The sequence below is a fragment of the Pholcus phalangioides genome, unplaced genomic scaffold (genome assembly GCF_987345545.1).
Source record: "Pholcus phalangioides strain wild (caught in Gottingen) unplaced genomic scaffold, Ppha-v1.0 ptg000015l_1, whole genome shotgun sequence".
Taxonomy (NCBI): domain Eukaryota; kingdom Metazoa; phylum Arthropoda; class Arachnida; order Araneae; family Pholcidae; genus Pholcus; species Pholcus phalangioides.
The window spans coordinates 101785052-101849795 of record NW_028301608.1 but is presented as its reverse complement, the minus strand read 5'-3'; the positions used below and the strand labels follow the sequence as shown (position 1 = coordinate 101849795).

Genomic DNA, 64744 nt, shown 5'->3' with positions numbered 1-64744 from the left:
TGACGAGTCTCGGTTCCAATTGCTTCGAGCTGATGGACGTGTACGGGTATGGAGACAACCTCATGAATCCATGGACCCTACATGTCAGGGACTGTTCGAGCTGGTGGAGGCTCTGCGATGGTATGGGGCGTGTGCAGTTGGCGTGATATGGGACCCCTGATACGTCTAGATACGACTCTGACAGGTACGTAAGCATCCTGTCTGATCACCTGCACCCATTCATGTCCATTGTGCATTCCGACGGACTTGGATAATTTCAGCAGGACAATACGACACCCCACACGTCCAGAATTGCTACAAAGTGGCTCCAGGAACACTCTTCTGACTTTAGACACTTCCGCTGGCCACCAAAATCCCCAGACATAAACATTATTGAACATATCTGGGATGCCTCCCAACGTGCTGTTCAGAAGAGATCTCCACCCCGTCTTATTCCTACGGATTTATGGACAGCCCTGCAGGATTCATGGTGTCAATTACCTCCAGCACTACTTCAGACATTAGTTGAGTCCATGCCACGTCGTGTTGTGGCACTTCTGCGGGCTCGCGGGGGCCCTACACGATATTAGGCAGGTGGACCAGTTTTTTTGGCTCTTCAGTGTATAGTAACATGTTATGACTGACTGATTCTTGATCACCGAGCGAAAATCACTGAAGCCACGAAATTCGAGCAGAAATTTTATATCGTGACGTAAACACAAACTTAAAAACCCATAAGGGGCGTTCAAATGTGAAAGAGAAACCACGCCGAGCCGTTCATGAAATTTATCAAACGTTTTATTTCACGACGTAGAAACTAAGAGGGGTTCTTCGATCCCTAAGGCTGTCATAAGGTGGTTCAATAAGGGAGGGGGATCATATTGAGAAATCACGTCGAGCCAAAACCGCTGAAGCTATAAATATGAAATTTGGTCGGAATTTTTGAATTCAAATGTAGACTCACTGAGAAGCGTTTTTCAAAATTCTCTGAGGGTTAAAAGGTTATATGGAGCAATCATCACTTAGCCGAAATCGCTGAGTAATTTTGAAATTGACAAATCCACACGAGCGAATATATAATGTAGTATATAAACATTTTAATTTCAGAGCTTTTTTCAAAGGGGTTTTTTTTTTCAATTTTCTGCATATGCTGAATATAATAATAATCTATATAGGCATCCTAAAAAATTGTGTCCATACCTCTATTTTAGCTATTCATATATATTGGGTTTTTTTTTTTTTGTTTTTGGTTATTTTTGTCATGACCTTGTAAGGATCACTTTTTTTTTCATCATTAGACCTTACTTTCAACGAGTATTTCAAGTTGTAAAGTGATAAAAAAATGAACTCACTTTTCGCAGGAGCAATGAACGTGGTTGGATCTTTCTTACTGTCGATCCTTGTATAAGCTGTATGGCACAAATATAACTTAGAGCCCCTTTCAAAACCTCTTGCTACAAAAGGACCGTGTAAACTGTGAAGGTAATGAATATAATTTAAACTACAAACGAGCATACTCATGGAAAGAAACTTAGAAAAATTTGTTTTAAAATTTGAACGAAAACAAAAGATTATTGTGAAGGTTGATAGTCATTAAGCTAGCTACATTAGACATGCAACGTGATGAATATAAGTATATGAAGCAAGCATTAATATAAGAATAAAAAAAACGCATTTATATAGGGCGATGTTAAGGGCATTTACTTTGATAATGACCAATGCATTATACTATATTCATGTACGTATGCACTATATGTGAATACGTGTATCGCATTCCCCCGTATTATCCGGCATGCCATAAAAATCGGAACACCAGGTTTTTTGAATGTTAGTGTCTACTCAATTTTCAGCATGCCTCGGCTGGAAGATATTCACAAGAGGAATTATAGAACCCATCGTGCATTATAAAAAGTACCGCAATTCATAATGCAGTATAAATTGGACGGTGTTCCATTTTAGGTTCTCACAATTTCCGACCAAAAAAAAAAGGATTTTTACTTAAATGAGACGGGACAGGAAACCTTGATTCAGAGCAACAACAACAACAAAAAATACATGATTTGACATTTTGAAGCATGTTATGTTGGAAAGGAAAACAGAGTATTGCCCCGTTCGGTCGAATGGCAGGATTCTGTTTTTTATCATCGAATTTTCACCCGGGATTTTTCCGAATATGAGTATCAATCGGTTATTGTTATCAGACAACTTGTGAGTCCCGACGTGATCACATTGAGCGACGTGCACTGCACATTAGTGCGAAATCTATATGGAAGTCTTTTTGACACTCGTTCCAGGTGGAACTTCGTTTTACGATTCAATCGAAGCGGAGTCATGCTCGGTTCGTTCAGCGAACTAAACAAACCGAGCACGACCAATCTCAACGACTCAACTAAGAAACATAGAAAAAATAAATTTCTAGTAATTCAAAATTGTTAAGGTTATAGAAAAGTCATTAAATTCCAATAAACTGAAACTACCCGTTTAGATATAATCGCATGCCAAATGGGTTTTATGGTCAAAATAACCGCTTTCTAATACTAGTAGTGAATACAATACATTATAAGATCATGAAAATGTTTACTTTTTTTCCCTGACGCTGGTTGAAATTAATAGTGTTTCAAAAGTATGACCTAACTCTTTCAACTCCTTCAAAGTGATGTCTCGCTCTGCTGATTTGGTCAGATTTGGGTCCGGAATTTTTATCTAAAAAACACACACACACAAGAGGCAAAGGATTCGTGTGAAGAGTGTCTAAATCAGAACATCAATTGAATTTGTAGATTTGCATAATCACTAGCAATCAAAAACGGTGACAATATCCCAAAGCAATGTTAATTAGATAATACAATTAGTAATATAAATAGTTAGATAATATAATATAATTAGTTATAACTATTATAACTATTGTTCTTAACTTATATTAATGATCTCCCAGACATCTGTATCTTTTTGCTGATGATTGCGTAATTTACCACGAGTCCGATCAGGAACTTCTGCAAAATAATCTGACTTCCATCATTGACTACCTAACAGCACGCCAACTCCGGTCATATCACCGCTCGGCAATTTCCAACAAGTGGAGTTGGCTGGGAAATGGAGGCACCATCTATCGGTGGTTGCTCCAGGCTCGTAGACAAATAATTTTCTTCCGATGTTCTTCTCCCTTTACGGTAACCCTCATGGTGGAATTCGAGCATCTTCCCACCTGCACCACTCGGGCGCTCCATCTCTGACCGCTGCTCATTATGGAAGATGCCCATGAATGTTTCAAAAACAGTTTTCACATGAAAGTTTTTGGTCAATTACTTCCTCTCGAATTTTCATACTAGATCAATAACTTACCTACCTACAAATCTGAAGGCCTACGTTACAATCTGCACGTGTCGATTACATTCATCAGAAATGTCTCCAAAAACTCTTCTTTGGGGTTAATACCTTAAGCATTCTACTCGCGATGTCAGACTCCTTTGTTACTATACTTACATTCTTCCCATACTCTGCTATGCATGCGAAATTTGGGGCCCCCACTACCCCCAGTACAAGCTAGAATCAATCCAAAATAAATCCGCCCGCTTTATCTAAGAATGTTGATTTCCCCCCCCCCTTGTGTCTGGTTCTGAACTTGAGCCCTGTTTACATGTGTAATATTGTGGCAGCTTCGGGAGTGCTGGCACCCGCTTGACAACTCCCCCCCCCCCTCCCCGTAGGGGAAAAAACGGGGAGCAGGAATTGTCTCTTCTTTATTGGGGATACTTAGGTAGTGCAACCTCCTTTCCTATAATCCTTTGCCCGGCGGATTGACCGGCTGACCTACGCGACCTCTGACGATATCTATAATTCTTTTTCCCATTTACAGGGAAATAGTAAATTTCCCATGTAAATGGGACTAAATGGATGTTTATGTTTTGTTTATTTCAAAAATGGATATATTCATACTGTGCAGTGATTTTATGTTTTCTGCAATGAAGTTAGACATGTATTACACTGACTACAAGTTAGTTGAATTTATCATAAAATGCGTCCAATATGTTTCTTCTTGGATTATTTAATCTGTAATAAATTTTTAAAACCTACAGTTCAGTACATAACAAACATTTATTGAGTACTCACTGTACTGGGAAGTCGGGGAATATGAATTAGATCGGGTTTTAGTATGAAAAGGGTGTTTTTGAATATAAAATGGGTAGGCGAAGGAGAAGCGAGCATTTATAGAACTCCTGCCTATCCAACCTGTCTGTTATCTGCTCTTTCTTCCGCCAAATTAGGTAGGATTGTCCAGAGTCTGCTGTATACATAAATTATTGAAAAATATAATGCAGTGATAGAAAAGCAAAATAATATCTTATATATTTTGATATTGTAAAAATTTAGAGGAGACCTTCACCCAGCAGTGGATTGAAAATGGTTGTTGATGATGATGATATTTTGATATTAATAAATCAAAATTATAAATAAATGGAATGACAGGAAGAAAAACCCAAAAACATACTTGAAATAGACATACCCTGTCTATTTAAAATGTGTGAAATAAAAATAATTCACTGATATTTTTGATTATGAACAATATAGGCCTAATTAAAAAATCAAGTTAATAATCATTATCAATGCATAAATATTTTATAATTATCTTTCATGAGTTATTTTGCTTGATATGTAGGCGGATTCACTCACCGTTTTAATGGAAATATCATCGAAATAAGTGCAGAACTCCTTATGGTTCTGACAGAAAGTGTCCATATCACTAGGCTCGTAACAATTATCAGGATATCTCTCGCAATATTTGCTTCTTTTGATCCTGTAATGCATGTGGCCATCAAAGGCGTCTATTAATCGAGATTGAAAAAATAAAAGAAGAATATTTCTTTATAATAACACAAACATATACAAAATCAGAAGCCACAGTAGGCAAAACTCCCAACAAGGTAACTGGAAAAAAATATAGAAAAATAAAAAAAAGAAGAAACAAAAATAGGTAAATTCAGAAAAGAAAATTCAACTGCCGTTGCGAGAAATCGAGACAATGACCTCTCACTTTTCAGGTGAGTGTGCTAGACCCACTACGCTACAAAGGCAACGAACCTCTCTCCTTAGAGCTCGTGTGTGTTAAATGGGACCAGTCAGATCTAACTTAACCAAAGCTCACAATTCATGACACTGCCACCAGATGGCGACTAATCAGAAGATGATCATCAGTGAGTGACATCATCTTTGGTCAAGTCGCCAGTAATTGGCTTGAGTTAGGGAACAAACATAGTGCCCGCTGGTTTCCAATTCTGCCAGCCGGCGCCGTTGTTTATTGGTTAAAAACTTGAATTTCAGGTTATTGAACCAATCCGTAACGCCACCCACTCGCAGAATCTGAAACTAGCGTTTACTATATTCGCACGATTGGGCTGATGTACGGTCCCGTTCGGCACACACGAGCTCTAAGGCGAGATTACATTGTCTTTGTAGCGTAGTGGTCTAGTGCGTCCGCCCTAGTTTCTCTCTCGCAAAGGCAGGTGGATTTTTTTTCCTGAATTCATACATCCGACAGCTGTTGAAAACTTCGCATTATGTTTCATGAAATATAATTGATTATCTTATTTATAAACTACTTAATAGTTTATGTGCTAATCACTAAATTAGTTTGCTTATTTTACTCTTTTCTTATTATAAATTTTTCTTTTGACAAATTTTTATTCTGGAAAGTATAACATTGAAAAGGACAAAAAAATCACTCTCGAAATCATAAGTAACTGCAGAAAGTGAAAAATCAATTGCGGTGAATGATCTAATGAGTGTTCTTGAATCTTTTCACACCTGCGAACCGGTGGAAATGAGAGAAATCATTTACGGACTTGTAAAAAATAAATTTTTTTAGGAAAAACACAATTTGTGGACCACAGCAGAAAGATAAATACTTGAAGAAGAATCATTTGCGGACCGGCAAAAATTATTTGACAGTGGGATATAGAAATAATAACTTTATATATATATATATATATATATATATATATACTAGGGGAGCTCTGCCCCCCTGCCACCTTTGGCGGCCAACCCCCCCCCCACTTCTCTTCCCAACATATCTTGTTTATTTCGTCCCACTTCATCAGCGTGCTATGGAAAGGAGGAAAGGGGCGTGTGAAAGCACCAGCTTACTGAAGAAGCGAATTTTAATAAAAATAATAATAAAGCAACAAAAAACAAATGAGATTCATCAAGTACCCCCAGAAAACTTCCCCATGGGGGTCCCCAGATTCAATTCGCTGAATTTCAGTGGGGCCCCGCGCTGGATATATCTTGGGCTACCGATGTGTTGCAAATTTTACAATGTTAAACCACAAAAATCAATGAGATACATCCAGGGGCACCGAATTACAACCTGCCAACATTTCCATGGAATGCCTGACCTGGAAGCTTGTCAGACACCCCCCCCCCCCTGCGAGAATTTTTCATTTTTATCAATTTTACAACGAATAAAATCCAGGGCCCCACATCCAGTAGCGGGGACACAATACGCAGATTTTTAGTGGGGCCCCAGACTGGCTATATCTCGGGCTTCGGCTGTTGCAAACTCTACAATAGAAAAGAATGAGATTCATCCAGGGCCCCCAAAATCAAACCTGTAAACATGGAGCCCCCGACTTGGTAGATTGTTGGTCATCCCCCGGTGCGGGTGCCATGAAAAATTTTCATTTGTATACGTTTTACCAACGAATAAAATCCAGGGATCCAAAATGAAACCTTTAAACATGGGGCCCCCGACTTGGAAGCTTGTCGTCATCCCCCGGTGCGAGTGTCATGAAAAATTTTCATTTGTATTCGTTTTACCAACGAATAAAATCCAGGGCCCCCAACCAATTACCCGGGACACCAATTAGCATACTTTTGGTGGGGCCCCAGACTGGCTTTATCTCGGGCTTCCGCTGTTGCAAATTCTATAACAGAAAAGATTGAGATTCATCCAGGGCCCCCAAAATGAAACTTGTAAACATAGGGCGTCCGACTTGGAAGCTTGTCGGTCATCCCCCGGAGCGAGTGCCATGAAAAATTTTCATTTGTATTCGTTTTACCAACGAATAAAATCCAGGGCCCCCTCCCAACTACCCGGGACACCAATTCCCATACTTTTGGTGGGGCCCCAGACTGGATATATCTTTTGCTTCCGCTATCGCAAATTTTTCAACGTTAAAGCAGCAAGAAAACAATGAGATCCATCAAGTGCCCCTGGAAATGAAAACTTTTTACTTATACGTGAAATCTCCTCCGGGTACCCCGACCCTGTGTTGGGAGCACTGCTGTTGTTTGTATATTATACATATACATAGCTTTCGGCATGGACCCCCCCCCCCCCCACAAGGGCAGGGCTGACAGAGACCACAACGATTCTTATCACTTTTTGATTTTAGACACTATAAATTAATCACAGAAGGGCCCCTGAAAAGCTGGTTTGGGGGCTGGAAATCTAAATTCCAGCCTAAGGGCTCTGCTGTAGGATGTAGGAGCCTCTCGGTACATGCACATAACATGGTCCCGATGGGTCAAATGGGTCCCAATATGTGCTACAGTTAAATGAATACTCGGCCCAAAATCGTAACCGACTTCCGTAACACAAAAACGTAACAGATTTCCGTCACTCAAAAACTTCACCCACTTCCGTCACTCGATTGCTTAGCAACAGGCCGTTTTCGAGTTTGTGATTTTATATTATAGAGTAGATATATATATATATTGGGCTAAATTGTTTGCGAACTGCCATAAACATACGTATCACCACCGGTCCGTGGACCAGTGGTTAAAAACAGATTTACATTATAGACTCCTCTGGAAGTAGGTCTAAAACACCCTTTTTTACCACAGGGATCATTAAAATGCGTAGAATTGATGCGGAACCCCCCAAAAAATGAGAAAATATGTCACCCACTCCTAAGTTATATATGTCTACGCGCGGTCTTGAACACTGATATGATATATCATTGCCGGGTTTGTCGGCCCTTGCATATTCTTACACTTCTCACTAAAGGAAAGATCAAGAATCTCACAACATACATCATCGAATGTATGTGAGAGAACTATGTACAACTAATTATATTTCCGAAACAAAACCGTATGTTTTAGGATTTAATTCAGTAATATCGTAAGTGTAATCGAAATGATTACTCACCCGTTAATGTTACAAAATGTGTAGGCTGGTCTCATGATTTTTTCTGGCGAATAAACTTCAATATCAACGACGTGTGGATGGGTAAAATAGAAAACTACGAACTCTGAAGCCTGGTAGAAGAATCCGCCAGTACAGAAAACGAGCACTAATATCTTGAACGTTTTGTTGAATCTATTTTTCGTACACACTATGTTAGAAACTCCGGTCACTAGAGACTTTTCGAATAAACTGGTTGCGTATTCCTTCGTTGAAATTTCATCCTTGTTGGAATGATCGGGAAATTTTTCTCCCATTATTATCATTTCCTGGGAAACACTTTGCAGTTTTTTTTCAAATATTAAATCTCTGAGAGATTAAACCGGAATCAATAGTCCTCGTGTGAACTATTATATTTAGATAGATACTCTTTTATGGTGGATTTGTTTGACCAATACACAGCTAAATGACGCAATCTATTTTATCACATGTCGTTTCTTCTTTTTTAAACATATATGCTGTTGCTTTCACTACGGTACTTTAGTTTTGGAACATTTTATGTTGAGGGACGGAACATCTCGTAAATGAAATGGTGATGTTGGTAAGCAATTATTCAGTTGTTCATGCCTGGAGATCATCACAGGAATTAAAAGAGTCGTATGTGAATAGAACAAAAAAAAATGTATATAATACCCATTTTCTCTGACTCCGAGGTCAGTTTAATAGTCATCTAGAGCCAATGTTATTTCTACAAGCATCGAAACGCGCTTACGCATAGGCAGGGACCATCAGGATGAAAAATATGTGCCATCTCTGTGAATAAATGAATACGCTGTGAATAATTGAATATTGGTTGATGACCAATGATGTATCAACTGCCATCAAAACACGTTCACACGTGGTCTTCTTTGCAATCAATTAGTGGTATATATATACATATAATGCTGCTTGCTATAAATTCAGATGTTACTAAAAGAAATATCGTGAACGAAGTAAATTATGTGATGAACTCTAATCGAATTAATGTGTACTTCTGCAAAGCAGGCATTTATGAGCCGAGCGTAGAAGACCTACTTACGTGTGGAAACATTTTCATCAGGAAATTTAGTATGAATACGGTAAAAAATATTTGCGTATTTTGTACACACCTAAAAAATCGTATTTTGGACGTTGTTCTTCACGGCATTCAAACTCACTACGCACATTTTGTCTGACAAAACATGTATTACTCAAGTACAGTGCAAGATGGGGCTGTGCCTGGACTAAGATTGGTTATGAAAAAAAGACTATGCAAGCATGATGCCACTCTTTGCCATCCACACGAAGGGTTTCAACAGCTGGATGATACGGAGATGTATTTAAGAAAGAGAGAAAATTCAACTGTCTTTTTGCGAAGATTTGAACCCACGTCCTCTCACTTTCCGAATGAGCGCTCTAGACTATTAGACTACAAAGGCGACGATTCTCAATCTCTCCTTAGAGCTCGTGCACTTTTGAATTTTCTCTTTCCTAAATTCATCTTCGCATCGGCCGGCTGTTGAAAAGCTTCGTATGGATAATGAAGTGTGACATCTTCTTCGATAAGTTGTCTTCTAAAGACAGTGTTAGAAAATATGAGCTTTGTCCTGAGTTAGGTTTGACCGTTCATGAACGGTCTCGTTCAGCGCAAACGAGCTCTAAGCAAAGATTGAGAATCGTTGCCTTTGTAGCCTAGTACGCTCACCCGGCAAGTGAGAGGACGTCGGGTTGATTTCCCTCAAGGGCAGTTGAATTTTCTCTCTTTCTTTAATTCATCTTCGCATCAGCCAGCTGTTTTAAAACCTTCATGGCAGGCGTCGGGTTACAAGGGTTGGCATTTTTTAATGAAATCAGGCGTAGCCAACCTTCAGGCACGCCTACTGTTTTCGAACTATGCATGGGGTTCCCCCTAATGACGACCGACTGCATAGATTCTATTTCACTCTTGCATAAACTCCATCTGGTATTCGTTTTTCCTTCAAATAAGTACCAATTGTGTATATATATATATATATATATATATATATATATATATATATATATATATATATGTTTGATTCACGATGAACGTTATAAAACAAAATGGTAGATTTTACTTTTTTTTCTGGGTACAAGAAATTAAATTAGATGGACTTTTAAATATTTAATGTTCATGTTTTGCAGACAAAATTTTGTTGAAAATATATGTTTTTGACAAGAAGTCTGGCATATGAAATATTGAACATTGCATTTTTAAGAATATGTGAAAAAATTTCATTATCACACCATTTATCTTGTATTTTTGATGTTCTTTATTTGAAAACAATTATTTCGTCGGCCTGAATCAAAGCAACACTACATAGCGTACAGAATTTCATCTTAATTACCTCACTGCACGTGCATACACACTTATCTATGAAAAGTTTTTTCGTAGTCTTCACGTCGATTCCAGGAACTTGTGCTGCATATTTCTTCTTAGTTTTCGTTTAAATGCGCGGAAAGCAATCAAAAAGACAGATTCTACGAAGTCGATAACGGCTACCATAGACACTCCGATCCAAGCTCCCAAAAATCCTCCAATGTAGCTGAAAACTTCTATACCCTGTGGATTTAATATTAAAAACAGATAATATATAGCGGTTGTTATAATATATACTGTATATATATATATAATATATATATATATCAATATATATATATTATATATCAGCATATATATATATATATATATACACACACACACACACACGAATCACCATAGAGATCGTAAAATAATATGCATCGGTGTGTGAAAAATTCTTCACTGGACTTTGTTCATAGCTCACAAGGAAAATGCATATACATAAAAAAAAAAGGATTATTATAGTAACATTTTTTTGATGTAGCCCACGTTTTTCCTGGAAGCAACCTACTTCTACTTAATTTCACATGCAATCCGTTAACATTCCTCTACAAAATTCCTAATGATATTCTATAATTTCTAACGGTATATGCCGAAACTATTGTTGGTGCGAGTGCAAGTTATTGTGCGACTTAAATATATTTAGGTGTGTCTGGGTTCTGCTTGTTCGTGTTTTATAGTGGCGCTACTATCTACTATCCTTAGTTTAGAGGGAAAATTAGAGACTTTTTTTTTAATTTCTCGGTGTAAATATCATGTTGAATGTCTGTCTGCTCTCTGTAAAAATAATTATTTTAATGGGAATGTCCCGGCTCGCATTACGCGCCGTTATAGGGTGTTAATAAATGTAATTTTAATTTTACTTAATCTTTAGTTTACTAGTAATCTTTAGTAGTCCCTAGAAGATCGGGATCACGAGGCCTCATGTTAAAGTATCTCCAATTACTTTGGACTTTTCTCTCTCTATAATCTTGCTTTTGAGAAATGAGACTTGCATTATATAATAATCAACGTGGAAAAAAACACGATCGGAATTCGTGTCGTTGTTGAAAGTTTGCGGTATAATTTACTACCATATGTCTCAATTTCATTGCCGAATTTTTATTGGATGGCAGCCCGTAAGACATTTCTTCCTATTTTTATCATGCGCAAGCTTAATATATAAATGTACACATTATTCCTCATCCATCCGAAACATTTTTTCTCCATTACACACCACGAGGTTCCGACCCTTGAAAGGGGCAATGGCTAAAATTGTCTATATCCGATACAGCTTGGGCGGTTTTTGGTTTGAAAGAAACAAAGTACTCATTACTGCTTCACTCATAGTTTTAGAAATAGATAGCAGCAATACTTCTTCTAAAACACACATGCACCTCGTCGAATATTTCTCTATGGCACCTCTGAGATAGCAGCACTGAAATTCACGTACAGAAAAACAGATACGGATTCAGAGTGTTTGGCCATGTCTACACTCGTTTTCAAAATCGCAGAACACGTGTTCCGCAGCATTCATGTATTCAAACCGAGCACAATTCCGGAATATCATCAGGGACAATGTACTACCGATTGAGTTGTACCGGAAGTGTGTGTAGGTACCTAACAGTCTGAGCGCATATCTAGTGTCGTGTTTTGAATTATCCGTGCTGCCATCTATGAGTGAAGTGTAATGATTGGATATTTGCGCCATTGTACGCCTGTTGCTTTTTGTGGCAATACTATTTTAACGAGAAGATCGGCTCGCATTCGCGCCTCGAACTTGAAAATCACCTTAACCTATCACCACTGTGGCGTCAGTGGGGCTTGAATCCGGGACCTCTTTCGAGTCCGTCACTAGAGTGACTCGTCCACCAGAGTGGCTCCAGTGACACAGTGTTCCGTGACAATGTTCAGCGACTTTTCATTTCTAAGATGCAGAACACGTCCACACTCATATACGATATCCCGCAAGACGTATTCTGCGACTTGTCTTCATATAGCCTTAGTCGCACATTTCAGGCATATCTAATTCGGTAGTGAACCGCCTATGCCACGATAGACCAGAGTTTTGCTCAATTTTAAATTAAATACACACTGCATCTATCTTCCCATCTTTACCTTCTAATGCCCAGCCACACTAAAAACGAACTAACGAGCTCGTTGTACAGCTACGTAGAAACTTTCTAATCAGCCTAAAGCGAAAGGTGGTGCCTTTTCTCATGTTCATATTCCCTATGGCGTATTTATGAAGTTTGATTATGAATGAAATAGAAACTTTGCTGAGGATTATACGGATAACAAGTTATATATGGAGCACATGCATTTGCATGTGTTATATAAATCCATGCTTATCTATACATAAACAACAGATACTTAACTTCCTGTGTACGCTAAGAATAAGTAAAGACCTAACAACCGAACTGAAATGTACAAGTCTAGTTACCTAATTACCTTGTATTGCGGGCGATATCGAAATTTCTTTACTTCTTTGTCTTTAATAGATATTATGACACGGCTCCTAGTGAAATATATGTATATATATTGTAAAATATTAATTGGTTATATATGAAAATTGGAAAATTTGAAATCTATATATATATATATATTCGAAATATATATATTCGAAGAGAGAAGGGGAGGGACAGAGCGAGTGAATGAAGAAATAGCTAGTATTGCTCACTTCTGTTCATTCAAAAAATATGTATACACAGAAAATAATTTTTGAAGAGTAATCGAAGTAATCGAAGAACAAACAAGATGAGATTTATGTAAGAGTGAAATAGAACCTACGCAGTGGGTCATCATCAGATTACTCCTTTTGATTACTGTTTGGACTTTTTTTTATTTATTTCCTGTAATTTTGCATATATTTTTCATGAATGTTTGATTTCCTTAATACATTTTCTAATGTTTCATTGTACTTATAACCTGAAGCTCTGTATATTTTCAAATTTTGCATTTGTTCAAAACATTTCTCTTTCATGTTTCATTCCACTTTATTTTTTCGTCCAACATGTTTTTTTGCGAAGGCAAGCGTCGGGGAGACACTGGTTGGAAATTTTTAATGCAATCAGGCATAGCCACCCTTCAAATACATCTGCTTTTTCAAACCATGCATGGGTATCCCCCTGATGACGACACGCTGTTATTTTTCACTCTTATATATATATTCCATCTCCTGTTTTTTCTCTTCAGAAACGAACTTTTGTATATATATATATTTTTTTTTTGAATGAAAAAGTGAGCAGAGCACTAGCGCATTTGTTATTTAAAAAGCTATTTCTTCATTCTCTATTTTCGTATCTCTAGAATTTTCACATTGCTTTTATTTGAAGCACAGGTGACTGGAAACCAAGCGAAGATAACTGGAAAGAAAAGTCACATTCCTATGTGGGGAATCGAATCACCAATCTCGCACTTTCCGGGCGCGTGCTCTACCTTTAAGCTACATAGGACAGACATTTTCTTTCCTAATAACACTGTTCTTTTTGGGCTCAACAGGGCTGCGCAATAGACAGCCTCCTAACTCAGCAACAGCTCGTAACGAAATTAGCCTCCAGGTGGCGACACAGAACCAAACGATTAATGCGAGGTTGGTAGTTCGATTCCCCAGAGAGGGGAATGTAACATTTATTTCCAATTCTGTTCGCTTGATTTCTAGTCAGCTGTATTTCATTCAATTAGCGGAATGTTTCATCGTTTTGTACTACTTAGAATCCGTTTTCCTATCCTTATTATGACACTCTATTAGGTGTTCTGATTTTCAATGTGTAACGATACTCCAATTTAATGACTAAAAGTTGTCAGAATTTATGAAAACGACGTGCAAACTTTAAAAAAGACGCATATATATACTCACCAGTTCTCTCTACTCTTTATTCCATGCTACAAGAAAAATGAGTAAATGAAACTGACTATCAGTAATACAGTCGAATCCCATTTTAACGAATACCGTTATAGCGAAAGACTATTTTCGATGAACAGTTTCTAATCTCCCAGATAAGTTTCCCCGGGAACAATGCAAAATCCTGGAGTTCATTTATAACGAAATTTCGACGAAATGGTTTCTTCGGTCTCTTGGAGTTCGTTATAACGGGATTCGACTGTAAAATTTTTTAATTTATTTAAGTTACTATTTTACAAATATGCAATATTCTATGCTACATAGCGATGAGCGATACACTCTCTTTGAACAGGGAGGGGAGGCGGCATTTCCGACTCCACCGTATTCCGTACATGCTAATACAGCAAAATCCCTCTTAACGGTAACCCCTCAGATGCGGTCACCCATATTTTATGACTAAATAAAGATATCCCGGAAAAAACCCAATTTAAATGATTATTTTCGAACCCCTAATTAACGGTCACACTTAGATACTGGCCACGAACACCATTTTCGTCGTTCGTTCCATTGGACGAAACCCCTGTATGACACCAATCGATGCAATTTTGGTACAAATAATGCTCACTAGATGGCAGCACCATTATTCCATCCACTTGAATATTTTTCTGTGAAATTTTAGCTTGAAGTTTTTGTTAGTGCTTGGCAACTCTGATGTCAGTGTGCTCTGGTTGTCCTCGTATATTTTAAATGCTTTTAAGCTGTTTAATATGGGCTTTTACGAGTAAATAATAGCTTTCTACCACTAAGAGAATAGATTCCAAAGAGAAAAGATAGAGGTCATCGAATACAGTGAAAAACATAAATAGGAGTACATGTTGCTGCAAATGAATATGATGTCGGGAGGACATAGATATGAGCCATTTTGAAGGAAAAGGAGTATTGACAAGGCGACTGGCTGAAAAACGGAAAGCCAGTTAGCAAAAATAAATTTCCGAAGACAACTTGAACATAGACTCAGTTGTGTAACGATTGGTTTGTTTCAACAAAAAGTATGCGATTTACCTGTTTCCGATCCGGATCTACAAGAAGAAGCTCAAGAAGCTGCAAAAGAACTCGGACTCATCGACATCAAAGCTTCAAATAGTTCGTTGGATCGTTTTTGTGTTTGTTACGACATTGTATTTAAAAAATTGTGGAGTGAACCTGCTGATATCAATGATGAAGTGTGAAGAGAATGGAATAAAAAATTGCGAAAATTTATCGAGGAATACTCAGTCAATGATATATACCATAACTATGACATATACAATTCCAACCCTCTTCTAAGGTTGGAATACTAGGAAAAACCAAGCAACATTGACCATTTTTTCCAAAACATGTAAATCCGTTATATAAACTTTGTGTAATATTTCTTTTGTAATTTCAATTTCGTATGTGTGCAAAAACTATGCACTTTCATGATTAAAATACCTCTTATATTGTCATTCATTTTTGCAAACAAAGAACCATTTCAAATGTCTGTATTTTAATGTTTCAACAGGAACCGCCCTCTGATGCAGTCACCCCTCTTTTACGGTCGAATTCTTCTGTCCCGCGAGTATCCGCAAAAGAGGGGATTTCCACTGTAATGCAAATTATTTTTTTTTTATCGTCAAACGGGTGGGGGGAAGTTCACCACTACACCCTTCCTCTAGCGCCCATTGGCATGGCATAGCGGTAATGAAAAACAGCATACGAATACGTACATAGACGTTTGTTCAAAACATTTAGCATGTCCCTGAAATTTTCGAACACTCTTCATGAGATGTTTAAATTATGAATATGTGCCCTTAATTTGCCAAAAAATTATGGGGGATTTTACGTATTATTTGACGCATTCTGTCACTGTGTATATAACCATAGAGTTCGATCATAATTCAGTGATATCAGCACTTCACGGCAGCGGTTCATACGAGGTTTCTGATTTAAATTTTCGGAAAACCTACAATCTCCTTCGCGGTATTGAGGATATTCTGAATATTTACTCTGGAGCATAGTTCCCGACCTTTTTTGTCCCATCCCCACCTTCTTCGGTAATGTTTTCTTCCATCGCCGCCCGGGGGACATTAACTCCCACGTTGGGAAAAACTGCTCTAGAGAGTCTATAATATAACAATTACACGCATTCGCCAGAATCAACTCCCAATATGGAAGCCAGATGGTTGTGAACACATACACACGCTAAAATCGAAAAATGCATTTATACAGTTTCGCCAAAGAATAGCAAGAAAAATATTGTTCCGTCATTTTCCTGAGAGAAATGTTTAAGAAGAGCAGGTGTGGTAGAAATAGCAGTTGTGTTTCTGCAGTCTATGTGGGTATGCCCAATCCCACAAAACAAAAATAATCAGCCAACCAATTTTAGCTATCCATGTAGTTTTATTTGCTGCTGTTTAGTTGCTTCTTGGAGCAAATATTTGATTGTGTATGAGTATATTTACCAGAAATGAATTGGAGGAGAGAAAACGAAACAAAAAAATATATTACTTTCATCTAATTTCATGATTTAATTTCACCCAAGAAAGCTTTTATCGCTCGTCACTAACTTTACTCCTACCTAGAAACAAGGACGTCAACTCTGCTGTACAGCACATAATGCAGCAATTTAAAAAAATAACTCACGATCGTACCACTCACCGTAACTTCTAGGTATCTGGTTTCAAATTCATAACTGTATTTCCTTTTTCTGCAATATAAAAATAATAATATTAATTAAAATGAATTTTGTCGAGGGATGATATCTATAAAAATATATTCCTGAATCGATAACATTTCAAATACGTATGAAAACCAAATTATTTAAATGTTAGGGCCTATTAAATTAATCAACAAAATGTTTTCACTTTGCTTTGCAGTAGAACTGATAATTCAAAAATTCGCAAATAAATATAATTCATCATAACTATTGTTGTAGTTCTCATAATAAACATGTATATAGCCACAAAAGTATGTGGAGTAATACTTACACGCATTCATTTTGATAACTTGTCATACAGCCATCGAGTTTTTCTTTAAAACTAATCGCACCGCCATCTAAACATCTCATCGAAGGTTGATCTATATTGAAATATATTGAAATGAAAATAATAATAATAATGAATTAAATGTTAATAAGGCCCTGCAAATGTTGGTCGAAAATCGAAAAAGTGGAGAATAAATATTTTTGTTTTGAGAATTTTCATAATTCAAATGTGTTTGTATACTTTCACTAAATTGGCATATCTGTTCCTGAACGATGTAAGGAAACTCAGCCACAGAACAGTTACACTGGTCATAAATATAATCGAGAATACACTTTTTCATGTTCATCTGAAAAGACAATATCAACACATACGTCAAATGAAACAGCACAAAGGATGACTTTAAATCTAACAACCTCGATACAATCATTTCATCTGATATACACTGCTGGCCACCGTAAATGCAACACCCTGAAGGAAGCATGCAAATAATATGAAATTTAAAACATGCATTAGCGGAGGTGAGATATGCAAATGATTAGAATTTCAGCTCAGACGCACATCACGCGCGCCTGTAGCGCCACTTCAAAGCGCTATTTAAGGCTTGGAGATTTCGACGATTTGAAGTACGGCAATTGTGTTTTTCTTGTGGTTTTTTCAAAAAAAACGATCAATTATGCCTCGTAGAAAATAGCGATCATCTTTTGATCAAGTATCCGAGTTCGACAGAGAAAGGATAGTGGCCTACCGAGATTGTGGATTATCTTTCAGGGAAATCGGTAGTCGTGTTGGACGAAACCAAACAACTGTAATGCGGATATGTGATCATTGGATGCAGGAGGGTACGACGGACCGACGTGTTCGATCGCATCCACCTCAGTGCACCACTTCACGTGATGACAGGCGTATTGTGCGTATAGCAGTGACGGATCGCTCAGCCACATCACGAACCATAGCACAGCACATTCAGTCTGTACCGCATCATCCAGTGTCTGCGCGTACCATTCGACACCGTTTACAGCAGAGTGGTCTCTCCGCAAGATGTCCATTGCTTCGTCTACCCTTGACGCAGAACCACAGACGTCTCCGCCGCCAATGGTGCGATGAAAGAAGGATGTGGACGGCACAATGGAATGAAATTGTCTTTACTGACGAGTCACGCTTCTGTCTGCAATACCACGATGGTTGGATTCGAGTCTAGAGACACCGTGGAGAGAGGATGCTGAACAGCTGCGTTATGCACCGCCACACTGGTCCTGCACCGGGTATTATGGTATGGGGCGGTATTGGATATCACTCTCGCACTCCTCTAGTACGCATTGCCGGTACTTTAAAAAGCCAGCGCTACATCTCCGAGGTGTTGGAGCCAGTTGTCCTTCCTTACCTTCAGGGCTTGCCCACAGCCATATTTCAACAGGATAATGCGCGACCACACGTGGCACGCATTGTCCAAAGGTTCTTCGTCAATCGCCAGATTGAATTGCTTCCCTGGCCAGCTCGGTCTCCGGATCTTTCGCCGATAGAAAACATGTGGTCCATGGTTGCTCAACGATTGACCCAGATTACATCCCCAGCTGCCACACCAGATCAACTTTGGCAACGCGTGGAAGCTGCTTGGTCTGCTGTACCCCAAGAACACATCCAAAGTCTCTTTGAATCAATGCCGAGGCGTGTGGCAGCGGTGATCTCCAACAATGGCGGCTACTCCGGCTACTGATTTTGGCAGGAACCACACTTCACAGAAGTCTATAAATTTAATCATTTGATGCTTGGTCAACATGTTATCTACAAAATAAATATTGTTGCGATATCTCTTGTCTTTCTTGGTGTTGCAATTTGGGTGGCCAGCAGTGTATGTTTGGAATATTAGTTTTTCAGTTTAATTAAGTAAATAAGCTTTACTTACTACCCGAGACCTAGGTCCACTTTTTCCTCTTTTTTCCCATAAATCCGTATAGTTTGTGCAATTGGTCCTGTAAGGTCCTGGAAGAAGATGTTCTTCTTCCTACAAGAAAATGTAAAATATTTGAAAAAAACCATGTTTAAAATGAAGCAATAACTTTATTTTTGTCATAACTGATTTCAATGTATTACTCACTATTTCAATTTCAAAATTATATTTCCGTCCAGGCTTTATGAACGTTCCCTGATCAACCGGATTTTCTAATTCGAATGGCGAATGAATTATGAAAACTATACCAGGTTTTCTGCCAGGCCAGAATATTTCTTCTCGTTCCAAGTTGAAATGTATAGTATCTATTTGTTTCCACACTAGACATTTACAAAAAATTGATAGATTTGTTTAGTTATAAGTGCTTATAGAAAAATATTTTAAGACCAAAATGCTGATTACATTCATTATGTGATGTATCAAAATTTTCGCTCGATATGAAAGTTGTATGTTTTAAAATTTTAATGAGTCCACAAATATCAAACGTTTCGTAAATAAAAATTGTTAGTGTGAAATAAGAAGAAATGAAGTCACTTTTTGTGGGAGCAGTCACCATAACCGGATCTAACTCACTGTCGATTCTAGTATAAGCTGTATAGCACAAATATAACTTAGTGTCCGGCATTCCAAATCCTTTTGCTACGAAAGGACCGTATAAACTGTAATGATGATAAAAAAAAACCGAGTACATAACACAAAAAGTTAGAAAAATCAAATATAAAATTTTAATGAGAATTGAAGCTCGATATGAAAGTAATCATTGGCCTACACCAGTGTTATCGGGAAATATAATTTTGGAGAGTAATTTCACTCCTCTCCAAAATTTTAAGGGTTTTTTTTCTTTTATCAGTGAGGAATAACTATTGAAAAACTATGTGAAACTTGAAGGAGTGTTTTCACTCCTCAACAAAATTTGAAGTTGTAAAATTGAATTTTGATGCGTGAATCACGCATCTAGATGAGTATTGACGAACACTGGTCTGTGCCTAGTAATAACAACAAATCAAAAATGAAAGAAAACAAGAACAATCCGCGTACACCACTAAGAATTCAAAATACAACACCTTTAATATGTTTGAAAACATTTTACCAGAGACATGGCACTAGTCGATCAGTAAACTATTATAAAATCAAAAGGATGTGCTTCATTTCATGTTTCACAGAGAAAAAATATTAATAATGTCAGTATATTGGGGAAGCCCGAGTGGCATGGTGGTAAGATGTTCGTCTACCATCGTGAAGGTTGTTGTCAGGGTCCCGGGTTCGAACCCACGGGAGGATATCGATAAGATATTTCCCCTAACGAACTCGAGGCGACCACCGATAGACAGCGCCTTCACTTCCAACCCATCTCACTAATGGCAGTAAATTGCAATATAGCGATATGACCAGAGTTGGTGTTTGGTGAAGTAGTAGTATATTGGGGAACTCCCTCGTGATCCAATGCAGGTTTGCATGCATTGCGAAAGGCTGTGGATGTAGTTCTTTTATGCGCTGTTGCGTCATGCCATATTTCAGTTAAACGATGCTCAAAGTCTTTTAAATTCACTAATGCACTCGAAACGCGCTCTAGTTCTTGCCTTACCATGGCTCAGACGTTTTCAATAGGCGAAAATAGCGCTGGACAGTCTCGTGTGTAAGGTTTCGGTTTGTATACACTGCAAGACTTATTTATAACCCTACATAGAAGAGCTTGGCCAACCCATGTCTAGGGTTATCGGTCCCTAGTGTGTCTTACTTCGTAAAGACACACTGGAAATACAGTATGTTTACGTGTGTTATCGTTGTTGGAATATAGTGTCGTGTTGCTGGATGAATGGTAATGCCATTGGTTCTAAAATATTAAGAACATATCGCTGGGACGTGCACGTTCCTCTGGCAATGTGCAGGTTCTAATCATAATGTAAAGCTCATGTGGCATGCCACATCATTTACTCCAGTTTTCGACTCACGCCAATAGCGTCGATAGTATGATGTATTTCTTTCTCTCGGAAGACACCGCGACCGCTTTCTGCCAATGTTCTGACCAAGGCAAAGGCGAGATTCATCCCTTAAGAAAATATATTTTCATTCTTGGATCCACCAATTTACTTTAGCTTTACACCGCTGTAGGTGGGCGCCATCTGTAGTGGTGTAGAGAGAGAGCAAATTTTGGAAAGCTAGGACACTGGATCTGGATCGATCTCAGAAGTAATATCTGCGCTGTGTGATAACATCGCAATGGCAACTGCAGAAGTGTATTGCGTAAATTCCGGGGTAAAAAGTATAACAGGCTGCCAGTGCGCTACCAGCTGAGATGTAGTGGCAAACTTGTCCCAAAGTGCCGTTCGTCGGAGTTGACGATTAACTCGTTCATTCATCGACGGCACTTACCGAAAACCTTCTCGACGTGAGTGTCTTCCTGACTGAACATAACGCTGCCATAATCTGCAAATAGTAGGCCTACACTCATCTCGCTCTAGAAACGCATCGCACAACTTCTCTGTTCGATAAACCCCTATAATCCGATAACCCTTACTCTTTCATAATCTTCCAATTGTTAAATTGTTGTCTACGTCTTTGGGAAGGCTTTGCGACTAATCACAAAGAAATACGAAAGCTGCACATATTTCTTATACAATGCTCTAATTTCAACTTTGACATCACCTCGCAAGTGATGGGATGGACGAATGTCGAAAAAAAGCAACTTACTCGCATTGTTGTTTTTTTTCTGAAGCATTCCTCCTTCAAGACGTTACATTTTTTTTTCTGGTTGTGTATATGACCCAATGCGTGTCATTTCTTCTTGAGAATGCGTCTATCCATAATTTTTATATGCTAATAACAGTTATGAAAGTTATGTGTTACATGGACATTAAATATGTTGAATTAAATTGAAATACATACTTTCATGTCGATTTCTGTAATTTAATTGTATATTCTGAAAATTTAATTGTATATTCTGAAAATTTAATTGTATATTCTGAAAATTTTATTGTATATTCTGAAAATTTAATTGTATATTCTGAAAATTTAATTGCATATTCTGAAAATTTAACTGTATATTCTACAAATATAGTAAACTTATTTATTTTTTTTTACTCTTTTTTTTACTTTACTCTTAACGGGCACCCCTCAGATGCGGCCACCCCTGTTTTACGGCCAAATGGAAATTTCCCATTAAATAGCAAAACTATGCATTTCAAACCCCTGATTTTTTTTGTCCCGTTTGTGTCCGTAAAAGAGAGGTTTTATTGTATTTATTTCGAATTGTATATTACAGTTGAACGCATTGTTTACTTTTCTTTCTGGATAGTAGAATGCATTATTAGTGTTTCTAAAGTATGACCAAATTCTTTTAACTCCTCTGAAGTAATGTTTATCTCCGCATTCCAAGACAGTTCTGGGTCAGGGATCTTGATCTATGAAAAAACAAGGAACGTGATTGAATGGTATTGAAATCTAAATAAATATAGTATTTCAAAATTCATCAAACATAAATACTTTAAAATACTTAAAATTTTACTTTCATCATAAAAAGAGTGTATGAAAGCTATCTTCACTGAAAACAAGATTCACATTGAAAATCCTCGAAGTACATACAACAGATGCTGACGAAGAAATATGTTAGAAAAAAAATTTACTAATCAATTTTTTTCTCACTCTACACAAAAAAAAAATCACTCACAGTGGTATTGAAAATATTATCGAAATAACTGCAGAACTCTTTGAACTCTTCACAGAAATCATCCATATTTTCAGGTTCGTAGCATTTGTGAGGATATTTCGTACAATATTTAGTTCTCTTGATCCTATAATGCATACGATTATCAAATGCATTACATAAAAAATTCAAAAAATGTAAAAGAGGAAAGCCAAAGCATGATGATACAGAATCTAGCTATTAACTGCGCACAAAGTATTTCACAAAAAGAGTGCTTAAAATAATAAAAACCATATGTGTGTGTGGTTGTTTCTAAAAATGAAATAAGAAAATGTACTAGTAATCATTGAAAAAAAGTGAATTCCGCTGTAACAGCTGCATTTCCGTAATGATCTGGAAGTAGTTGAAAGTTAGCTTTTATGTTACGGTGGCCTCGAGAACCTGTTTGGGCCACTATTGAGAACTGAAGAAAAATTTAAAATATCATACGTTTTTGAATTAGAGAATGGTTTGCGAAAAAAATTAGTTCAGAATACTGCAATCATCGCCTATTCATTCGGATTACTCCGTCTAAATCCCACCGATTTCTTCTCTGGAATTCCGATTACATTCATAACATGATCATTTTTGATTTCTTTAAATATTATTATTTCGTCATTTGAGTTCAAAGGAGAAAAATTAGTCAATTGATATTGTCTCTTTTCACCGCAAATGTCGCCTCTCAAATTTTTTTAGTTTTGCTAAGAATTCATGGAGTTTGACGTTTTTTTATGTCATTTATTATAAAATTTTAATTGAGATTAATTATCTAATCAATGTATCTAATTTTTACGAATATCTTGATTTCCATTGACGGCCACTCGCCTTCTTTGTGATTTTTTTTCCTTCGTGCTATAGTGTCGTTTCTTAGTAGGCACGTGTAAGTCCATGAAATTTGGAAAAAAAAACCATTTACTAATATATATATATACAGTGTGTTCAGTGTGTTACAGTGAGTGGACCGGCAAACTCAGAAGGTTTTTAGTAGGCATCAAGAGAAACAAAAATTCCAGTGGAACATGGTGTCACAAAACACGTTGAGAGGGTAAAAATCGCGAAAAACGCATGCAGGCTCTGAGTCTAGAGGAGACGAAAGATGGATGTCACTTGATCGCTGAATGCGTTCATGGGCTCGCTCACCATATTTGACGTAAGTAGTGTCGCGAAACACATGCGCTGTGGTAGGATCACTCACTGGACGAGAACCGAGGGGTGTGAACCCGTCCCCTTGCGGACGACGTAAATTATGCGGATGACATCAAAAGCATACCTTGTATCTTCGAGTGCGTCCGGGAGTCGTTTTTACGGTGTTGTAGACTGTGCAATAATGCCAGCAGCCGCCGCTTCCAACAACTCTTGTAATAATTAATCAAATAAACCTTTTTTTTAGGTATTATTGTACTTTTTTTGTCGTTCCAGCGTAACGTCGAAACCTTCATGCGTTTTTCGCGATTTTCACCGTCTCAACGGGGTTTCCGACATCATGTTCCGTTGCAATTTTTGTTCCTTTTATATAAACTCCATTCACTTGTATTGTAATTTTAATTTTGAAATTTTAAATATGGTACCAAGTAAAATTAATAAAAATCATTCAATAGTTGTCATAGGGTTAATTTATTTTCTATACAATGAAGAGAAGCACGAATTTTGTATTTTTTATAGTAAAAAAAATTAATTCTTATATTTCACTAAATAATTTTTTTACAGGGTGTGACGTTATCCTATCCAAATTTCGTTGTTGCTGTTGATCATTTCCGTTATTATATCTTTTTCTTTTTCAGATCAACTGCAAAATTTCCATTGCTTTCGGACACATTTTGTAAGACATGCCACATATATCACTGTGTAGATATTATAACCCTGTATATATTATATATATCCCTCACACTTGAATAATAAGTCTTGGAAGTCGAATATTCCGTTCAAGTGCGCGATCTCAATCTTTTTGACGGTGTTTAATTTTCCATAGAACCATAAATAATTTTTAGTTTACTATGAGCTCAAAAATTGTTTTTTTTTATTAAGAGCAAGTTATTATAATTATTTTGTTTTATGAAAATGTAATTATTAAAATATTTTATTAAAATAATAAAATATTTAATTATTTCAAAATGCTGCCTTTTCTTGAATCGCTTGGTACATGTTTTTATATATCTTAAACAAAAACATATTTGTATTTTTAGCTGTTATTTTTCTGTATATTTGATAATCCACTCACCCGTTATCATTACAAAATGTGTATGCTGGTCTCATAATCTCATCCGGCGAATAGACATCAACGTCAATCACGTGTGGATGGGTAAAGTAGAAAAGTATGAACTCTGTGGCCTGGTAGAAGAATCCTGAAGTACACATCACCAGTACGAGTATCTTGAAACATTTGTTGAACCTATTTTTGGTATTGACTACGTTGGAAACGCCGGTTAGTAATGACCTGTCAAATAGACTAGTTGCGTAGTCCTTCGTGGATATTTCAACTTGTATGGAGCATTCGTGAAATTTTTCCTCCATTATTGTGCTTTTTCGCAAGAAATGGCCAATAGAGTATGTAAATACACACGCATTGAAAGGTAATGTTCGTGGTAATTTATGAACTCAAAAGAAATGGAGTGCAATGTGATTCTGCTGAATGAAAGTACTACTGATACAGTTTGGCTTCACAAATCTCTTGGGTTTTTCATACTTTCAGCAAAAGAATGTAATCCAATAGAGTATGCTTCATTGTTCATGTAATGCATAGCTTTTAACAGAGTTAATGAAATGAACTTCTCTTACAGCGCTTCCAAACATTACACTTCGCTCCGCAGAATTGAATGAATTGGTACTTCGTTGCAGAACTGGTTACTTCACACGTGTCACTGAGAGGGGAAACTATAAGGTCTTATATATATGAGTGTTGTGAATTATTTAACAGTAGTTGACAAACAATGACGTTTCAAAGCTCATAGAAACACACTCGTGTGGTTTTCATTAGAATCAATTAGTTGCAATGTATCCATTTTTGTTATTATGAATAGGGAATGATGTTTTGTGTGTGAGACGTAAAAATATTGATGGCATAATAGGGAGCGAAAGAAGCTTCATCTACCTTCAGCGAGGAATAAATTACGTGCCGAGTACATGAATACGTAAGTATTTTGTTGTTACACTAAAGCATTGGTGGTATACGTAAGCATACTTTTAATTGGAAAAAGTGTCCAAATACGTACCCATTTTAGATATTTCATTAATTTTACAAAGAAGCACAGCGAGGGATGTTAATTTTTTATACGCTTCCTTTGTCTAAACTATAATTTAAATTGTATTTTGATGCCGCCTAATTTTGTTTAATCGCTGAGAATATCTACATATTTACATGTTTTAAACAAAAAAAAACCAATATTCACATTTTGAGCGGTTATTTTTCCATCTGTTAACTCACTCACCCGTTATTGTTACACAATGTTTGTAACAATGTGTGCGTATGCTGGTCTCATACGTTTACGGGTGAAAAAGCGTCGATATCAGCTCGTCGGACGAATAGGAAAAAGAATGATACCGTTTGAAGTCATAGATAGTGAATATCATTTTAACCGCTTTACGATCATGGGCGTAATATTGCGCCCAAACGCAAGTGGGATAAATTCAACGAAGTTCTCTGTGTTTTCTTTCCTCTCTCTTCACTACCGCGAATCTCTATCTCAACTTAAAATGTTTTTCTTCCTCTTCTTCCTATATCTATACTCTTGTTAATAATTTTTCCCCACACATATGATGTATCTTTCTACTATATGCATGTAGGAGCAAAATAGAATGCGAAGGGCGAGAGTGGAAAGAGCCCGAAGAAAACTCTCTTACTACCTTATCTATAAAACTTTTTTGTTTCATATTTCTTTCCCTCTCCCTTTCTTTTTTAAACGTGTGATTAGGTTAGGACGAGGTTACCAGATTTATCGCTGTCATATACATCAAATAGAGATGATTCAAATTTGCTGCCAAAAGCTTGATAACAAGCAACGGAACGTACTTAAGAGTAGACAGCGATCACCAAAATGGAAAAAGGTGGGGGGGGGGATGTTTTCTCTGTGAGTAAATGAATATACTGCGAATAACTGAGTAATAGTTGATGACCAGTGATGCTTCTACTGTCATAAACAAGTTCACACGTGAGCTTCAATTAGGGGTGATGTTGCTTTCAATATCATCATATAAAATGAAATATTGTGAGCGGGATTTATGAATAGATTATTTAATGGACTGTAATCGAAATATCTGTCAGTCATCTTCATGTAATTTTGCTAGCTGGGTCTTTATCATTGAGCTACGAAGCTCAACTTGCGTGGGGAAGAATTTTCATTAAGAAATTAAGTGTGCAAAAAGTCAAAAATACGGTATTTGCGTAATCTGTAACTTGATTTGTTAAACGTACTCAGCAACAATGAAAAATAATATTCCTAATCTGTGGGTGTGGTTTGGCCAAGAGGAATAATAATTTTTAGCAGCAAGGGACAGAGCGGGGGCCATGCTTGGTGTCAGTGGTCATGAGGAGCACATACTGCTGTAATAAATGATTTAGATGCATTCTGTTCGTTATTTGCGTGTCTCTTCTTTCACAAATGTACGTCAGCGCCACCTATCGGCTGTTTTTGAGTTATTTTTATGTCTTAAAACAATTCCCGTGATTTCGTGATGCTAACACTACAAACCGTTTTTTATCTCGGTTTTTATTCATTTTTAAAGTTTATACGGACTTTTTGCCCACCCTGTATATCATCTCCTGAATTGTACCAAGGCAAAGTTACTACTCGGAGGTAGAACGGGTTGTTTTGGTTTTTGGTAAAGAATAACCACGCTCTCTCTCTGGAATGAGAAAAATGCGATGACCATTGGATTAAACCGTACAGGGCCCAACCTCTATTGTGGTGTCAAAAAAAAGTATTACAACTACTTCTGAAAAAAAAAAATCCAGGATGTTCCCGATTTTATCAGCGCGCTATGCCTGGTTTTTATCAGGATTTGCCTCATTTTCTCAGTCGCATGATCTCACTTATCCTAGGCCTGCGCCTACTGTCCGGTCGCGTACCGTAAATCGGCCATGGTTCTATAAACGAGGTGAATTTAAACTTGGTGAGTTTTATCCGACGGAAAATGATCATTCTCTGTCCGACTTCTTCTTGATTTTCAATTCATGACAACCCTCCTTTTGAATTTCCGTATTTCATTCAAAATTTTCATATAAAATAACTTTTATCACTTATTTTTATCCGATATTTTTTATAATATATTATTATTTTTTTAATGCATATTATTAAAAAAAATTAAATTAAATTAAGAGATAATATTTTTCTTGCATGTGAAATATTGATTCAAGAATTTGTTTTTCCGTTACATGAGATAGACCTAAGATAATTTAGGTTTTTTTTCGGATATAGTTATCAATTGTTTATTGTCATCAGAAATCCCGAGTCCCGATGTGATTACATTAAGCAGCGTGCACTGTGATAACACTCCTCGAAATCCGTATACCAATCACCACTGTCAAAAACTATGAAATACGAAGAGAAGAATAAAACCGAGTAAAAATGATAGCCCAAAAAAACTAACTGTAAAACAACGCAAAGCCTGATACTACTGAAATTCAAAAATGTCACAAATTGCCTTCCACGGCAAATATATATTTTTAAGGTTCACATAATAATGATGTCATGTCCAAAATGAGAAATTTATTACCCAGGTCTTACTGGGGTTGGGGGAGGGAGAGTTCTTGCGATGTTTCGAAAAGAAACGCAGCAAAATCGGAAATCAATGCAGCCAATGAAAGAAGAGACATCAAAGACTAATCTTTATGTGTCTTTAATCATTCGTCCTAGCTCTTATTTTTGTTGTTGTTTTATTTGACCTTTTAGTTTTTTTTGGATGCAATATGTTTCATTGGTGGACTATTGCTTATTTGCTCTTTTTTTGTCTGTCTTATCCCTTTCCATTACCGAAAATGTCATCCGAATAACCGAAACATAAACCTTTACTAACGAGCCTGGGAATTGGCAGACTTAAGAGAGAACTATGCGATGATTTATTCTTATTTATCGCCAGTTTTGCCCTGATACAATCTCTCTCCTTCATCTTCTCTTTCTCTATAAGGTTTTGAGACACAGATTTTCAACGTTCCTATACGTCTATGATCGTTCACAAGGTTTAATAATTCGTATTTCGATAATGTTAAATGAATAAATATTTATTAGCTTGGTTTTGTTACATGAATTCCTAGATCAATGTTTTTCAAACGCTGGTTCGAAGACCGGTGCTGGTCCGCGAAACATTTCGTCCAATTCGTATAGTCACTACGTAATTTTGGATTTCATGAATAAAATACAGTCTACATACTGTTCACTTATTTCTGACGTCAGTACGTCTTTCACCATCTTAGAATACTGACTGCATTTGCAAAAAAAATGCCAAAGGGTGTACTCAAATTATTTCTCTTCTGTTTATTTACTTGTTGCTGATACGCGAAATTTTTCTACTATTTGCCATAGGTCAGCAGCTATGAAGAAGTTTGTGGAAAGGACATTCTCTCAAATCATAACTCTTCCGAGTCATATTGGGAGTATTTAACCTCCCAGAATCAGTTACGAACACCCTTTGACCCGAGTCTCATTGAGAATTTTCACTTCAGAACTAAAAAGTAAACTAATCAAATCGAGTCCAACTTAATGCTTTTGTATAATATATTTGAGTATTATCTAATATACTATTCAATCTTATTCACTACTACACGAGGATCTCGTTGTAATGCATTAATCAGTTTTACGGGGAAAAAATTCAATCTCTTGAATATCTTGTTTATGATGACATAAGCCTTTATTAAAGTTATCTAAAATTATTTTAAACTGTAATGCACACTCCAAAATACCAGAAGGGAGGTGTTTATAATTGTTCATATTTCTCGGGCTGTTATAGTGTTCAGATCCTTTTATTAGCCGAAGTTACGTCCGTTATTGCGATGGACATTATTTGTACAGGAGAGGAGACAATCTCCTTGGAGGACAGTGATCTATTGTCAGCGACCGTGATACAGAATCAGTAGATCACAAGTGAATTTGTACGACTCATACGACCCAGTTTGGGCCGTTATCCATAGCTCAAGAATCCTTGGCTGTAAATGGATTTGTACGACCCTTTTCGGAAGACCTGGTGAATCAAGTTTGGATAATGACCACTCTCACAAGAGACCTGGTGTCAGTGGGTTTGAACGACCCATCTCGAAAAATGTGGTGACCCATAAGTTAAGAACCTCTTCTCTAGATCATAAGATTAACGGTTTAATCTTCATATTGAAATCATGAAAATATAAAGCATAAAAATGATCGATGAAAATATTTTCCAGATGAGTTCTGCATATTTCCACCGAACATATGAATACAAAACTTTGTTCGCCATAAAAATAAAAGCATGTAATGGTATGGACTCAAAGCGAGAAAATTTAAGGATCTTTTTAAGGGATGCTCAGAAAAATATATAGTCATTTGAAACTCGTAAGAAACAAAAACAAAACGTAGCTGGAAAAAAAGCAAAACAAGTTAAACTCGCAAATAAGAGTGAAGGGGTTTTCCTTTCTTTTCTCGACTCATTCCCCCACATTTTCGGGAAGGATCTGATAACCTTTCTCCGTAGGAAAAAAATAAGAAAAAATTCGAGTTTTACGAAACTTTTAAGAGATGCTTCAAAGTTTCCTCAATGTCTGTTTCGTGAGTGATAACGGTCTTCGCATTTCTTTTCAAGCAACGGAGAACTGAGAATTGATTTATTACAGTTTCACGCTGAGGTTGTTAAATTTCTTTATTTCTTCCTTTTTCCCCCAAAGCGAAAATTTTTACTTGTTTGAGGCAGATTTTTCCGATCCCTTGGCCAAGCTGCTTTTCCTTTTGTTTTTCTTCATTTGTTCAATTCATTGTACTCAACAATGTATAAATGTGCACTTGTACATAAAAAAGATTGAAAGCTCTTAATCCTTCGTAGTTATAATTTTCTGCGATAACTAAATCTCTTCTTTTCAAAAACAAAGTTTGCACCTTTTCCCGGATTTAATCCTGTATTTGCGATGTTTTGAAAAGTAGAATAATAAGAAAATTATAATAAATTAAAATAAAAGTATATAAATGTATTGTAATTGTAGAGTTAACATGTAAATTATTTGGTAGGTAATTTAAGTTATTATTAAAGGCCAAAAACAACAACGATTTTTTTGAAACAATTATTATTTCAAAAAAATTATCTAACCTGGTATTGTCAGGTACTATCAGTACCGTCAGAATATAAATTATTAATTAAAATTGGATGATTAATAAATTAAAGGGTATTCTGTGTTAATTCCCAACATCGACACTGTTTAAAATTACGACTTCTCCATCGATCTCGATCATAATCACTTCGATTTATTGGAATAGAAAAATTAAGTGGGTGTATAGAAATATCGTCTAATACTATTTATCCTTCAAATGAAAAATGAAATATGAAAGTGACGACCGTAATGGAAATGTTCATTTTTGGTTTTTAATTAATTTTCTGATGTGTAGAAATATAAATACAACCCCACAACAGGCAAAATGACCAACGAGGTGGCTGAGAAAAAGATGCCCATAACAAATATGGATGTCATATATTTCAAAAGTACAGCAGCCCAATTAAAAACACAATCACAAAAATTATAAACAATGTATATGTATATTTACATATAATATATGTATATATACATATATATATATATATATATATATGGGGCCAAGGACACTTCCTTGAGGAATTCCACGTAGGATGCCTGTCCAACAAGAGAATTCCTCGTTCACCATAACTCGTTGCGACCTATCTTTTAACCATGATTCTATCCAATTAAGCAAGTTGCCCCCAATTCCAATCTCGTGTAAACGCTTCAAGAGTTTACCATGTTGGACCCGATCGAATATCTTCTGGAAATTGATGTTTCAAGCTGTTCTAAGAGAGGCAAAACTTTGATATCTAAACTTAGACAATATCACTTTGAGGTTCAGCGTGCTATAGGAACATGTTTCAAAATTAGAAATACGAATGCTTGATTCGAAAATATACACAAATATAAACGCTCGTTTTTAGGAACCCATACAGACGTGAAAAATTGTTCGTAAATTAGAGGTTCGTAAAATCGAGCGTCGAAGTTCGCTCATGTTAAATTAAACAAAAAGAAAATGTACATCACCCGGGAATATTTCAAGGTAAGCCAATAAGATTTTAAAGCAAATGAATGAAAAATATTTGCATTAAACGCGCTTAAATATGCATCAAACCAATTCTTAGTGTTGAAAATTTGAGAGTATGCGCTTACAATGGTTACGGTTACAATTTTTCCGGTGTCTATGAATGCATCCGAATAAGCGTGTTTTCATCTGAATAAAATATGGTGCCAGTTCCTCAAAGATGTTTTGTGATGCATAATTACTCCCACGTAATGCATTTTATTGATTCATAAAACCTGTCTTCTAATGTTCTAAATTATTATGGATAACCTGAATTAACATAAATTACTTGAATTTAACTGAGTTGATGTTTACAATTTTTCTTTGCAAACCATATTCTACTCCCGTTCTTCAGATATCATGATTATTCCCTAATTTGATTTCTAGTCATGATGGGTTTTCCCACCAACACCTATAAAATGTTGGAAACAAGAATAGATATTCGTATGGTTTTTTTTTTTTAATGTTCTATTACATCTTCTTATATATTCATCTTCTTATTACATTCTTCTTATACTCATTGAACATTTCAATGAGTATAAGAAGACAGCATTCCTAGATTCCCGTATTTTGAAAGATATTTATAGTTACGTTTTCACAGTTGGACACTGCTTATTGATTCAAGGATAATTTTACAATTTGGGAATTATTATCATCATTGGCGTACGTGAAGGGGGTTGGGGTTCTAAACCCGCTGAGCCAAGATTATAGTGTTATTTTGCAGGAAAAAACGCAAAAACCCCGCTCAGAAGGAAAAAAAATCTCGAAACTCCCCTCGAGAAAATTCTGCGGACGCCTATGGTTATCATTACTAAACGAAACGGAATGGACCAGTATCATCGCATAGCGCCCGAGTGACACGGTGGTAAGATGTCCGTCTGTCACCGGGAAGGCTACTGTCATGACTCTGGGTTCGAACCTGAGGGAGGATGTTAATAGTATATTTTCCCTAACGAACTTGAGGCGACCACCAATACAGTGCCTTCATTTCCATCCCATATCATTAATGGGAGTAAATTGCGGTATGGCCATAGTGATGGTGAAGTAGTATCAATGCATGGGTAAACATTCGTCTATATTTATCGCGACTTCGGTTTACGTTACATTTTCTCCATTGAAATTTTTTTTGAGCATTTTGAAGCTAAAGTTTAACGAGATTATTTCTTTCTCTGTAAGTTATCATTATCAGCCTGCAAAGAATAGAAGCCCGAAGTTGACCACATCGTGAACGGGCCAGTTGATCCAACCAATGTTCCGAATCGAGCTTCCGCCGGCCTCTTATATGTCGATCCCTATGCATCCAAATATATGGATCACTAAAATATCGATATTCAGATTCCTCTGATTGTTAGGGTTGCCATTGCTAACTATAATAATTATGGTTAACTATGGCTAATTATAAATGCCCATAGTTGTCCCAAAAAATACGCCAACGTGGCGATGACCCCGAATCATAGGGACTGATATGGGGATACATCGGGATCGATATGTTTTCACATAAATCAGGCGAAAGCCCGAAAATCGGTCATTGGTCGGATCAACTGGGTTGGCCAGTTCGCGAAGTAGCCAACTTCGGGCTTTGGCAGTAATATATGTAATACAAAGAATTTTTCAAATAATTTAAAAAAAAAATAAAACATCATTCACATACAAGTGTAAAACAACCAAGGAGACATTAGTCCCATACTGTTTGTTACAATCAAAATGTTTGTGTATGTTAAGATTACTACAATAAGTTAGGATTCTTCACAAATCGATAGAAAAATTATAATTAATGAAACAAAATTAAGAATATGTGTTATAAAGATAAGTGAAAAATAAACAAGACAGAAAACAAAAAGAAATAAGAGAAAGGAAAGAGACAAATAATTGAATTTAGTATAACAATAGGTGGTGGCAAGATATATACAGTCAGTGTGAATAATAAACATGTAACAAGGTTGAAGGTGCTGTGACGCATATGCGATATGAGAACATGAATCAACATATGCAGAATACAATAGTGTACATCCATGGCAATGCAATGCATTTGGAATTGTATAAGTTTTTCTAAACAAAAGTTGGATATGTTATTTGACAGAATTTTCTTTTATTTAATTCATACATGAGTTGATAAAGCAGAGGGGAAAAATGAAAGTTATGGTTAAGAGAAAAGTCTGTGGATTAAATTGAAAATGGATCTCAATGTCTGGAATTTGAAAAATATGGAATTTAAGATATTTTTTTTTAAAACTCGAGAATGTAGTTGCCTCTTTAATCTCAATGGGAAGGGTAGTATAAAATTTCGGAATGAGAAAACTGAAATGATTTTTGACTACAGTTTTGTGAACTAAAGGTAGTGAATAAGTGGAATTAAGGCGAGCGGACGCCCGGGATGAGTTTGAGGGCAATGTGAATTGATTCTTCTTGATTATGATTACTGGTCTATAAATATATAAATAACGATTGTTCCGTTTCACCGATACCTATTTATCATGGATCATATTTGACCAAGGTGTTGTATGGTAACAGACATGGAAAGAAGAAATTTCGGATATTGTGATCATTCGGTTATTGTTATCAGAATCATCGTGTCTCGATGTGATAACATAAAAAGGCGTGGACTATATTAAAAATTATTTTAGACTAAAATAGTTTCATCACTGATAATTCTGACGCTAATGTTGTAAGTGAAAACAGTTCAGGGTATTTAAATGAGATTTTTGTTTTCACATATAAGCAGAGAGCTAAAACAGCATGCCAAGTTGACAAATGCTCGAGGAAAAGTTTGAGAAAACGAAAGAAACTCGAAACTTTGTTTTTCCCGTTGTGTCCTTTTTTTTCCCAACGTACTACATCCAATAAAAGAAATGGGGAAAAAAGGCTATTCCTGAGAGTTAAAGAGTTTTCTTGTAACAGGATATACGCATTCGGAGAAGCGTGACTACGCGTATCCGGCTGGAATTATCTTGGCATCAGGCGACAGAGTTGTAACCTAATTACGGTCACAAATTTCCTTACAGGATTGCGGATACTGTCTCCCCGGAAACGAGGCAGAACGGAACAAGGAAAAGACACAACGAGGGCCATACGACATTAGATTATCACATTCACTTGCGCTAATTATAACGGGACGTCCATTAACTGGATAATCTGCGAAGAGAGACGCAAAACGGTGGGATGACAGAAAATTTAATAAACGTGATAAAAACAGATTCTCTTTCGAAAAAAGGGGAATAACAAACATTAATGAAATGATCATTCATTCAACTCATATCCTGCTTGTTCGGTGAGCATTTCCATGGAAGTCGACCATAAAAATACAATTTTGTCAAGTTATTAAATAATATTATTTGCTTTGAGAGATTACTATGTTCTATATTCTATTTTTTCTTCACTAGGCCGAGAAAAAAATGGAGAAAAATATAAATATGCCACCTATTTTAATAAACATTTGTTTAATCCAGAAACAACATAATCATACAGAAAAAAAACTTAGTTTATAACACAATCAACAATAATGTTTATCAAAAATAGTTATTCGTTTATCCTCTATCTACTGATGATATTTTAAAGTATGAGGTTTGATAATTTGTTAATCACTAACTAATTGTTTGAAAAGCTCTATTTCTTTTACCTTTAATTAGAGCTAAAATGGCCTTAACAAATATTTCACATGATGATTATTCACTATTATTGTCATATTAATACTTTAATTTATATTTATTATCATTTTCTTCTTATTCTATTTTTATGATATGATTGATAAAGGGTTAAGCGATAGCTAATTTTATTCGTACAACTTCTTCTGCACGTAATGATTATATTCTTTTTACATGCTATCACAAATTATGCTAGAAGCATTGGTACATCATAATCTACCGTTTCTATGTACGTGAATTCTTTTTTCACGAAGAGAGTTTCGAAAGAATATTACGAATAAAACGAGAAATATACATGATTGGAGGAAAGTTAAAAACATTTGATGAGCAGGAAAATAAATTGAGCTCTGATACCTGTATGTAGCTATAACAAGTTGATGTGTTAACACTAATTTATTAAAATTATATTCGGGGGAAATGAAGAAATTAATTTTCTTATGCACACCCATTAACAAAATTAATTTAAAATGATAAATTTTGTTGTTTTTTCTATTATGCCGAAAAAAAAACTCGCTTCATATATTTGAAAATAAATACAGTGATTGATTATATAAAACTTCATTTTCTTCACTTTTTACGATCATCTCTGTATTTCTTTCTTATGCTCTTATTTTAGTATGTAAATCGTGGGGAATCAAAAATTTCAATTCTGAATTTCTCCAAGATCTTAAATTTAAATGTTACAAAACAAACTTGTTTCGGTGTAATAGAAAGAAAAGAGTAATAACGATCGGCCATCTTGGGATGTCGTCTGATGACAGCTTACTCTCGTACCCTCGAGAGAGTAGGATGGCTTCGGAATAACCTCACTAACAGCTACATAGATTCACCCTCCTCCATTGTCCCAGAGAACAAAAGAGTATTGCTAACTCGAACAGCCCAGGGAAATTTCAAAGATGTATTTGTTACTTTGGCACAATACAGAGAGAGAGAGAGATACAGCATTTATATACAAATTAATTAGCTATCATTTGATTTATGTCAGTGTGAAAAAAGTTAAAATTTTAAACTTTTTTTCGTTTAAGAATTTCAAAACTCAATTCTGTCAACTTTCTATTTTTTTTTTCATATTTCGTCTTCGAAGCCCACTGTATATTTAACATTCTCAAAAGCTTAGAACTTCTATAAAACTGATATCACAGCGAAAATTAGGGACCGATAAAATGATGAACACGTCTGATAGTGGTTATTGCGCAATTTGTAAATGATTGTCAAATTGAATTTAAAATGAGAAATACCAAGAAAATCATTCTCATAATTAGCAAAATGAAATTTTCATCTTCCTAATTATGAGAATTATTTTTAACAACGAATTTAATATTTAAATATTGCATTCGATAACAATGATATCATCCATTGCATCCAGAGTGCTGAATTTTAGTAGCTGGTTATACGTTCAACAGAAAAAAATCTATTTCAAAGATTTTATTTTAGAAAGAAGAACAAATCTATTCTGATTTGTGATAGAGATTCAAGAAATTCACTAGAAGCTTTTCCCTCTCATCATCGGCAAAGAAAATTGCGGTCAGAGAAATAAAGTTATCAAAACAAATGAAACACGAGTTCTTAGTATAACAATTTGGCGAAATAACGGACTAAAACTAAGAAATAATTCAGTTTATAGCGCATTGTGTTCACGATCACGTTAGAACAATAATTCTCACTTAGCCTGTGTGATAAACTCTCTTCTTTTATTCAGTCTTATTTATCTTAGACCATTTTTCTTTGTTCTTGTAGAGTTGTCCTATTTTTTCTCTCCGACACAGAACTCGCTGATTTAGCTTTATAAGAAATCTATTTTGTTTTAGTTTGGTACACGATCTCACTAAAAAAAGAAAAGATAAGGTGATCTCAAGTCATTCAATAATCGCGGGGATTATGTGGGGTTTCTATCTTATAGAAACGGAGAATAAATCTCGAAAAAAAATGTTGTTCTTTCACGAACAAAATGATGCATTCATGATTAAAAACAAAAGAATTTTTAATAAATTAAAAGTCGAAAATAATGATAAAAAATCTGTCGTTTAAAGGATTTTTTAATATAAATTCATTTAGACATCAAAATTATTTATTTAGAATCCGGAGTAGTGAAAAAAAGTGTAAAAATTATTTTATTTATGTATTTGAGATTAAATCTAAGACAAATAATGAACATTTCTACAAACAAGATTGTTTTCAATGCACCCAACAACAATTGATAAATGGAAATACATTTAAACTGTAATCTTACAGAGAATAATATATTTTTTTTTTGCTTGGAAGGAATTAAAAATATCATGGGGATGAAGAAGAAATCCTAAAAATAATAGTAAAATAAATAGTTTTCGCTCGAACTAGATATACATATTATGTATCATTTATGTCAGTTTTATCGCAGTTTATTTTCTTGTAAACAGCAAAAAACATTTCCACGATATGATTTTCATTTTTTTTTCTACGGGGAAACACGTTCAGAGGAATTTTTCTTGTAGGTGGGATTATTTCCTGACACCAGTTCAAGGGCTAATATCGATCATTTTTACTCGCCGCCCTTTCTTTTCCTTTTTTTTAACCTATATATTTCTTTTAGCGGTAAGAAGAGAGATAAGGCTTTTTTTTTAAGGTTAGGTACACGACAAACAAGAACCTGTGGTCAGGAAATCAGGAATTAGAAAGAAATATATATGTATGTGGAAAAGCTTACAAGAGTAGAGTCATGTCATCGAGAAAAAAACGGGATTTATTTCCCTACCAAAGAAATATAGCTTCGTAAAGTAATTCCAAACCTATTTGTATCGTAATATGCTTTTATGAAAGTAGAATTCAAATCGATAAACCTCGCTTCTATTCAAATTTGTTCTTCTTTGATCTTTTATTTTGATTCAGGTCTTTTTTGAGGATACCGGTGCAATAAGTTTGTTGTGGAATTGAATTTAGAATGCATTTTTTGCATCCTCTCGATCGCAAACGTCTCGACAAACTTTTTGAATTCTGGCTACACAAAAACCTTAATGAAGTTTCAAGGAAGTGTTTGTAGCTTGTAATGCAAAAGAAAAATATACATCAAAGCAGCGATGAATTTAGATATGTATAAAGAATGAATATTCTCAAAATAGGAACAGTGGATGTGGTGGGATATTTCCCTAGAATATATTTCTTCCCAGCAAGCAGGATCACAATGTTTGAGGTTTCGGGAACGTGTGAACCATTGTTTTCATAAACACCTTATTCACTTACAAACCAGTCATTGACGTAGTTTGGTGTATGCACCTCGACGAGGTTATTGCTCTTTTGTCTCGCCTTGTTCGTGTGAAATATCGATGCTGCATAAATAGCAAAAAGCGTGTTTGAAAAAAGTTCTGATAATAGAATTTTAATAGACGTGATAGCTCAAGTATCATTTCATAACATAGAGCTTGGTCAGGATTTTAACCTGGAACCTGTCGCACTACAAGCGATAATTACTTCCCACATTGATACATACAAGACCAACGTTTACTAACGGGAGAAATATCGCCTCCTCTGAACGATAGAAAGGTCCAAGCAGTAGAAGTTGTATGGGTTTAGTATAGCTGTTAGTATTGTGATTGAGTTGGTGGGTGTTGGAACGAATAGTTCAGTAAACTATGATATAAATCGTATTTATTAACATCTTATGAATAATTAAAGTTCGTTTAAACAATAAAATATGGAGCAAAATATTTTGTTTATCAAAAATACTTCAGGAAAGCAAACTGTCCGGCACTGTGGACGGAGGCTCTGTTTTTTCATTTCTCGTCTCAGTGGAGTCTCTGTATATATTTTGCATGTATTGCGTATTTTAGACCATTCTTAATTCTCTTCCACTTAAATATGCCACTTTCTTCTTCTTGCTTGCACCCCAAGTCTTTTCCACACTACTTCTTTTGAAATCTCAGGCTGCGCCCGGTCCTTATGTGCCACTGCACGAGCGAGCAATTTTTCCCCTACAACATCCCTGGACATTGGGTTCAGCTATTCATTTTTAGTCACGTGGCTTGTGGGTTGCATCAACATCATCAACATCACAGATACATGTCTTCATGGGGAGAGCGAACACGGGGCTACGGGGTCACTGCTGTAAGTCTTTCCTAACTTTTTTTTCCTGACACCACCCTGTCTCATTTGAGGTAACGAAAGTAAGTTGCTTTATATCAGTTCGGGTTTGTAAACGGTTCCATCTATCTATCTTTGAAAAATTCCTCGGTAAAATCGGATTGGAATATATTCCCCCCCAAGACCCATCTTTCAGTTCTAATCCATACTTTGCATTGAAAACATTTTCTTAAGAAAGACCTTGGCTATACTTTGGATCATTCATTTTTATCTAAGCGGGAAGTCCGTAATTCAATAAGTGCATTCCAATGGAAATCTGAGAGGTTACTTTTTCCTGATAAAGTTTATTGAACGTAACATGATATTTTTTTTCTGTAAGCATTTGTGAATTCGTGATCCCATAAATGCACTTATTCTTCTAACATCATTTCTAGCTTTTTAATCTTCGAGTCAAGTCGGATTAAGTTTTTAGACTTGATAACTCAGCAATATAACTCTTTCTTTCTGAACTTTTCAAGAGGGCTAGAGGTAGAATAAAACGGTGCCAGAAAGTGTAACTTCTTCTTGAGAAGGAAAAAGAAGTTGATGTCGTAAATTTCTGGTTGTTCTCTGGTAAACTACTGGGGCTGGATTCTCCCCTTGTCCTTAGCGAGGTTTTTCTCCTTAAGCCCTCTGTTTGTCCTTAATAAAGGAAAGGAGAAAAAATTCCTTATTCTCCGCTCGCTTTTCCTTAAATAAGGAAAGCTTTACTTCCTTACTCAAGGACAAAGATGGCGCTAGTGGAGGAGTGAGGAGACGCTCTCCTTAAGCTTGAGGACAACTACATTTCCCGTAATGGCGGCGGCGATGCGTGCTCTAGTAGAAGATATATTCACGTTCAAACAATTGTTTTCGTGTTTTTTGATGCTATTAATGCTGGATATATGCATTTAAGATGATGCAAGGAATTTAGGTTAACGAAAAATACAGTAAGGCGGCTATGTGAGGAGTTGCAGCCGAGATGACAAGACATGCTGTTGAGCGGAAGGGTAAGTTAACGTGATGAAACCGAATTTTTTTTATTTTTCGTAATATTTTTAGTCATGACATATCACTCACTTTGCATATTAATATACATTAAATTAGTCGAAATTTTTGGGAGAAAAATCCTACTGACTGACCTCGTCATAAAATATGTGCTGATCGCAAGATGATCTATGTGTGTGTGTGTAAGAGATATATTCGTAAATAAATTCCCTTCATAAATAGGAATAGCATGTATTATAGTAATATATTATGTTTGGCCTACCGATAATGCCGCATCTTATGTTTGTCTTATTAATGCTCATTTTCGGGCCATCTTAATGACTGGAAACAGTTGAAGGCTCTCTAAACCCTATTATGAAAATGCCAATCGTATATTTTGGATGTAAAAGTTGACATGCAAACGTGATACACACACTCGCTATGTGCAAAAGCGCTTAAAAATTCCTGCATATAAATGTAATGCATCCTAAAAAAAACCCCCTACCAGTCAGACCCCACTATATATTGTTAAAAATTTATTTTTTAATTCAATGCAAAATGAGTGCCAAATTCTATATTTAATTCGCATGCTTCCCTTAATTGCTGCAGGTTCTATATGTATCATGATTTTGAATTTTTTTAATGGTTGCATATATAACATAGCTTATTAAGCACTTTATTAATGTATTGCATGAGTAATTAATTTTTATGAGTGAAACTTCAGTTTTAGTGGTATTAATGTTAATATTTTGTACTACAGAGTATGGAGAGTCTGGTGTATTCTAAAGGAAATGACAGGCAGATCTTGTATGATTTCGGCACATTTCTTTAAAGGTAAGTCTAATTTTTCTACATTTTGTTTGAAATTTTTCTGTATCTAACCATTTATAATTTTGTAACATTGAACTTACATAGGAAATAGCATTATAAAGTTAAGTGTAATTTAGTTCTTGAAATAATGTGTATTTTATTTGAGAAGCATGCATTAAGGCGACTGACTACATGTGAGGTACTTTTTCAAAAACGTTATTTTGGATGAAATGCTTGTGTTTTTAATTTGAATGTGGAATAAAACTAAGACATGTTTTTTAACATATGTAAACATAAGAAAATGTTTCTTCATTAATATTTAATAAAAACATTAACATAATAAAAGAAAATGTATATTGCCTAGAGTAATTATACATCTAAAATTAGTATAATTTCAGTATTTATGCAAAACATTGTGAAATACTACTACTTATATCAACTTGTTCACACAGTATGTTGCTATAATATTGTTCTGTTCAATGAACTAAAAGTTTTGAAATATAAAAAAATGAAAAAATTTTGAGATATGGTTGTTTACGTGAAAAAAAACTTTATTTAAAAAAACTCAATATTTTAAATTCAAAATCATGTAAATCAAAAAGTTTCAAAGATATTGCTTAGATCCTAGTTCATTGCATACTCATAGCTGTACAGAACCCCTGGAAAAAATTTATATCTTCTAAAGTTTTGTAGGCATTAGGTTTGCAGCAGACAAGAATGATGTAAATCAGTTTCTCAAAAAATGCATTAAAAAAAAGTTTCACATACACTCCTAACATTCAGAATTCTCAACATTTGTATGACAGAACTTCCTTTGCTTCAAATATCTCTAATTTTGACTTTCTGCTTTTTTTTCTTCTGGTCATTTTTTGCCAGTGTTGTATGATATCTCGAACATGTCACACTCGCATCGCCCAACCCAGAGTAAATAGACGCTAGTTCATCAACTAGGATTCCTAGATTTCAAGTACAGAAAATATGCCTACATAGCCAGAATTAAAACGCAGAACTGCAATAGTCCCCAAAAGCATTGTTTGCAGTTCGATAAAAGTGCCCTTAGAGGCAAAATTGTCCAAATCACATTGTTGTTCTGCAGTGTACCATGCAAGCACTTTGAAACAGGGATTGTGCACAAGGGCTCATGTATGTTGGCTTTATTACATTTATGCTGTCATTAGAGGCGCCAGCAGGAGATTTATCAGTAATTTTATGTCATTCACATGCAGCTTTCTGATGCTTACACCAACTGTCGGGTCCTCTTGGACATTGCCCACTTATGCTCTTTATGACTGGATCAACAATGAAAAAATACAGCTGTAACTGCATACTACTAATAAACCACACATGCACCTCGTCCATATTCCTTTGCGGATATTATGAAGAACTGGTACATGTTGGAATGTATGTGTAGTGAAAGCTGATGTGGAGTTTGTTTCGGTGTTTATGCTTAGTGCTGCTATCTGCCCCTAGTTTTTCTAACTATGATTGAAGTGTAATAATTAAGTAATTGTATCGTTGTAGGCCTGTTGCTCTCTGTGGCGAGACTTTTTTAATGGGGAGATTGGCTCACATTTGCACCTCAAAGTTAGGAGCCACAAGAAACCAACTTCAGCCAACCACCACTGTGGCAATGGTGGGGTTCGAACCCGGGTGCTCATGATACGAGTTCGTCACTATGACCACTCGACCACCATAGATGCTGTAACTGCATATTTTTTAAATTTCCCACATTGCTACGAATAGCAATACCATAGTAATTTTGTAGTTTATTGGTTAATTTACCTTTACCACTCAATCCTTTCGTGGTTTTCTTTAGTTAACTCAAACGTGCACCAACCATCTTCTGAACATGGCCAATGCATTCCAATTTAGGAATGTTAGTTTTGTGTTAAGGAAGGAAACTGTCGGGTTCGTTTACAATGACTGATTGCCACAATCATAATCACTGTCACTTTTATATATATTACTTGGTTTAATCATAATTTTCAACAATAAACATAATATTCACACGTCCTCCTCGCTTACAGCAAGCCTTTGAAACTACTTCCTGAGTCCACAGGAGCCACTCTCTAACTACCCAAAACACATCAAGCTTCTTTTCTCTTCACCGTTGAGGACCTTTCTCCCCACCCATGCTTTCTAATCCCATCATGCTCCTTCCCGATAGGGGGAAACCTTACAGAAACTATTTATCCACTTTCCAACACATGCCAATCATGTTAAATTCCTTAGAGAAATGTGTATATGTGGTGCAGTAGTATAAGTGGGACCTTGATAACTCAACTCTCTTATAGGATCGAGAAAATTGCCCACTTAAGCAGGTGTTGAGTTAGCAAGGTTTCCATTTTATCTCACCTTCAATGATTTTTAAAAACTGTTTTTATGTATGTCCCTGTTTATAATTATTGTGAATAGGCATCTTTAATTAGGCAGAGAAATCATATTTGGATTGTCTGAAGATATTTTATCTCTGAATGAGCAATGCAATTGTCTAAAATAAGCAAAAACTTGCTCTTTCTCATTTAAAGTGAGTTTGGTCTAGCTTTCCCAAACATCTTCTGCTCAAAAAGTTTCAGAAATCATTCATCCTACCCAAAGATGTGCGAGAATCTTTGACACATAATCAATTGTTGAATGAACATTGAAAAAAAAGTTATTGAAACACACAAGTGAGCAATTTTGTAAAATTTTTCGAACTAATCAACAAATGAACAATTTCTAGAAAGTATGCAGAAGGAAAATATGAGAGGAATGTGTGTGAAGTGCATGTATGGTTGTTAGTAGTGTTCCATCACTATGGATACATTGAAATATTATTTGTAACTATTTAAAATGTTTTTAGGTTTTTGACTTTGCTGAAGTGAGGGTTATAAAAAGGAAGAAATTACATTTTTCTGTTAACGACGTAGAACTCAGTGCAGATGGATTTAATCCATGAATTTCTCGAGTAAGTTGAACCTTCATTTTTAACTCTGTCATTTTTATGACACACACAAAGCTTCCAATATTCATTAATTTATCGATTTACCCACTTCCTCCATTTCAGGTGAAAATGCTGAATGAAATGACCTTTCAGTGCTGACTTGGAAGTTGATCATCTTGTATATTCATACGTAGCACGATCATATATGTGCATGTGAAATGCTTTTAATGATACTGTATACAAGTGTCTAATAAATTTATTCATGAGCAGTAAATAGGTGTTTTCTGTTTTGTGATTACAATTTTTAATTCAAAAAAAAAATCTATGGATGTTGCTTTATTGCAGTGAATTTGACGCAAGAATCAGTTGCATAGGAAATTCACGTGTATTTTTAACAACTGGATGGAATAACATATAAAGTTAATCTATCGAAATTATAATTACAATTTATTTTTTTATTAGATGCTGCTGAAAAAACAAAATGAACAGTTCTAAATAACCTTATTCTAATAACTTGAGTGTAAATACATTATAACAGATGTAATTACATAGTTGATAACTTGCTTGTTATGTTACAGTACAAAGTGGGTATCCTACCTAAGAAATCTCTGGTGAATACATTTCCCTGAGTGAGAGATCACACTTCTCTTGAGAATATAGTTTTTCCAACTGACCCACTGATAGTGCAAGAGCTCTAATTGTATGTAGCATTTGTTTAGGAATATGAGACATAAATCCAAATGGCTTTAACATTGACATTAAATTCATAGACTTGGAAAATGTTCAACATCCCACCCCGATGATTGAACATAACTGCTGTGTCAACCTCTAAGTGGTTGTGCTATGCAGCATGCGTTACATTTTTTTAATGAATATAATTTGGGTGTCGTTGATTCCCTTGGGTTTTTACCTAAGAGGATATATACCTCCCTTATTAATTTCCTCTTACTTCCTCTAAGGTTTTTATACCATAGATAAAACTCAGCATTGAGTTTTAAAAAAAATCCAAGTAAAACTAACAATCTCTATAGTAAAAAAATTTCTATACAAAAAAAATTGAATCTAAAAATTTAGTCACTTTCGTGGATATTTACTTTTTTTGTTACGTAATCATTTAAGACCGGGAAATTTTTGAAAACGAATGTTTGCCAAGTATCTCACCCGCAAGGGTTAAAGGGATAAGCTGGTTAAAATTTAATGGAAATAAAAAAATTATACATATATTAGTTTTTTCCTAAAAATTATATATAAGATATATAATGAAAAAACTCTGAAACTACTTATTCAAATGAAACCTAAAAATTAATACGTATAAAAGCAAACGCCAATGTACAAAAATAAAAATTAGGGAGGGGAAGAATACGCGCGAAATTAATGTAAATAAAGCAATTGTTGCCACTAATGTAGAAGAAATATTGATTTTCGATACGTATAGTAGTAGTTGTAAAATTTTTGCTTTACGTTGATTGGTCAAACGATGAGCTGAGCCGAAGAACCGAACTGAACGAACCGAAAGACCCGTTTTTTCTCCGCAACCAGTCACGTGATCCTAAGGATAATGGTTAAGGAGAAGGGGAGAATGCATCTCGGGGAATTCTCCTTGAAGCTCTCTGTTGAGCAGCTCCTTAAGTTAAGGACAAGTGCTGAGCGAGCGTTTTCTAAGGACAAGGGGAGAATCCAGCCCCTGGCAGGTTCCCTCTCCCGGCTGTTTTTATCCTTCGAGAGCTGTCACGCGATATTCCGTGAGTTTGATTTTCAAGGGTCTTTGTTCCTTCCGGAAGCCGAGTCAGCTCCTTTATTTACCCGCAAGCTGCAAACGTAGGCACTCGGTATTTGTTCTATCTAGTTATTTTGACTGGCAGTTTGTTTCTTTTTCCTTATAGTAGTATGGAAAGCCGTTCGGTGATAAAAGTATAACTGTAATGAACGTTAACTTAAAAATAAAATAGATATTTTTCTTAACTGAAATGTGGCTGATACTTGGAAGTCGTCCATATCACGGAAAACTACATAAATTTGGTGAAATATTAGAGTTTTTGGTGCACTATTTTTATACAGGGCGGGCAAAAAGTCTGTCAAAATTTTAAAAATCCATAAAAACCGGAAAAATAACAGAAATGAAAAACGGTTTGCGGGGTTTGCATCGCTAGGTCACGGAACTTTTATTAAGACAGGCGAAAAAACTAATATAACAGCTGATAGGTAGCACTGACGTACACAAGTCGAAGAAAAGATACGCAAAAAACGAAAACAGAATGCCTCCAAATCGTTTATTACAACAGTATGTGTTGCACATGACACCACCACAGGGGATAACACATATTGTGTATAATATGTTGTCAGCTGTGGTGGTCATGTCCCGGCTGTTTAATCTGTCAAGGATAAATATTTGCACTAAGCATGAACACTAAGATGAAAATATAAACAGAAAATCTAAATCTTTGAAAGAGAAGTATGTATTATCAGAAATTATATATTTATCGGGCACGTAAACCGGAAAATAATACCCAAAAGAATAACAATAGGAATTATTAAACATGCATACTTGAATGTATGATGGATTTTGACTGACGAGTTAATTTCTCTGTATACCGGAGAAGATTTCTTTTCCCGTACGTGAATGTTGTGAGATAGCTTTGTCAATTTTTAAGAAGTTCACATCAATATATTCTTTAAAGATTAGTTTCCCGGTTCCCCTTGTGAGAAGTATCATCAATTTTCCCGAAACAGTAATTTTTCTATTTGGATGACAAAGCTGTTATGTTTCAGTGATCGCTTCATTAGTGTTCACGTTCGATAGATTGGCATCTTTGATAGCATTAGCGGCAATTTACTCTTTTCTTGCCTAGAGCAATTTACTCTTCAGACTGAAACTTAGGGGGAAAAAAACAGAATTCTAAAAAATATTTTTCCTTTTCTGTCATCTCTCTAAATACTTCTATTTTTCTTCGCCGATAACCAAGTAACAAGATCTATGGAGCTACTCGGAAGAAAAATTGTATTTTGATGGCATAATGAAGTAAATGACTGGCAAAAAATTATGATGTACAACATACAATTATTGTTTTGATCCTCATTTATAATAATCAACCAGTTTTTGAATGAGTTTTAACTATCGAGAATTTAAAACTCTGCCTTCAAATAAATGGGATACATTATGTTCAAAAATATCATAGAACGTCTATTTACACTGAGTTTAAAACATACAGGGTGGTAAAGAAGTCGGAACCTGTTTTGAACCAAGAAAAAGGTTTGAGAACAGAGATAAACTTCTTAAAATATAAATTTATTTTTTTACTACAATTTTCTACGTGCGCAACTTTAATGACACGGAGGATGTCAAGCCCATATAGCATTTCTTTTCATGATATTTGTAACACGGAAGTTGGAAAGAATAGAAATAAAATGAATGGATGTAATAAAAAAAAAATCTTTCTTTATCATAATTTATTGATTTTTCATCTGCTGAGGTGTTTTCACTAAATTTATTGTCGAATATGGTTTTTCTTTTATACTATATCTGTACTCGCATTAAATTCTATGTGGTTCAGATGTCAGGATGCGACCACCGATAGATAACGCCTTCATTTCCCGCCCAACTCCACTAATTGGAAATTGTCATATGGCGATATATGACTGAAGTGGGTGTGCGGTAAAGTAGATGTCAGGACTAAATATACAGACAAACGGTTTTTAACCTCTCCACACCTGAGCCAAAACTGAATATCAAAATCTTCTCTTTTTCTATTGATTTGTGTTTATTGTATGGAAAAGTTCCCTTTCAAAAGAAAAAAACTAATAATTGGGGGTCGATATATTTACAAGAACTAGTTAGAGAGAGAGGTACACATATATCTAACTGGAGTTTTAACTTAAAAATAATCATTAAAAACCATTTAAAACCGTTAGAAATGAGGCACACATATGTGGACCTCTGAAGCGGAGAGGTTGAATTATTTGAAAGCGAAGGCTTCAAAGTTGTTTTTTTTTTACTTTCATCCTTACTTCCATTCTTCATATCATTGTAAAAAATGCTATATAGGCTTGATATCCGCGTTACTGAAGGTGCGTTTCTAAAAACATTGTAATAAGAAAATAAAAGTTTTAAAGATTATCTTTCAAATTCTTTAAGCCGTTTATCTTTAGCAGCTTTTATTACTATTTTTTTTCACAACAGGTCCAGACTTTCAAACCCCGCAGTATTTATAGGATGAAAACTTATGTCTCTGGTTCAACTCAAACAACTAATGAATCATTGGTAATGGAAGCATAGTTGCAGTTAGAAAATTTATTCGTACAAAGTGCCTATTTTAGATGCGTCATTTTTTTTATTGGGATGGCAGATGTATATATCGACATACGAAAGTCAATTTCTTATGTGGTCCCTCTATCCTCTAGCTTTAAGTTATAATGTTGTTGTCCTGTCTCTCATGGCCCAACAAAATTAATTAATATTTTTAAGTGCAACATTAGCCGACATATTTCAATTCAGAAATCACTGAAAATGAAAAAAAGAGCATATGAACAAGCTTGTCCTTCTGAGCCTATGCTATCTGTCTCCTCGTTTTTAGTGGTTTTTTAATTATAATCTCTCAGCTTATGCATTAAGGAACATGACAATGTTTTGTTGGGATCAGAAGAAACCAGGCGTACTTTCCAACTGGAAGTTAGAGGACAAGGGGAACATATAAAAATTAAGTTATGTGTCTCGCTACGTATACGACCCCGATTAGGATTAATGTCACGTTACTTGAATAGATTTCCTAATTGAAAGTATGTTTCGATATTCAACGGTTACGAGTTATTTCAGTTGAAACCGAATTAAGTTTTCACATTTTGTATATATTATATTGCATTATTAGAGTATTAATGCGAGTTCAATCATTCATCGTGGTGTAGTAGTAGTAGTAGGTAGGGCCTCCAAAAATGGCTCGGGGATCCATGATGTTCTTAAGTCAGCCTCCTCGTTGGGCAATTTGCCTGTTGTGGCGTTGTATTTGTATTTGTTATATATATAATTTGAAAATAAAGCCGATACAGCGATAATATGGGAAAAAATCAACGATTTTACTTCTACTGTGGAACTCATCCGAATAAAAAAATCTTATTTACGGCAAATTAAATTGAATTTGACAGATGAAATTAACAATATAAGAAATAATTTTAATTAATTATATTGGACAATCTTCCATCCTTCTTAACATTACTTTTTTTAATGATTTGTTGCTTCAAAATAAATATATTTTTAATTATAATTTGGAAATTTTTCATTTTATTTTTACTTTCCATAATTGAATAATTTTTAGAAAAAGTATTTATTTTTCTACTTACTTGTTTTTACTTGCAATTATGTTCATACGACCATAAAGCACGATTTATTTTTTCACTTCCCATGCTCTAGTTGGTACCGCGCTCATTAATCGAAATCATATTAATCGTAACAAACACAATTATAAAAAAAAAATATATATATATATATAGTCAAATCCCTCGTAATAAATTTGTCGTTCACAATATATAGGCTATATATTTCAATTTTGTTGCAGGGCAATAAAAAATGCAATTCATTTATTATTTAATTCACGTAACGTCTTATATCAAGAGACTCGTCAATTATCATTTTTAATTATTAAATCATCAAAAATTTAAAACATAAAAAATAATTCCCACCATATACGAAGATAAACATTTCTTTTGGTAAATTAATTGGCTGATTGTAATATTAGGACTTTTTTTTTTGTATAATGAGGTTAAATATAAAAAGTAATAATTTTAAATTTTTTCAAAGATAATCATGCTTAATAGTTTTGAATTATTATTAGAAATAAACAATAGATAAGAAATATTCTGAAAAAAAAAATAAAATTTTATTGGTTGCATAGAATATCCAGAAAAATTACTCGAAATTGGAAAAAAAATTTATCTTACATTAAAATAAATTGTAGTTTAAAAAAATATACAAGTATTCTGATAATACCTACATGAATTTAATGTATAGCCATTTACCATTTCTACGCGGATTTACACTGATAAAAAAAATAACCTCATTGTTAATGAACGAAACATCCCATGTAGAACGCGTCTTTTTAAAAGCGAACGAGGAAAAAATAATAATCGTTATACTGAGAAGATTTATATGATACAACAGCGAATGTTTTTTGCTTGTATATTATATTTAAAAAATAATAATAGGTTTTTTTTTTTTCCAGCTGAACCTATCTATCTTTACACCTCATTTACTGTTCTCGGGATCTAATGGAAATTTAATATCATTACGTGCGAGTATTAACAAGGTTATTGCACGCTTGAAAAATGCGATGTGGAAAGGATTCTGTGTAGAAAAAAATAATAATAATAAGGAGTGTATGTTACGTTCAAATATGATGTTTTTGTGATACATAAACATAATGACAAAAATATCGCTATTAAAACAGCAGTAATATTTATTTATTTTCCGCTTCAAGAGTTTTTTTATTTACTTTTTTGAATTACGTAAATGTAAAATCCGAATATTTTTGGGCATACTTGGAAGATTTATTCATGAAAATGTCATCCTTTCATTACAGCTGAAGCGTTTATACAGTATTTGTAATTCTGTTTTTACTCCAGATACGTAACTTTAATTATGTTATGAAATGGATGCAAAGGAATATTCGATATGAAGGAAGGGGAGGAAATTACTAGTGCGTAACACTAAAATAATAAATAATTTAGTGAAATAGAAATATCTTTATACGGATATGTTTAAATATTGAAGAGTACATGAAAGGCATTAATTTGAGAATATACAGGGAGAGAAAGAGATCCCATAGTTCCCCTTGACGCATTTTACTAGGAAAACGTTGATCCTACAGGTATACTTCCAATTGGAAGAAAGTATTCAAATAACATAATTTCGTATTGGATTTTTTTTAGTATACAGTCAAACTGGATTATAATGACCTCTGTTGTAACGAAACCTCTGCTATAATGTCTATAAATGACGTCAATATTTCTCATAGAGACTAATATTTAAGACTCTTGCTTATAAGTGCGATGGAATGAAACAACCTCGGATATAATAACACGCGATGCTTTTGCTTTACTTTTTATTCCCGTTCAAAAATGCCTGAAAAAAGAGCTCATTGTTCCTCAGATACCTAAATATAGACTTGTATGATGCTTCCCAGACTTCCAACGGGATATTCTCATAATTTCTTCTGTAAATGAAGCTAATTTAAATTCGCAATCTTCATTAAATCGGTTTTTGTGACAGTTTTCACAGCATATAATTTATATTATAATTAAACACACCTATTTACCTCACACATGTTCCAAATTTTTTCAGTGAAGTGCATTTTAATTCAGTGCAGTGCAGACTCATTGTAGCACCTAATTTCCCTGCAAGGACTATTTTTTACGCAATAATTGACAATTGCACTGGCAATGAGACATTTTGATAAAAATTGGCGATGTCCCAGAATTATTATTCCGATTTCTTGTATTTTTCCCGATAAAATATAATGTCCACGTCCCCAAAACTCCCATTTTCGACATTTTTCCCTTCGTTTGATCACTTGATAAATACATGGGATTTGCTACGAACCTGCCTTGTAACACATCTGTAACACGTGACAGGAATTCAGGAACAGGATTTCTTGTAAAAGCGCGAACAATGCGTATAAACAGATAAGAAAGTTTTCATACACTAACATTACTAAGCAGATCGTGGATATAAATTTACAAATATTCAATTTACGTCAGAAATGGCTGTTGGCTTCGGGAAAATGTTCTTGTCGTGAAAGCTGCACCTATGATAAGTTTAATGTCTGTATTCTACGGAAGAAATTTCCGCTCTTCCTTAAAATCTTTTGTAAATGCTGAGCAATGTTTTTATGCATGTCGTTCAAGAACCTCTCTGCCCTTGTGTCCCATTTTAATCTTGGTCTTCGATGCAGTTAAAATTTTAAAGCATCAATTTTTATTCATTCAATTTTTTTTTGTCTCCCTCGCAAATTACGTAAATCGTTTCGCGTAATGATTCACCCGGTGGGTGCATGGTTTTTTTAGGGTTCCGTTAGGCTACAGATTGTTACCAATGGTAAGACATTTCACTGGCAAGCATGAAAAAATATTATAGTCACGAATTTTGATCATTACGCATTTCATTGAACTACGGCTATTTTTCAAGGAGGTAATGTAACATAGGCTGCCAAACATTGAGGATTGAATCCAACGGTCAGATCTGTTTATAGTAGAACGGCTAGAAAAACTGGCGACTTAGACACTTAAAACCCAGGCTCTCTTGGAAACCGGACAAGCATTCTATCATCTACGTATCTGGAGGACACGGCCCTGTCTTCCTTATTACACGTACTGTGGCGTGAGGAGCTGAAGTAGAAGCATTAGTAGCCTCTCTTAGCCGTGCCTCCAATGGTGTAGATACAGTATTAGCATATTTAAATGGTTCGCAAGAGGGCCTGGGCTCCCGTCCCAGATGCCTTGTCATTGAGTTCACCTCGGCGTTATATCCAGAAAAATCTCTGTCTGCTTGATACTTTGGGCTAAGAAAAAATGCGTCTATCTCTCTCTAACTTTCGGTATGTTAAACATCCCCCCATGGCTTCATATATTTTCGCAGATAGATATTTAGACAACATCTTGAACTTTTGAAGTACTGCTAGACGTTCGAGTGAAAAACTCATTTTCCTCTCTTCGAAAGGCATGGATTAGAATTTTTCTGAAGTAGAAACATAGAAACAGAAAATTTCGAAATATCCTTTGATCTGAAAGTCTCGGTATATATGTTCATAGTGTCTTTTTCTTTTCTTAGTTTAAAATTCGACGTTCAAATGCGAAGAAAAAGTATGAACTTGATGAAATAGCACACCAGAAGCATTATAAAACAAGATTCAGTTACGGTAAAATCTCAGAGAGAACCGACGAAACAAGAAAAAAAAGCTAAAAAAACACGAAATTGCTAACGCTATTGGGCGCAAGATTGGTCTTCGGAGTATTAACCCTTAACTGATGTTGTGAAAATTGCGTGCGTAACTGGCATCATGGTGTCATTTGGTGCATCATTGGGACCCCAGCAAGTGTTAACGCATTTTAAAAATTAACAAAATAATTTTTTATAAAACAATGAGACTTTTACATGAATTCATTCCTTCATTAATTAATTCACTAAATTATTTTTTTTAATTTCTCCAGTTTTTTTCTCCAAACTGGTCTTTTATTAAGACACACATTCGAAAGAAATCGAGGGACACGTGGCTTCAGAAAAAAATTTAAAATTATAAATTAAATTTTTGAACGCAATTTTCATGATTAAAAAACGAACAGATATGATCAAAATATTCTCATAAAATAAAATTTACAAATTCAAATAATATTTACTATATTTTTACAAGCATCAAATTTAGACTTATTTCAAGTCGAATTGCAAACTAATTTGCAAGTACTCCACAATACTTTAAAACAACACCATGATATGTTGATCATACAGATCTTACGTACAATTCACTGACAACAGTTTCCTCATGCTCACCTCGGATATCTGATGTTCCGCCATTAATTTGAAACCGTTATCGAGAAAATTGGCACTCTTCCGATACGCCATTTCTATTTGAACCCACTTCGGCTGTCGGACAAAAAAAAGGCTTACGCAAATGGGGTGGTGGGGTCATTTTGACCCTGCGGCAACTTCGATCAATGATATAGACGGAAAAAAAACGTAGAATAACATAATAAATTTGCCCAAACACGTGTATAAAACTACCTTAAAAAGTACTGAAAATAACACAGTTCAAATGCATTTCCTTCTCAAGGGGTGGCAAGATGAAGAATGCGCTTGATCAAAATGACCCCCCCCCCTTACACCAGTTAAGGGTAAATACAACCACTTTCACGCTGACCGGAGATTGAGTTTATTACTAAAGCTTAATTCCCAATTGATCCGCCAAAAATATGCTTTTCAGCCGAACAATATGGTAAGAGTGTTTCCGCTGAGCTATTGAGAGTTGCAACTTGGTAACCATCCCAAGTTGGATCTTCGGTCATCGTGATAGTAGTTACATAATGTACCCTCTGTCTACAGCACCCATTTAGTGTCGAGGCATCTTGATAATTTCTTGTTTTTTTCCTGTTTATTTGTCTTTTTCATTAGTTATTTCTGCGACAATTCAATTATTGTCAAGTCTTTACAATTACATTGGAAGTTCAATGTGTACATCACGTACACACTCTTTTGGATAAATATAATTTCAGAATGTCCCTTACACCAGATAGAACGTTCTAGTACTGGGTAAAAAGGAAAAACAGAAGGAAATGTGAATATGAAAAAAAAATGGCTGAACGAACCGCTGGGCAATGAAGAGATCTTTCAACACGTCATAGTAAATCAGAAAAATACCAACAACACCCACGTATCAAGTTACCAGATAAGGAAAAGCTCCCAAAGGGTAAATCGTGACGCGAATGATTAGAATAATAACAAATAAATATTCTGCAATAAAAAAAAATCCACTTTCTTTTTTAGAAAATTTTAAGACTTCTCGATTATTTCATATTCAGCTATTTGTTTATTAAAATATACAAAGGGCGATTCCATAATCGTCCTTGCCGCATTTCAGTGCGGAAGGTTGATTGAAAATAATTCCACGAACATTACACTTTGAAACGTGCTAAGGGGGCATTCAAGTATTACGTCAGCATCGATGGAGGGGGTTTCCGATTTGCTGACTTTTGATGACAAGGGGTGAGTGAGGGGTATGGATGATGCTTACGTCAACAACCACCCTTTATGAAGATATGAAATATTCTTAATAGCACCTTCTTCGGTGCGCCAAAAATGAAAAAAAAACCCGTTTCGATAGTCATTGGGCACCTGAACTAACAATCTCCCTATTGATAAGTCTCCTACAGAGCCACTTTAGTGATCTCTAAATGTTTCACGGATACTTGAAGTATTTATTGGAAATAATCTTCGTGGTTTAAAATTAGCCTTTTTACATAAGATGTGGACAAAAGGTGTTATTTATATACTTCAAGAAATAAATCTTACATTAAGAAGAAAATAAAATGTAACATTCAATTTTTTAATGTTTAATAGCTATTGAAAAATGTTTTCCTTTTCCCTTCTCCCATAAAGAATATACTTCTTATTTTTTAAAATATATATACACTATAGCATCTAATCAAAAGTAATAAGACCTGAAAATTCGGATCCGTTCCTTTGAGAGTTGCGAAATTATTAAGGAGCACCTGACGCTTCAGGAAAAAAAATGTCTTAGGATTACTCTCTAGAGATTCTGAGAAACTCGAAACCTAGTATATAGAAGAGAAAAAAAAATTTTCTCACTAGGGAATAAAACACTAAAACTCAACTTTCCTTATTAAATTAGTTCTCTAGAAGATTTAATGGTACACCTTGAAAAAAAAAAGGTATGCTGTAGAGTCTTTATATTCTTGGCGGGAATAAATCTTATATTTTGTACCGAAAATCCTGGATGTTGTTTCTTCAGTATAAAACTTCAAAAATGAACTACTAGCCGTCACTTGTGGTCAACGTCGCAAAAGTTCAGATAAATTGGTTGGTTTTTTTACCTTCAGAAAATATCATTGCATTTCACGATTTTTTTAAAAAAATCAATTTTTTTCTTCATAAACATAGAAGAGTTTTAAGGAGTTAGGAGGAGTTTCTATAGATTAACATACTGTATTTTGATTTTCCTTTGGATCATTTAGATTACGGGGTCTTATCCTTTTTATGTTCAGTAAAACTTTTGTGCTAATAATACATTCACCAGGCGATCCCTTGCCAATAAAATTCTTAAGGCAATGGAATTATTTATAAAGTTATTATCGATATGGTACTTTTGATACATGTATATCCTTTGTAGAAAGATATTTAATGCATAATAATGTGAAAACGATAAGATAATTGTTTTGTCATGAAATTGCACGGACCTTCCTGAAACATTTTCAAGGATTTTTAGCATTTCCCTGGTTAACCCGGGATAACGTCATAACAAAAGCATCAATTCCAAGAATTTTGGTATCAGTAAAATTCTCATCAATAGCTGAACTTTTTGGGAATTTACAATGGAGTTATACGCTAGGATGTGTACACTAAGATGCATACTTAAGCAACCTAGTTAACTATTTTCGCTTTTTAGTACCCCATGCGAGCGTTAGTGTTTGAGCTATACAAATATGAAACGGTGGATCCACACGAACATCATATGAAATATTACTTAATTTACGTATTAGCGCAAATAATATATTACAAATAATAGTGTTACTATCACAAAAATTAGAAACTTTGCCTGGTTTTAATTTATACAAAAATTGCCACGTTTTCAAGACATAAATTCAATTGGTGAATTCTGACCACGAGGTCCTGATGAAACGCGTCGACCATTCGACCAATTGAATTTATTTGTCTTGAAAACGTGGAAATTTTTGTATAAAATAGTGTTATTAATTTATTTTCTCACTACTACTGTTTATTTTAACATAAAATGTTTAGAAAAAAAAACCCGTTTTATTACATTTCACGAAATTTTCATAGTCTCTGAGTATCTTCAAATTTTATACACCGACAGTAAAACAGCGCGTTAGTAATAATAGCCTTTCGACAGTATTTCTAATTTTTACTAATATAACTTGAATGATTGAGTTAGAACCAAACAATGAAAATCAATAATAAAGCAGTTGATAGAAACGTTCAACAGCGTTCAGTTGAATAACTTACTAACCGAAACGGTGACCCAGCCCATATTCCGGGAAATTTAGATAGGTCACCGCCGGTTAATTGCATAACTGTTATTTTTTGAAGTTCAACATTTTAATTATGTGCGTATAAATCTAAAATATTATATTCTTTTCTACACGGAATCAAAATCGATGATAGTCATTATATGTGGTGTTATGTTTCTTATTGCGAATTCGAATAATACTTTACTGAGGACACTGGGATACTAAACACACACGGGTTTCCATGTCCGTGAGAGATATGGAACTGTTGTCCAAAGATGTATGTAACTAAAACTCTCAACATTATTATGAATTTGAAACAAAGCAGCAGACACTGTAAAGTATTTTGTTCTTTACAATAAAATGTGGGGAGCCATATTAAAAAATAAAATATAAAATAATAATTGCTATTATGACGAATACATCACAATTGTTTTTTTTTTTTTAGTTTATGCTGGAATTCACCAGATTTATATTTTCTCTACTGAATTAACAGAAAAACAGTATCTGACTTTATTTTCCTAAATTATTAAACAAATTAGAACAATTTCTTTTCGGGAATTATGCTTTACAACGTATATATATTTCTCTTTTAAAAAAATCTCTCTTCTCGCTCTAAAAAGTGTTTCACTTTTATGTACAAAGTGATTCTAAGTTCATGGGACAAACTTGAAGAGGTTACATAAGACACGTAAAACATAGTTTTCGATCTTAGAATGTGCGGTCGAATTTCAATAGGAAAGGCGGTAGAGGGTGTTTTCAGAGAATGCACAACCGCACTTCAGCAAAAGCAAATATCACATTTCTCTACGGATTTGCCGTGATATGTGCTATCAACCATTCGAGGGTTGCAGGGAGGGGGAAGAGGTGATGTGGTAGGTCTCACGTTGCAACCTGGGGGGGGGGGGGGGTAACCCGAAATCCTCCCCATTGCATCGTATGTCGTTATTTGGCACAGTATGATGGTCCTCGCACCAATAAAAACCCATCCATAAGTACTTATACAACCCTAGAACTGCTGATTGAACATATCGTAGCAAATCCGTCGAAAAAATATATTTTCGTTAGGTGAAGTAAAACTCCCTAAAACACCCGCTACCGTGATTCGACCACACATTTTATGACCAAAAATGCTTGGTCAAATGTGTTATATCACGTCTTAAAAATTACCCTATTAATTTAGAATCACCCTACATGCTTATTATAAGAATGAATAAATCAATAATTTCATCAAAAGATATTATTAGAATAGACGTCAGAAACTGTACTTCTAATTAAAAAGAAAATATTTGGGAATCTGTGATAAAATTGATTTGCATCCCGAATTATATAGGAAGTTTGTGGAAAAAGGATACAAAAATAATTATTGACGATGAATAATAAAAATGTTTGTATTTATCATAAAAATGCTAATTCATACAACAAATAACAATTAGAAGTGGGGGAAAGCAGCCCGAATAACTAGGATAGGAGTCGATATTCTTGGAAATATCCTTAACATTCTACTAAAATGATAAAGACGTAATGATTATCGCTTCAAGAGAATCCAGGGCAATCTGATTCGGGACAGAAAAGTGATGAATTGATTCAATGTATTTCATGGAACTGGAAATGGGGCGTGATTTCTTTTATTTTTCTCTTTCCGAATAATCATCGAAATTCTCTTATTGTACCGCACAAAATGCTTTTTCCCCTCCCTTTTTACTATCAACTCATCATTCGACAAAGGGGGAAAAAAAGTGTACTAATGGTCTTCGCATAAAAGGGAATTCGGGAAAATGTTTCTTATATATGACTTGTATTTGTAGATAATGTGACGCGTTAACTCGTTTTCTTTGAATAAATATGTCAGAAAGTTACAAGAACAGTTGTGTAAGTGATAAAGTTATATGCTGTCGTTAATTTTGTTTTTTTGAATATTCAAAAATTGATTTTTCACAAAACTCAAATGATGTTGAAAAATGAAGTTGAAATGCATAAGTTTTTGAATACATTATACAGGATGCATAGCTAACAGCACGAACCACAAATTACTGGCAAACCGTTGATCCTAGACACATATTTCCAATTAGAAAAAGTATCCAAAAAAAGTTTACAACTCTGATATGCCATTTATATTCATATGTCCCCCCACACCCCTCGTATTTCCACCAATGCACGAGACCAACAAAATATATTTCACGTTTCTAAGTGTGATATTCGCAGAGATATTCGAATTAAAAAAAATTATAATAAATGGAATGAGAAATATTGTATAAACCATAAGCATTTTCTGTTAGTTCATGTTATTTTTTCCCAATTTGACTCAGATTTTAGAGTTCAAATATCCCAGTGAATATCGCGCTTTAAACCGTGGCTTTAGGAGATGCAGGACAATAAATTTCTGATTGGGTCTTTGAGCACAGAGTATACGTATAAAACGTTATTTATTTTTTATTTATTTCAAAAACTATACAACCCCGTGTATTATGAATGAATTTTCTAAGGTCAGGTCACACGTTATATAGGTACTGCTTCTAATTGGAAGTATAGCTCTCTAGTATCACCAGTTCGCCAGTAATTTGCGGTACACACTGTTAGGTATGCATTCTGTATATCATGTGTACTACAAAAAAACTTATTTAACACGAAAAATATTTAAATATAGTGTTTAAGGTTAAAAGAAAAAAAAATTAGGCATTTTTTTTTTTAAATATATTTTTTATTGGACTCTCGTGCTGGGTATGTATATTTTCTAATTCCTCCTAACAAAAGTCTCCATGTACAGCAATTTTCTATGACAAATTCATCACTCCCCAATGATCAATGATCTGTTATTTAACCTTTTTTCTGAAACTGAATTCAAGAACACATACATGTATTTTGGCAGGTTCTCAAGCTCTTACATCTATTTGTAATTTCAAAGTGGGCGCGGCGGTAAAGTGTGGAGTAAGCTGTCAATATTGATGTGTTCCTTGAAGTGGCAAAGTTCTGTACTGAGCACCATTGCTGCTCCTTGGCTTTCAAATATTTATTTGTCTTTGCCTTCATATTATGGGTTTGCTTGTTTCCCGAATCTTCCATATTGGTTGGTCGTGGTCTATCAAATTTTCTTTTAGTTTTTCATCCGCCGCTAAAGCGATTTGTTTTAAAAATAAGGAAATATTCTGTTGACATGAGCGCAGTGTGTTTTCCATATTAACTCGCGTCGCGAGGATCCGGGTTCGAACCCCACCGTCGCCAAAGTGGTGGTCGGCTGAAGTTAGTTTTCTGTGGCTCCCAACTTGAAGGCGCGAATGCGATACCGATCTCCCCGATATAAAGTCTTGCCACAGAGAGCAACAGGCCTACAACGATAAAATTATTCAGTCATTACACCTCGGTCATAGTGAGAACAATTGGTGACAGATGACAGCACTACTTATAACAGAACACACACAGTACAGAACACATAACAAGCATTACACAGAAACAAATTTCACGCCTGGTTCACAACACATACACACACATTTCAACATGTACCAATTCGTTATAAGTTCTGCAGAGGAATATGAACGAGGTGTATGTGTGGTTCAGTATATAGTAGTGTTTCGGATAATTTTTCTCACATGTCCTTGAAATGAGCAGAGAATGAAACAAAATGCAACACGCCGCAGATTTATTGCACAGAACAGTTTTTACATGTATTTACAAGCAAAGATCTTGATGAAACGTGACCTACAAATGGAATGCGATCGACAAATAAGGTCCCGTTTTCCCGATACAATTTCAACAACTGGACACAATTCCGTTTTAGTGGCGCCACTTATATAGCAAATATAAGCCTTCTACAAAAATTACGAAGATTTGCGTGTGAAATCTTTACACTTCTTTTGTGGCATCATGAGGAGATTGCTAAAGTATAGCCATCGCCAAACGTGTCAACTTGGCAATATTTTCAACTATATGCGCCACCGATTATTTACAGGTGAAAGATGACATAATAAATATTCACTATTTACATAATTTTCGAAACAATGGTCCAAAGTCATATATGGTGCATATAGCTGCAGTGTAATGCAACTGAACACTATAAGAATAACTGTTTTTTGTGTTTTAATCATTATCAAATTTCTCAAATCTGTCACCTTTAACATAGACCTCTATAGGAATCCATGTAATTTTACCAGATATTCTAGCCTTTATAGTCACTCGAAAATTGAGTACTGAATGCAGAAAAAATATATTTCATACTGGTCTATTAGCCAAGATGTTGATGTGAATGGAAATATCTAATTCTATAAACAGTCATGCCACCGTATTACATTAAATTTCAGTATGTTATATTGTTCGCAATGTTGCATAAACTCGTGAATTTTACGATTCACTGCATAATTTTTTGCAGTATTTTCATTACGAAATAAACAAAGTCTTCCTGACAAAAATAATCACAAGCAAGGACAGTAAAGTTTCATAATTTATCAAATAGGTTTCATAATTTCATTTGTTTTTAACCACTTAGGAACGATAACCAAAAAAAAAAAGTTAAAAACAATAATAACAAACATGAGGAAAAAATATTTTTAGGGCACTATATAAGATATATCTGAACGTAAGATGAAAATTTCTTGATGTAAAAGGGAAAAAAAACTCCTCTCAGATTTTGGAGGAAAAAGGAAATCGATGGTTTTGAGATGGAAAAAATAAATAAAATCTGTAAAATCGGAAGCGTTTATCCAACGAAGGAATCGGAAAGTTGGTGTAACGGTTTTCGTCTGTCATATTTTTAGGAATAATAGTTTCAGTGAAGAGTATGTATATTCCATTCGCATTTCTTTTCTGTCTGGTCGTTATGAAACCATCATATTGAAATAACATTGGGTATTTTCTTATTTTGCATATCAATAGATATTGTTATCAAATAGATAAAATCCTGAAGCTGTTGCAATTCTTCTTCTTTGGTAATTTGCATCAACACAGCAACATTTCAAGCGAAAGTGTACCTTCTACTTCTTCTGAAGTAAGTTTATCCAACGAAATTTGGATAATATTTTTACCAGGTATAACCATCAATAAATCGCATAAAAACAAATTTGTAAACTTCAGTCTCCTGAAATATGATAGATATTTATAAAAATGGGAAATTTGACGAGACACTAAAATAATCATAGACAAAAAAATGATGTGATGATTATACGTGATTTTGCAATACCTACTATACTACAATACTTGCCTGTGTTAGTTTAGTCGTAGGTTAAAATATTCAAAACAAATTCGGATTATTAATAGCGTTGAAAATAGTGACATTTTGACGCGTTGCGTTTGGTATATTATACAGGATAGTAAGTAAAGTCCCTATGCCTAGAGACATACTTCCAATTTGATAGAGTATCGAAATATCATGCTGACCTCAGCTCAGTAATTTATACTGCAAGGGGTTGTACAGTTATTAAAATACAAAAACTAACTTCTTATACTGAAACCCGTCCTCATAAACCCATTCAGAAAACTGTCCCTGTACCTCCCTGTAACAAAAAAGTTCTACGTTTCTATGTTCAATATTCACTGAGACATTTGGATTCAAAAAATGGAGAAAAATTGGAAATAAAAAAGAACAACATATAAACAAGAGAACGAAGCTGTGTCCTTTAGTTTTTTTTGTCATTCTTTCTTTCGATTTTGAAGCAAATTTTTGAACGAAAATATCTCATATTAGAAACGTTGAATTTTTTTTTCTCGTTGGCCTCAGGAGAGACAGGACAACAACATTCTGATTGGGTTTTTGAGGACAGGGTGTCTGTATAAAACGTTAGTTTTTGTATTTTAATAACTATAGATTATTTAGCGATATGAATGACCTATCTAAAGTCTACACAATATTTGGATAATTTCCTTAAGTATTGTGGATATTTTTGCCTCTAAGATCAACGGTTCGCAAGTAAAATGTATCCTATAGACCTTTCTTACTGCTCTTCATACTCGCGTATTAAAATATTTGGTATTGTTTCGATGATTTTCTGTTATTATTTTAACAAAAATAAATGCAATAATTACCTTTTAGTGACATGAATTAATAGTAAAATCTTCATATTAATCTTTTTCACATTCCAGCGTAAAGGAAAAGTAAAAGAGAACATCTTACCTAACACAAATATCTTACTAAGACACTAGATTTCAGTAGAATCGCCAGTAAATGCTTTTACCGTTCCTATGTCACCTGAAGTGTTCAGCTATTATTGGCATTTGATAAGCATCGGAGTGTTCCATTTCATTCAGTATACTGACTTATCTAAAAAAGAAAACATGGCGATATAGAGATTTTTCTTAGGATCAAATAACTCAGTTCGCAATTCTTGCTAAGCTAGCTGAAGAAGCATTTGATGAGGACAACTTTACTTTCGGAGGAATTCGAAGCACGACGAGATACCTTGAAAAGTATTTGGCTTCTCTTCCACATCGAGTGATTCTTACTTATTGTTGTCTACTTTCCGAGAGCTTTAAAAGCACAAAAGCTCTAAGTAGATTGTAAGTTCAGAAGCTATTTATTCTTCATTTGTCAGCAGCTATTTCATACCGAAAGGATGAATGAAGGTAAAAGCTCTTGGTTATCAAAGGGAGGGCTTTCCGTTCAGCAAAAAAAAAAAAAATGTTTTTCGCCTGCTTCGCTCTTTGCGGGAAATTCCATAAGCGTTCTTAGAACATCTCAGCAACAAAACTTAAAACGTTTTCTTCGAAGACGTTGACTCTTTTGCGAATGTTTTCATTCTATTTTCCATGCAAAAAAAGAGGGAAAATAAAACATTGCTTGCAGTTTTATATGTTAGAAAACATTCCGTTTTCCTTCGATTTATGAAAAAAGAGCGGACAAAAATGCGTTTCGATGTTTTCCATTTCCTTATAAATTTCCTCAGAGACCTACTTGTCCATTCACTATCTTCAAAGTACGTGAACAAAATGATATTAAAATAAGCAGGATATGAATTTTTAAAATTTTAAATTTGACTGGATATAGCAATAAATAAGTATAGCCATTTGCGCAACTAGATTAAATTATTCCATTCTAGCATGTTTGACTGTAATCAGTGAAATACTTGGGTTTTGTCAAAAAATTCATTTTGTTTCTACTTATTTTTTGAGAATTTAAAAAATAATAATAATTCAGAAAATTGAAAAAAAGTCGAACGTTTTATTTCTTCTTTTCAATATTAAATCGATTATTTTCTAGATGAGAACATCGATTATAATACGGGGTTACGAGGTTGCTTAAAATAAAGACAGATGAATGGATGAGGATCGTCATTTTGATTTACTCATAACTTTTTGTAGTGCGTGAGTTATAAATTTGTTTTCTCAGTTTCAGTTGCTGACTCTCTTCGACTTACGGGTAGGAATATTATGATAGCGATTGTACACA

The 64744-nt window shown here is 34.9% G+C and overlaps 1 protein-coding gene and 1 long non-coding RNA gene across 2 annotated transcripts; one reads left to right on the top strand and one right to left on the bottom strand.

The window, feature by feature from the left end:
- Window positions 1-10443: 10443 nt before the first annotated feature.
- On the bottom strand, window positions 10444-25762 carry LOC149077212 (acid-sensing ion channel 4-A-like). Its single transcript, XM_089242356.1, has 12 exons — window positions 25173-25762; window positions 22940-23063; window positions 22552-22673; window positions 19807-19931; window positions 19420-19592; window positions 19228-19326; window positions 17565-17670; window positions 17328-17418; window positions 16999-17047; window positions 14338-14363; window positions 12930-12996; window positions 10444-10700 (listed from the first exon to the last, which is right to left on the bottom strand). The coding sequence occupies exons 1-12, from the start codon at window positions 25463-25465 to the stop codon at window positions 10536-10538; spliced, it is 1440 nt and encodes a 479-aa protein (XP_089098482.1). The 5' UTR covers window positions 25466-25762; the 3' UTR covers window positions 10444-10535.
- Window positions 25763-40531: 14769 nt separating this feature from the next.
- LOC149077211 (uncharacterized) lies at window positions 40532-44908 on the top strand. Its single transcript, XR_016194153.1, has 4 exons — window positions 40532-40924; window positions 41662-41735; window positions 44554-44658; window positions 44758-44908. It is a non-coding gene; the product is annotated as an uncharacterized LOC149077211 (long non-coding RNA).
- Window positions 44909-64744: the final 19836 nt, after the last annotated feature.

Bases quoted from the DNA above. Each gene is read 5' to 3' on its own strand.
- LOC149077212 (XM_089242356.1), bottom strand. From the start codon at position 25,465: ATGGAGGAAAAATTTCACGAATGCTCCATACAAGTTGAAATATCCACG. The intron at 19,327-19,419 runs GTGAGTAATACA...ATTTTCTTGTAG, and splicing joins ATAATTTTGAAATTGAAATA to GAAGAAGAACATCTTCTTCC. The intron at 14,364-16,998 runs GTGAGTGGTACG...TTTTTCTTGTAG, and splicing joins CCAGATACCTAGAAGTTACG to CATGGAATAAAGAGTAGAGA.